At 40.1% G+C, this 72,089-nt stretch overlaps 1 protein-coding gene across 1 annotated transcript; it reads right to left on the bottom strand.

Moving 5' to 3' along the window:
- Positions 1 to 20,246: 20,246 nt before the first annotated feature.
- On the bottom strand, positions 20,247 to 60,389 carry SYT10 (synaptotagmin 10). Its single transcript, XM_076340442.1, has 7 exons — positions 60,193 to 60,389; positions 47,230 to 47,587; positions 40,669 to 41,233; positions 27,972 to 28,092; positions 27,440 to 27,611; positions 25,838 to 25,967; positions 20,247 to 24,756 (listed from the first exon to the last, which is right to left on the bottom strand). The coding sequence occupies exons 1-7, from the start codon at positions 60,341 to 60,343 to the stop codon at positions 24,685 to 24,687; spliced, it is 1,569 nt and encodes a 522-aa protein (XP_076196557.1). The 5' UTR covers positions 60,344 to 60,389; the 3' UTR covers positions 20,247 to 24,684.
- Positions 60,390 to 72,089: the final 11,700 nt, after the last annotated feature.

Raw genomic sequence — 72,089 nt, 5'->3', positions numbered from 1 at the left:
GCTGTGATCCAGCTGACAGTCGTGCAATTAAACTGACAGGGAAAAAAAAAAACATGCTTTACTTGTCTAAAGAATGGTTTCAAGCCAAGCACATTTTGTACTGCACATTCAAGGACTTAATTAGCATATCTGGCATTGTAATAGCTTAGGTGATGGGCAACAAGATATTAGTCACTGCAAATAGCTACAGTATGGGACTAAAGTACATTACATGAATGGTTGTTTGACACCATTTATCTGAGGAGAAAGAACATACAAATGCATCTAAATAAATTAAAATACAAAATTATGTTTCTCCCTTCCTTTTGAAAACAGGACTAAATTCACTGAACTAATTTTTACATGCTTGCCTCACATTGTCTTGTGGGTTTTTTTAGAATAAAAGGGCTGAGGACAATGGGTAATCACAGATCTCCTAGCCTGTGCATTAGCCCATCCTCTCTAGGAGCAGCAGAGATGGAGATTACTGTATCTGAGTCCATGCTTTGCAGTGATGATAGAGACAAATCCAGTAATATCTCATACCATTTTGTTTGTGTAGGAACCCATGTTCCTCAAATGAGTTAAGAAATAATTCATCTGAATCAATCATGAAAATACAGGTGTAATACAAGACACAGTGCGGAGTAATGCCAAGGTAAGGAAGTTGTTGCAAGGAACTACATTTAGGTCCCAAATCTCAGTGGCAGCCAGGAGGCAAGTCAGCCTCTGTACTCACACTGGGCAGCCTGAGATCAAGGACAACCACATTATTTTTGTCTGGTAGAAACAAAACAAAACATAACAAAAGTCAAACTGTCAAAAGGAAATTCTTGCCTGGGGTCTAGTCTTCTTTCCAAGTATTGCCTTCCATAAAATTTCCACTGAGGATAATTATTTGAGTCTTCAAAAAGACTATGTGTCCCTGTGTACTCAAGGATAGCACGTGCTCAGCTAACACAATATGAATGGCAGATCTGATACAGAGCACTAATTAGGTGTCAGCAAATTCAGAATTAAATTATCCATGAACACTCACTAGATGAGTCTCTGTAAAAGTAAGGTCACAACTAGATAGCAGACCCTTGTGCATTGGGGATAGTAGCAAAAGCTCATTGCTAAACAAGCACTATTGATAGAGGCCTTGATGTTTGTCCATGGCTGTAAAACATGCATGTCATCTTTTACAAGATGCTAATCTTAGATAAAACTCACCATAGACTAAGTGATAAAAAAGACCTATCGAACAATTCTACATCCAGGAATGCAGAGATTATTTTTTTCAGCTACAAAAAACAGCTCATCTGATTTAGGCACACAGTGAAATGTCAACTGTGATTATCAAGATTACTACTGTAGGCAGGTATCCAAAGGCTAATTGTAGAGAATGGCTAAAGCAGCGTATTACCTGCATCTGTTATTGATTACATGGAGAAACTCTGGGTATATATAGGGGTCTGAAGAAGGCATCCAAGGAGGATATATTTACTTTTCCTGAGTCTCTCAAGAGGCATCGAATCAGTTTAGCTGTTTGTCAGAGGGCTCGTTTTCATATTATTGACCAAATCAGACTAGATTGAATTGAACTTCAGTAGTCTTAGATATAGTGTTCTTGGACTAGTCATCTATTGGGAATCTCTCTGTATCGTTAGCTAGTACTTGCTGGCACAAATGGTAGTCTCTTTTGCGGAGAAACACGGACATAGAACTGAAGACTTGCAGGTGGAATTACAGTTTATGTGTAAGTAGGAACCACAGGGGAAATTTAATCCTCTTCAGGGGAAAAATTCTCTTTCAGAAAGGATTGCATACTTTTTTATTTCTCAAGAACTTCTCTCCTCCTGCTGTTTTTATTTTGATTCTTTTTTGGCTCTCTGCTGCAGCCTATGCTTTATAAATTGGCAGTAGGAGTATTCCAAATTGTTACTACTGCAAATGTTCTCATTGTTCATTCAAGAATTAATCCCACATCTGGAATACAGTTATACTCTTATCCCTAGCCCAGGTAGCCACTGTGAACTGAACTATTCAGCTTTTCACTATTGACATGCACAAACGTAAGATTTTGCTCTGAATATTAGGATGTGTTCAACTGTACATAGTCCTTGTGTCCGGGGTCTCTCCTGAAAGAGCACGACATGACTGAAAGATGAGGGGTACTCTCTTGAAATAATTGATTTGGGTGTTGTCACTGGGGTCTGTTCATATTCAAGCTGATTGTCCCACTGCTGTGTCCCAGGCCCTCTCTGGGACATCCTCTCTGGGATGACACAAAATCCTTACTACTATAGTCAGAGATGGGTGAGCATTTTGTACATATACAAATGTCTGTACAAACTGCAATACAAGAGAGAAGCAGACCGAAGGAGATTTTTTGCTTTCTCTATTTTTTTTTTTTTGAGTCTATGGAATTACTTTTGAACTTTTTCAAGTAATACATGGGCAATTTTGGGGTTTGTTGTGGAGGTTTGTTTGTTTGTTTGTTTGTTTGTTTTTTTGTTTGTTTTCCCTGGTTGAGCTGCCTAAAGTGATCATCTTATAATTTGTAATCTATACTAGTTCCACATATAGTTGTTTTGGTGCAACTTAGCAGGTGAAATTGGTCACTGCTGTTTGAGTTTGTGGAGGCATCACCAGGTATACTAGCTGGCAACTAGTTCCATACTATGTGTTGCCCACAGGAGCTTATTTTTAAGCTAAACTTGAACTCAATCTTTTTGCAGGATACTTTTACAGTGAAAAATTTAGTAAAAAGTAAAAAAGTGTAAGAAGAAAAGCAATAAGAAAAAGTATTCAAAATGTGCTGAATGACTGAAGTATGCACGTGAATATAGGAGTTAACTAAGTTAAGCCTAGCTGACAACAGTGTCAGCATAAGTAGATGAGGTTTAGTCAGCCCCTTAGAATCAGGGAGTAGCTTAATCATAAGAATAGAGGAATAACTTAAGTGTACACATTCTGTTCTTCACTGTGAATGCTGCAAAGGTGTCAAGACCCTTTGAGACAAGCAGATCATGAGCATTGGTGGTGGTGGCAGCCAGTTGTGGGGTGCCAAGTGTAAGAATGAGTCAACTAAGAATGAGGTATTCCCTATCCAGTCCTGTAACACTCGGTGCCTGGAGTCACTGGGGAAGAGACTAGTAGAAAGGCAGAAGAAAGGCCATGTCTGTAACAGTCAGGTCTACAATTGTCATGTCCAGTCTTCCGAGATTTACTGTATAGGAAGCTTCAGAATCATTTTAATGGAAACAAGCAGATTGTTCTAAGCATGTATGTGTGAAATGAAGAAAAAATGGTTATTTATTAGTAATAAGCAGTTTGTCATTATGTTAAATGAGACAGAATAAAGGAGTTTGAAAGAGTGTGTTCAGCTGTGGCATTTGTTTAGATTTGACAAAGTAAACAATCCTTTAAACAGCAAGACGTCACAAAGAATACGGGATATAAGTATGGCACATTTATAAATCAACATGTATTGCTCAACATTATCAGAATGTGGGGACAAATAGAGGAAAACCCAGTCACTAGTTATGGTGATGGTTTGATTTTGCACAAATATTCTTAGAAAGTGAAGCAACGACTTATTAATCCTAATTATAGCATGACATGAGTTGCCTTCATCTACATATGCCTGTTTGGGTGACTGTAGTGCGTGAGGGAATGCACAGGACAGCCAGTCTTATCCTTGTAGTGTTCCGAGGTTTGGATACAAGGGAAGATGGAGCAAAGGAAAAGGGAAAATTTTCCCTTTTCTGTGACAGAAGGGGAAGATGCTACTTTTGTATTTGTGAGATGAGTTCTCAGCAGGTGGAGGAATATGAAATTGATGCAGCTGAGGGAGGCAGAGGGGGACTGAGGGGCTTCGGAGGCTACCACTATGAGAAATAGTTTCAGACTCTCAGGGATGAGTAGAACAGGAACTATTTGCCCATGCAGATGGGTAGGAGAGGGAACGAATAAGATAACCTTGGCTCTGCTCACACTCTCTACAGCTCAGGAAGTTTGATTCTGCTTTTCATAAAGAAGGAGCTATCCTGCAAACTCTTGCACATTTTCTCACTAGTAATCTACCCAACAAATCCTTGGCTTTAGTTGCCACATTACTTCAAAAGTGAAAGAAACTACAGACTTCTCAGGAGTGTAAATGCAATACTCCCAATCCAAAGAAAGAGTCACAAATTCACAGGACTATTTCAAAAGGTACGTGGTATGTACTTGCGGGTGGTGATTGTCAACATTTACATGTGTCTGAATTTGTAGTCTTCCAGGTACACTTCAGTTGCACTTTCAAATTTACGGCACAATAATAATGATAACATTTGCTTTAATAAAAGCTTAAAACCTAGCACCTTCTTGTGGGGCCAAAGGCTGGGGTTTCGGGAAAGAAAACAAAAAAAACCCCTCAGAACAAATACTGTAGGATTCCTAAGAAACCTAAGATATCTGGCAACTGCTAGTTCAAAAGGACCAAATCCGTGTTTTCATTTGTACCTTGTACAGACAAAAGTCCTATACCATGGCTAAAACAAAGGCTGTAGTAATCTTGATAGACAATAATTAAATCTATCACTGTTTGAAAACCCTTTACAGATTGTATACAGCAGCCAGTCCTTTATGCCAGTGTACCAGTGCTCCTCAGAAACAAGAACTGAACAATATTAGCTTGGCCTTACTCATCACAGAGGGCACTGGGATTGTTTTGGAAAGAGTCAGGTCTGTGAACTGTAATGAATCCACCTGCGTATTCAGAAACTCTCCTTTGGATGCAGGGAACAAGAACACTCCTCTTCCAGGGGAAAATTCACCTAGGTATGTAAAGAGATGTTATATCTTTTTGTATATCTCATTTGTTTCTCTGGAAAGCATAGTTATATTTGAATCAAAAGGCTTCCAATTTGAATGCATGTTCCAAAATAAGAAGGGGAAACAGCTTCATTGGTTTATTAAATCTAAATAATACAAAGTGACACTAAACACTCAAGGTAATTTGCCTGACTGCTGTCACCAAAGATTGCTACTTGATGGATAATAAAACTCATTGAGTTTTTCTGTTTCCTCAGTAAACAGCTGAAGTAAACGTGTCTGTGTTCCTCTATTCTTGCCCTAGGGCATTTTGGTTAATATTGATACCATCAAGCCCTGTGCCAGTGGACCAAAAGAAGAATAACATATTATGGTGACTAATCCAGTACTGACAACAGCGGGCAGCCTGAATTCAACATAGAAAAATATTTTTAGTGGATTTCTCCTGAGCCTAGGGCTGAAGCCGGCACTTGGCAAGAGTCATCACTCACCAGACAATCAGCCGTAATGCTGAAAGCTTTTGAAGATATGAAACAATATATTCTTACCCTTTAGCATCTCACCTTGCACAATCGGTTTTAAAGATAGCTCCGGTTTTTAATTCAACTTCTTTGGACAAACCAATTCTTTAGAAATATCTGCCAGTCTGTAGTGTTGGATACACAAACTTGTATGAATACAACCAAGCAACACCAGCTGTGGTACGCTTACAACTGTAAGTGTAATTGTACACTTACAATTCACTAGAATTGAGTATGTTCCATTTTCTTACCTTTCCCTTCCCCTTGTTTGCCAACTCCTCGTCATTCTAGTTAGGTTGGAAGTGTTTAACAGGAGCAGATACTGATGGGAAAGGCTGACAGTCACCCTTGCAGCTGAAAATTATGTTGGTGGGAAACAACATGTTTCTAGGCTGTGCTGGTGGGACTCCACTTTTGGAACAGAGGAGTTGGGTGTAGCCAGTTGCTTTGAGAACAGAACATAGTCTTGCTTACACAGTGGTGGAAGATAGACTGGCATCTCACACTATCTTCTACAACTTCTGCACGTCAGGGCTGCACTCATTTGGAGGAAAGTGGGATTTTCATGTCATGTTCTTAATCTTCATGCAGGTAGGGAGGTAGAGAAGGTAGGAAAAGGGCTAAGCTCTGGCTTTTTTCAAAGTATCATTTCAAATAGAAATGACCTGGATTGAGGAGAGAATAACTTGTTATGAGGAGAGCCATCACATGTACTTTCCTCCTGAAGCAAAAAGAGAAGCCATGAAGACAGTGAAATGTCACAGATTACACGTACTTCCCCAGGCTGATCCTGGATTTTGTAAGTTCTGCCCCTGGGGAGAGAAGCGAGGCTCAGTCCAGTCACCTAAATATCAACCATGAAGGGTGAAGGAAAGGAGCTGATTGAATGGCGCAGAAGGCTTTTGGGTGAATAAGTTCCATGCCTGAAAGGGAACAATACATAGTTTCTTTCGGTACTATCCCACAGCTTGCTGTGGTAGGGTCTCTATAGCTGAAACAAAATAGAAGTTTATGTTCATTGGTAAACAGGAAAGAATCTAGATGTGAGCTTCCTAGCCGCATGTACTATTCCTGAGTTAGGAGAAAAAAAAAAAACACTTTAAAAGAATTTAATTTCATAATATGCTTACACAGTCATTCATACAGCATGTACTTTTAAAACATTACTTACAGGTTTTCATCTAGATTTGTGAAAGCTGTGCTTGATATCATTTTACTTGAGTACGCAGCCTGTATTTGTCTGCATAATATAACTTAAATATCCAAATTCAATTAGAATTCAATGTAAATATTTAAATCCAATTACTACTAGCAGGCAAGCACACAGGTAAATATTACCAGACAAAAATGTCAGTCAAAATTACACGTAATTCACTGCACTTGGAAGACAATCTGAGTTTATATGAGCTTGTGAGTTCTTTATGCAATAAAATGGATACCAAAGTTAGCTTGTATTTCCACAGTGTAGGCAGGTTATCACAATCAGCTAGCTAAGACCGCATGTGGCACCATGGATGGGTAGCGTAAGACAGCTTTCCTTCTCTCATTTGAAAGAATTAGAAGCCAGGCTCTACTGCTATTCAGATAAATGGTTCTATCTGCCTGACTGACATTTGTTTTTCTGCTAGAGATATTTATGCGAAGTCACTTTAAAATCAGGCCAAGAGAACTAATGAGAGTCAGCTGAGAGCAACCAAACATTGTGTAGTTTGACAATACATTTTGTTTTCTTTTTCTTATCTACCCTGGATCTCTTCCTTCTGCCTCACCCCAAAGGCTGCTTCTCTGAAACATCCTGAATGGTGGTTTAATTTATGGTTATGCTGATCTCATTAAAAAGCATTTGTGCCACAGTTAGAGCATGTGAACCAGTTTCTGCTGCCAATGAAAATGTTTGTGAGACAACGAGATCAATCTCCTGTGTTATTGCAGTGGGTAGTCATTTTGAATACATAAGTAATTTCATGGAGCTTGGGAAGAAGAGGAGGGAATATTTTTTCTCATGCTTGCCATGGTTGTATGCTTGTGTGACGGGTTCACTTCCCAACCTTTAACCTTAGCAGATTGATTTTATCAGGTTTTAGGAATAAAGAACTCTTCAATGATTTAGGAATAAAGTTTTAGGACTAAAGAACAGACAAATATTTCCTAGAACATCTACATCCACTTTTTAGCCAGCAGCCACCACTCCAAACCAAAGTTTTGCCACAGCTTCCTCCTGTGAAACACCTCTCCTGATTGTACGCACGGGCAAAACTATCGAAGCTGCCAATTCCCTGCTGCTAGTGAACTGTGTGGAGGTGATGCTCTCCAGCCAGGTGTTTCCCATGCCCACTTCACCAGTTAGAAGACCTGACATTATTTGCATAAATCCCAGCACATTTAAGTCAGAAGCATGATCCACAAAGGAAAATCAGCGAGAAATTGTTTGATGCTGTCTCTCTGGATACCTTCCAGGTTTGGGAAGTTGGCTACTGTGCTGGTCAGGGCTCTGGCCTTCAGGACCTGAGCATGGGTACTTTTCTCTTTGGCTGTAATTTGTTAATGATGTAGAAGGTGGTGGATGACTATCTAAGATGATTAGCTAGCTCGTTTGAGACTGACTTGGTATAAGAGGGATTTTAGCAGCATGTTTCCTTAACAAAAACTATTTCAAGGTTTTTAATTCAGGGATGTCTGAAACTGATAGTTATGACCTGGTTTTAACAAGCTGGCTTTAACAAACATATCCTAAAGAACAAGGCTAAAGGGCAGAGAAGCTTATTAGGCAGGTTTCTTTGTGGACTTAATGGACACAGAGCTCAGAAATTAAGAGCTCAAATGTCAAGAATTCCCAAATGTAAATTCTAAGTTAAATAAAATCTGAGTATAAATGAGTGTTGTGGTTTAACCCAGTGGGCAGCTAAACACCACACAGCTGTTCGCTCACTCCCCACCCCCAGTGGGATGGGGGAGAAAATTGGAAAAAAAAAGTAAAATTCGTGGGTTGAGATAAAGACAGTTTAATAGGACAGAAAAGGAAGGGAAAAAAATAATAATGATAAAAGTATATACAAAGTAAGTGATGCACAATGCAATTGCTCACCACCCACTGACCGATGTCCAGCCAGTTCCTAAGCAGCGGTCACCGCCCCCTGGCAAACTCCCCCCAGTTTATATACTAAGCATGACGTCATATGGTATGGAATATCCCTTTGGCCAGTTTGGGTCAGCTGTCCTGGCTGTGCCCCCTCCCAGCTTCTTGCTGGCAGGGCATGAGAAGCTGAAAAGTCCTTGACTAGTGTAAGCACTGCTTAGCAACAGCTAAAACATCAGTGTGTTATCAACATTATTCTCATACTAAATCCAAAACACAGCACTGTACCAGCTACCAGGAAGAAAATTAACTCTATCCCAGCCGAAACCAGGACAGTGAGCCATACTTCTGTTTTGCTAGTTTCATCTATATTTAAGTACAAAAGCATTATCATATTTCAATATTTTTAGGATTGTTTTGTGCTATTGACAAAATTAATATTCAATGAGTAAAACACAGTAAGCTTTGTATAAAACATGTCTATCCAATCCCACTATTGCAAAGACTTTACAAGTAATTTGTTTTTTTATAATATCACATATGGTATTTAATATGTAAAGTCTTAGATCTTGACTCGATTCTTGAATCTCAGTGAATGCTTCATAACAGCCAACCTTATAGAAAGTCTTCTTCAGTCACTCCAAAGAAAATTTTGATCCTCAAAGGCTCTATATTTGCAATTCTCTTAGAGTTGGGACAGGCAACAAACTCTTGTCAATCTCACTCAATCTTTGGAGCAAAGCAATTTTCTTCAGTATTTTCCTTGAGAAGCCGCATTAGAGCGAAGAGAATTTATTTTGAAAAGCTATGAAAGAAATTAAAATGGGAAACTGTGGCTGGTCATCTTAACTGGAAATACACTACTCCATGGGATGCATGACAGTGACACAAAAGAGAACTGCTGTTTTTTGAAGACAGGTAGTGTGAAGCCTGAGGACATAAAAGATACATGCTGGAGAAGGCAAAAAAGCACCTGTGTGGGAGTGAGTATGCTCACCACTTCAGTAGAAGAGCTAAGGCTGCGATTGCTGCATTTTAAAATTCCAAAGGGGAGAGTAATTGAACAATTTAAGCATGGTGGGCATGTTAAGCAAAATCAGTGCATGTGCAAATCAGAGCACTTGCACTGCTCCCAAAATATGACCTTCAGAATGTGACAAGTGATAAAGATTTCTGTCTTTACACTGCCATAGACTTAAAACTTTTTAAATAACCTGTTTTGTACGACTATAACCAGCATTGTGATCAACTGAGCCACATACAAGCAGCACAGAGAATGGAGTTCATGCAGGACCTTTTGTTCTAAAAATACATGCGTCTGTCATTTGAGTTAAACAACAGACTCTGTTATCTACAACAGTAGCAGCAGGAGGGTTTTTATTCAACTTTCAGAATGACATAGTAGGCAATATTGTGAGAAAATAATATTTCTGTTTCCTTACCTGAACCAATGTGTTTTAGCAGGATAAGAAGGTACTATATATATATATATATATATATATATATATAAAAATTCATTTTCTGCCTCCATATGCATAACAACTTTTCCTTCAGGAGACTCTCATATATTCCATGCAAAGTACAACTCCATCTAGAGGAATGGTAGTTTTGTGGCCTAGAAGACAGGAGATCTGGATTCACTTCTGATCCCTGATGTTCTCTGCATCACTTTTAATGTTGTGGTAATAGTGTGCATTGGCTGAGACAGACTGCTCTTCTCTGTGTGTAAGAATATTTAATAATTTGTGAAATTATATCATGTTTATTTTTCACTGGGCTAAAGGGCTAGAACAGTGTGGCTTTTTAAAAGAGCCATTCTTCTCTCCTGAAGTCAATAGTATGTAACTGTTTTAGCGTATTTCTGAGGCAAGCTGGAAAGGGAGGAAACAGCCACCAAAAGTTTCCCCAAACCATAAGGTTGTCTGAAAACACGTTAAGTCTGGAAACAACACATAATGGTGCATCATGAGCCCTTTCACTTGCAGGAGCAGGTGCAGAAGAGGTGGAGAGGCAAAGCCTCCCACTGTGCAACGTGACCTGAGCCCCGCGCTGGGGCCAGGCTGGGGACGTGGCACTGCAGAGCAGGGGAGACGCCCGTACCTCCACCCTGACACCCCTCCCCATGCAGCCTGCGTTGGGTGCTGAGGAGAAGCCATCACACTGTCCTGGAGAACACCCATTTCTTGCTTCGTGATTGGAGCAGAATGAATAGAAAGGCTAAATCTCCCAGAGCTTTGTTTGCCCTCCTTTCTTCTCCTCTTTTCCTGACAAATCTGCTCCTGATTTCCCTTCTGGTTCTTGCACCATTTTAAGCTGCACATTCTCCAGCTCCTCTGTGGGCTAGTAAATTTGATTATTGTAAGGAATGCAGAAACATTCAGGAATGATTTAAGTAAAAGAATTAGGACTTCAAGAGGAAATTATATTGCACAGACTGCAATGAAATCTTAGAGAAGGTGGTATTGCATCTATGTGAATTACAGCTAATTTTCCAAAATAAACTACACTACTGGTAACCATTAGAACCCATTGCTCTAATGAAAATGAGTATTTTATATATTAAAGAGGAAATACTAAGATTAAAGGCAATGGCAAACGGGAATGACATTACCCTTGCTAGATAAAGACAAGCAGTTTTCCAAAGAAAACGGAATCTTTCAATCACAGATGTAAACCAAGTCCCAGAATTGAAGTGGAGAACAGAATTACATTTAATATCTTAGCAGAAATTTGACTTAGGATAGATTAATTTTCAGCCAGCAGAGATCAGAAACAGGATTGGAACCTCAATACTATATATCTAATTTCACTTCAGGAGAATTACAAAAGCCTGCCAAGGGGCAATTGCTTGTATGTTGAAATTGGATACTATTTTTCTCCAGACAATGTTCTCCAGTGCTGCAGATATACTACAGTGGTGTTTTTTCCCAGTTTTTATCAGGTGGAATTAAGCAGCTGGTAAAATGAAAAAAGATCACATCCAGCTGAAACTGAACACTCACAGCTTAGGTTTCCTCTTTAAACAGTACTGTCCTGCTAAGTGCCAACAAAGTATCTGACATGCTTGAGCCTGTCTACCCTGGATCACCATTGTTTCATAATGTGTTGTCATTAGCACCAATTCAATTTTAACATAAATTACGCCCTGTCCAAATCTGGCTTTTTTTCCTTTGCATGGTGGTAAAGTTCTTGTCTGTTTGATCTAAATGATTAGGCAACCAGGCACAAGGAAGTTGGAAATTAGGCTTATGTCTCTTAAGTGAAATACTTCAATAATCTTAAATACTTTAATAATCTTAAATTGAATAATCAACCCATTATTTAAAGTATGGTCTAATGACTTTGAAGATTACAGTAAACAATATCATAGCAGGAAATGGAAGATAATGTGAGAAGTATTACACAAAGTACTAGTTAATAATGGAGCTGCTTGATTTAATTGTTTTCATTCAAAGATATTCTGTCTTCAACCCTGCAAAGCTGGTGGCAAAAATGTCGTACACCTCTTCATGGTGTAGAATTTTAAAGTAACAGATTCATGAGAGGAAAACATTTTGTAATGATACTTGGATATAGGCAGGGGTGCTCAACCTGGGGCCGAAAGGTTAGGAAGTCTACTCTTCCCACCCATGGAAATGAAAGTGAACTGACTTTTCCATTTTAGAGCTGATCTTAAGGCATCAAGTCAATGGGAATATGCTGTAGGTGCACAAGGAATTCTGGCATGGAAAAGAGAGAGGATAAATGGGAAAAGATGATCTCTACATCTACTTAGTTATAGCTCTGAATGTGGAGCTGATCAATAGCGATTTTTCCCAGTATTGTCCAGTATTGTCTTCTGGTAAAACAGAATGCAAAAATCAGTTATAACCCACTGACCTCTATTTACTTTTGAACAGTTTGCTTTGGTAAGAAAGACAAAAAATGAATAATTTTAATCACTTTATTTCTTGTTCAAAATACATATGAAACAATTAGAATAAAATTATTTCAAATGTGTTCTTTTCTTTTTCTTGTCTTTTTTTAATATAAAATTATCACAAACTGTACACTTCATAACATCTTTTGAGGTTTCATTGTTACATATTTTTTTCAGAACTGACAAATAGATTCACACTTTCTAGAGAATACATTGTAAAAATACTGAAATGTGTTACAGCTCTCAAAGGCTAGTGCAAAAAAACACATTTACTATCAGTAGTACAATTTTATGCTGTTAAGTTTCACAAATGGCCATTTAGCGCATACAAAAAGCCAGTAACACAAGTTCAAAAAGTTTTGTTTTCTTGTCTCTATAACGCAGAAGCCAAGGATATTGACTTGAACAATGGCTAGGTATCAGATCACAGACTTCTTTTAAAAAGTCACATCATGAACACTGAATAAAGGGTACTAAAACAGTCAGGTATTTAATATTAGATCTTGGTCAGCCAACACCACATAGCAAGAAGAGACAAAATCTTAGAAGAACTCTGCAGTTCTTTGTAAGCTACACAGACTTGGCAACATTTCTGATCTAATAATAAAGATTATTTTAAAGGTAGGGAGTTCTGTTAAGAGTTTGGGCCAGTTAGGGCCTAATCCAGAACCCCACATTGTCACAGCAAAGATGCTTATTCTGACAGGCATTGTATTGGGTGCTTTCTTTTAATATTTCAAAATACTAAGTGTTTAAATATTGAGTGGGGATTTTTTTAGCTGTCAGTGTTTCCTATGGCCAGGAACTCCAATTTAACTTCCTACCTTTTGAAGCATACACTCCGGAGAATGCCTTCCCCACAAACAAGCATATACTAGAAAAACTTAATGTTCTGTGCTGAAGAAAAGATGTGGCTAATTTCTGTATTCTGCTCCCCTTGCTTCAGTTCTCGTGAGGAGCGCACTGAAGCCAGTCGGCTTGAACGCAGTGCGGACTACAAGCTCATGAGAAGAAAGGAGAAGCTTTTTGGGACTCCCTTTGCAGTGGCTAGAGGAGCATCTGGCTGGCACACAGAGGAGCGAGCACTGCAGTCCTGCTGCCTCAGGTGGCGAGGACTGGGCAGAGCAAGACAATGAAGAAATGCAATTTGGCTTTGCTCACTCTCATCCCGGCTAGTACAGCTACGCTGGCGTGGAAGGTGCTGAGACGGGCTTTCAGCATAGACTAGCCATGAGACTCCCCACATCGCTCCATTCCTAGCCAGCAAGGCACCTGAGCGGCTGCTCTGCTCAGGGTGCGTGCCCAAGCCATTGTGACTTCACGAGGACTCGATCAGCAGGTCATATTTAAAAAATATTTCACATTGTTTGCTGAACAAAGGCCCTCGTGATCTCCACCAGAAAGGGGAGAAAGCACAAGTCAGAAGTGCGTCTCCAAATCAGGGTGCCAACAGTGCCTACTTGTAGGGTAGAGAACTAGCCATATCCCGTCCTCAGACATGCGCATTTAAGTCCAATGTATCCTACTGAGACTACTCATGTAAATAGAGAAGAATAGAAAGAATTTAGACTCACACTTGGAAGAAAAAGAAACAAGAAACAATATGAAATATATATCTATACTTTTTCCTTTTCTTGAGAAATAGTTTTCTATTTATTTAACAAAAGTAAATTTTGTTCAATATTTTTCCATAGAAATATAGAGTGAAAAGAAGTGCTTTATATCTGATGTGCAACAGGACTATCTAAATGTTACATATTAAAGATTTAGTCTGTACAGATACCCTCTGAGCTTTAATAGCAAGATGGCATCATGTGGAAAACTGTAGGGCACTATTAAAAAGGAAAAATCCAGTAAAAACATATCTGACCTCCATTCCTGATTACAGAGACCAGACATTTTTAATTACCATATCAGGCAGCTGAAGGTCATATTTCTTACCAGTATTAGTAAAATCAGCATTTGCAATAATAGTTCATACCCTAGAGATGCACTGAAGACTTTCGATATAGTCCAAATTGTCAGCAAGCCACAAATATCCATGGTGGATATAAGAGAATTCATTCTGCTTGCCTTGAGACTCCTTACTGGGTTCATTTCATAAGATGCTACGATACATCATCACATGCAACCTGATGCAAAGCCAACTGAAATCAAAAGCAGTGCTTCTGCTTGATTTCAGTGGTGGGCTGGTCAAGTACGTAATGCTGTGCTTTGAAATGAAATGTTATATTAAAAAGACCTACAGAGTAATTTTGCTGGATATATTTAATGGTCTATTGCCATGATATTAAAAAAATATTTTCATTTTAATTAACACAAGAACAATTGCCACATAAAGTAGCAAGTGATAGACCTAAAAGAAAGCTTCTTCTGAAAGCATGTTATAATTCTTGTATATTGGAAATAAGGTAATGAATAGATTTTGGTAAGCTTTTGAAGTAATGCAAAATATATAAATGTGTATTGTTAAAACGACACCTTAAAAGGCTGAATTGAATCACTTTTTTGTGCTATATTAGTTCAATAAATATTAAAGCTATGGTAGATACATTTACCATTTTGTGTTTTTCTTGAGACAGCCCAAAAAAGGGAGGTGAAGTATTCTAATTTTATTAAAAAAAAAGAAAAAAAAAATCACAGAAAAAGCAAAATGTCTTTTTGTCAGTATCTTTATATTTTGCTGCCACAGATATTTTTGCTAAAAGGCTTTTTAATTTTTTTTTGCGTCAGTATTATTTTCAGTGCATGAGTAGATTGGTACTTTAGTACCACTTTTTGCCCTGCTAGACATTAAATTATAAAGTTTTGTCCTAAGAAAAAGTTCTTTTTTAACAACAGTACAGAAAGCAAGGCAAAAAATTCTAAAAGATGCCTTGAAACAATTTGAATGAAATCTCTTTTCTCAGCACGGATTGCTCATTATCAAGCCCTCTTTAGGTAGGACTACTCTTTGACTTCATAGGCTGCCCTGTTTCTGGAGGGCATGCAGAATTAGACCCAAGATTTTAGAGGTTAATCCTCAGAGCTTCTCTGAAACCTGGCTATGACCTATAATTGTTTGTCTGCTACTGGCAAGTAGCTAAAGTGCAGTAGTGCCAGGCTCCCTTTCAGAATAATACAGAAAAGGTCTAGCTGTGCAGATTCAGTTGCTGGCTAAGATAAAGCTATACTTTTTCGTTAGTGATTTTGATTCTCTGGCCCAAAATTACCTTGGTGGACTAAGAACTGAAAAGGTTGTAGGTTTAAATAAATCAAGTGCTTGTGCTATAAGGATAATTAAGATCATTAAACACTTACACTACACAAAGCTTGAAAGGAATAAATGTAAGAGTGTAAAGTGCTCTTTGGAGAGTCTACCAAAATCTCCTTTTTCATTTTCTGTGGTAGCCAAATCTCCATTTACATAAGGAAGAAAGACACACCCATCCACACATACCCATTTGCTAAAATTATTACAACTGGCAATTCTATGTCTTGTTCAGCTATGCAGTCATTTCCCTCATAACTATTATTAAGCAATTAAGCCTCAGAAAACCGTGGTGAGGGAAGTAATGGTCTTCTATTGATCACTCTGGCTTTCAGTAAGAGGCAGCCACTCCCAGGGTGAAACAATCACAGTACAACCAGTACTATGTGACAATTTAGGACAAAGGAATAAGAATTCATTATTCAGCTGAACCTGCATGAATAGGAAGACCAGGAGGAGATGCGATTTGCCTGGAACATCAGTTTCAGGACCCTATTCATACACAAAGACTTGTGGGATATTAAGTGAGAAATACACCATAATTATGACTTCAGTTTTGTGAATCATCGGAGAATTAGCACCTGCAACAGCCCAATGAGTTTTCCACCATTGTGTGACATTAGTTTAGGCTTGATTTGAAAACAAAACCAGTACCTTGTGTATCACAGCAGCATTTTCAGAGGTGTTTCCTATTGGTAATTCAAGTACTGATTGTCAGAAGCTTTGAAAATGTGAAGAGGTGACACTATAAAAAATGATTTTTCACCTATTGGAGACTTTCCAATCTATGCCAGATGCAAATAAATAGGAGGCCATTACAGAATCTAGAGAGGAATGTGTCTGAGTACGTGCCGGAAGTGTGCCTTTTTTGCCTCAATTATGCTGCAAGAGAAAGACCGGAGGAGGAGGACATGCCATGAGCAGCTACCAACTATTACTCTTTGCACTGTGAGTCCTCTGGAGTCAGGATCTGTGAGATGGAGGGCTGGTTTTATTTTAAGAACAGACCCAAGTTCTGCAACATGGCTTCCACTACCCTTGTAAGCTTGCAAATGGTTGTACAAGATATGAGGTAGGGGAATTACATCAAAAACCTCTTTCGTTTGGAAGTGTTTGCTACACATACATTTTTGACTATTGAAAGCGCTCTCAATTCACCCCCTTTTTATATTTTCCACTTTTCTTTTTTCTAGAGAGCTCTTTACATGCTCAATAGGCTTTCTCCCTCCTCTCTCATGTCCATAACTCAGATGCCACAAAAGATTTAAAATTTCTTCTTGTTCAGTCCTCTTCACTTCTGATGCAGTTATCAGCTTCAACTCATAGTATATCGAAAAAAACAACTCCACCCTTTATCTCTCTCCTCTTGCAGACTGTATTTATAAAAATATATCTGCTTCACAAAAACAGCTAACAGCCCACCACCTCTCCTCCACTGAAATTAACCTACAAACTGTCCCCACAAACAGGTTCCTGTCTGGTGATGTTAATCTTAAGTGCCTAAAATGCCTGCCTGTTATGTTGAGAAGCATTTGTTAGAACACCTCTGATATTAGGAATCACACAGGGACTAGGCAAGTAGGAATTCTGTACCTGCAGAAAAATATTGTTTTATAATAGGAGACGCAGCCTTTCCTTTTAACTCTAAGAGGTCTCAAGATATCAGGTCTTAAATCTATACCATTGTTCTACACAGGAAAGCAACTTTAGGCATGTTATAGAGCTTTATTGATTTTTACTGAAGGTTTTGATTTCCCCCCTTTTTTTTTTCCTCATGGGTAGATGCATGGGTAGATTTGCTTTACTTCAGGGGTTTGAATTTCTAATCTGCAGATCTATGAACAGATCCCAAACTATTTAAAAAAAAGCAATGTCTCCAAAACATTTATATGCTTCTATTTTGAGGGAGAGTAAAACTGGTTATACAGGGTAGGGTGCTGTTGTGAAAACATATTGCTGGCACTCTTTTGCTATGCCCTGCGTAATAAATGAGTGGCAAAACTCTCTGTGAGCTCTGAAGTTGTCATGAAATAGCTGTACACGCATCCTTTCCTTGGTCTGTCTTCAGCTCTCCCTTCATGTCAGGCTTCCTGACTTCACCTCTCCAGGGGAGAGGCAGAATTTCACAATTCTATAATTATGCTGGGCTCTGGGACACAGTCTGTGTCTGTAGTAACTGTGCTAACCCAGACAGTCTGAATGGATTTGCAACTTTTCTTTCAGGGAGTCTGTGAATACTCCAATTCATTAAAACCAGAATGCTATTTAAATATTTAAGCTTAAAAATGTAAGCTTAAATATTTCAAATAAATGGATTTGAAAATAACAGTCTACATGCCTAACTGTCCTGCCTCAAGCTTTCCCATCCATTAATGGGAGATTAATCCAACCTAATTTCTCTGTAAACTATAGCAACAGCTTGCATCCCAGCCTGCTCAGACAAAAATCTTGTCTGTCCTGAAACAGACCTCTTGATCTTTCCTATGCTTTTTTTCCTATGCCTGCTTGGGTTTTCACCATTTTAGATGAGACGCATTTTTCAGACTGTTTGTAGCGTCGGTAGAATCTCCTGGGCCACCAGTATGGACATTAACATTTTGTAAATCTCACTTTCTTCTAAGAGGCACTCCCTTGTCAAACATTTTCTGCCTGTTCTTTTTTTCCCTAAAGCCTACTTATTGAACTCACCTAATTTGAGACCGATAGCCAAGTCAACATATTGTATTCATAAATTATTACAGAGAAGCTCCACTTTCATCACAGCAGCTATGTGACTTCCTGCAGATCCAACTTTCAGAGCACACTGTATTGAATTACGTATCAGGGAGTCGTTACGTCTTTCCCACCAGAGAGCGCTTTGGTACTCTGATAACCTATATAACCTGTATTTATATTTATTAGTTATATTTTGACAATGTTGATACTGATGTTCCTCAATAGCGCTAACATGGTTCACTAACATGGGCTTAGCGATACAGAGGACTGTATGAAATGCCCTCCCTTGGACCAGTAAGGCACCAACACTTGTCCTTGGTATCAACAAAGTGAATAGTCCTCATGATGGTACAGTGCGAAGCTTTAATTGATTTTTCCTGTTCTGCAAATTTAACATGCTTTGTGCCCTTCCAGAGGACTGAGTCCCATGTAACATAAGAGTCACAGTCTATACTTGGGTGGAAAAATTTTACATAGCAATACCAGAGGCATTCTCCTCTCTGAGCTGGTAAAGAAGAGGTTTCCCAGCAACAGCAACGTTGTAGAGGTACTATCAGATAAAACATAAAATCACAGCCCTGAGCACTTGCTATCATCAAGCATCCCCTAGCACTCAGCACAAGATTGAAGGTGTTAGTTCCATTTTCCTGGACAAATTCCCCTGTGATATTTAAATCCCACCTGCAGCTTCACTTTCTCTTAGAGTTCCAGCTCTTGGTTTCCTGCATGCTGTTAAAAAACTGCCAGTTTCTAGCTGGAGCTAAGGAAAAGGGGAATAGTGTAGGAGATATTTATTCATTTGGATGAGTAAACAAAAGACACTGTTTGAAGTTAAGTTGTTATTTGCCTTGGAAATGGCAAATGGCTGTGATCAGCACCTCAATTAACTCCTACGCCTAATGCTGACTCTTCTTCAGGAATGCCCCTCTTTCTTCCTGCTTTACAGTACAGAAAGAAAGGACAAGTGATATGAATATTGTAATGACTATCAGTTTTGAAAGGAGGCTTTTCATTTCAGAGTGTTTGCAGTTGCATTGAATAGCTGTGTGTCTACTGCCACATTTTCCTTTGTCTTTCTTAGCTCTGCGGTCTGCTCTGTGCCATGATTTAGCTATTTTCTGACACCAGAGAGCTCAGTTTAGACTGGCAAGCCTCAGAAGCTAAGTGAAAGTGAATCTTGAGCAAAGGGTTAAACTGAGTCTCAGCTGTGGCGTGAATGAGAGAGAAAATTTTCCATCAAAACGTGCATTAATATTCCTGTCATATATACTATATTTTGTCCATATTTTGGATGGTCTAACAGGTATCATATGAGCTTTGTCCAAAAGTGACCTCACTGTCTAATTAACATATAAGTCATATTTTAACACCTACAGAATTCTCAAGCATATTCATTTGTAGAAATAAAGTCATATGAACTTTTCAGGTCAAGGAACTGTCACTCAGTACAGATTTGTCCAGTATTTATCACAAACTGAAACATATTTCTGATTAGGCGTGGGTGTTCTGTTGTAACAGAAGTGCTAAATAATAATGGTTATACATCTTGCAAGTGCAAATACTCGTATGTGCAAATCTAGGTTTTTGCATGCTCTAATAAGGTGGTTTTCAAATTTTGCAGGCACATTTATGGATCTCTGAAAAATTTGACATTTTCAGCAGAAGAACTCTATTACTGAGTTCTAAAATAATTACTCACCCTTCTTTTAAATGTTTACACACTTTAAAAATACAGTCAAATGATTTCAGATGTATAAAGCTTGTTAAATTAATGGAGTGTAATAAAAAGTTAGTACATATAAAAGTTTATAAGATACAAGCAGTTAAATGATTAAAAAGATATAGCAAAATAATCTTGGAACTAGACTATCATGTATTTGTTGTGCATCATCATGTTAAAAATTTTCAAAAGGTTTACATTGAAGCCAATTAAAAAAAACTGAGAAATAGGAAAAATGGATGGATCAAATAAGTCTTTTTTGGAAACTTAAGGTTTTCTTAATATTGCTCCAAAAATGCATCCATAGAAACAAATTAGGAAATAATTGCTTTTTTCCCTTGGAAAAAATCAACCCAATGAAAACATATCATGTTTGCTCAAAATTTTCTTCAAAAATATTGGATGTGGTTGTGATTCTTTAAGAAAAAATGTATAGTTTTGTTACTTAAACATAGGAAGTCAAAACAATTCCATATATTGAAGAAGAAATTTTGCAGGGAAACTTTTGTCCTGGTATACTAAGTTTTGTTTTATCTTATTTGTTCCGGCCACTTTCTCTGTCCCTGACAAATATACATACCCCTGAGATATGTATATCGCTCTTTTAGTGCTTGCTAGAAACAAAAACCAGACAGCATTACTGATTTCTGAATGTCTGATGATCATAAGGGACTGCGGAGAAGGGAAGTTACTTCCTTGGCAGCTCTTCATAGAATGAAAATGAGAGATGTAGCTATCTTACACCTTTTGGTCAAGACCCCACAGGTTTCATATTACTACTTTTTAAGGCCAGGAGTCATCTTTCAGCAGTGCAGACAAAAGTAAGGGTCAGGTCTCTACTGCTTGAACAGAAGCCCAGTATAGACAAAAGATGGTGGGGAAAGAGATGGTTACTTGCTGGGAGAGTGAGGGGAAGGGCCATATCGGCAGAAGTATACAATACAGCGATCTAAAGTTGAGATCATAGAGTGCAATACGTGACTCACATTGTATTGAGCATCTGCTCACCTATGCTACTGTCTGCAGTGCCACTAGAATCCTAAATCTACCTGTGGTTTAGGGTCCTACTTAACATTTTGCATAGACCTAATAAGAATTTTATGGTTGCTTAGAGCAAATCTAATGGTCCCTGAAAACTTCTTTAATGTAGGGAAGGGAAACAATTGCTTGAAAACAATATTTACCCAAAAGACTAGAATGGCTCATTAGATACATTTGTATGTGGGCTTTTTCAATTTACACTGCATTATTGAAAATAAATATAAAAAGGTAACAGCTCCCCTGGAACCACTTAATCCATCATGTACTTTCTCTGTACAGTTCTGTGGTTTACTGCTGTGAAAGTATAAAAAAGCTCTGCAGTGCAAAATACAATTCTTATTAAGTACTGTTACTGTTTCCAGTAAATCATTTCAATAAAAATAACTCAGGCTTTTAGGAATGTGAGTTTTTCAAACTGTTGTAAAATTACTACAATATATTTTACACCAACCATTTGCCAAATTTGATTTTGCTCAAATTAGACTAATGTTTGTGATATGGCAGAAATGTAGATAAGCAACAAAAAACCATTCAGGATGGGAGCAGGGAGGTTACAACTTCTCCAAACTGAAATATTTTAAATTTCTTACTAAAGAGATACATAAAGCAACATATTCATTGACTAAAACTGTGCTAAGTTTTTACTCGGGGCTTCTGTGAGTACACTCAGAGAGTGACTTGTGAACGAGGCTCTAAAGGCAATGGGTTAGTTATACTAAATATATACCCTGTCTTGTGAGATAGCTAAGAAAGCAGTGGGGGAAAAAAAAAAAAAATCTTTTGCATTAATTCTATTAACCACTGATAAGGGACTAAAAATAATTAATTAGGGGGTTATTTTTGAAGTTAGATATCCTGATAACTTTGCAGCCTGATTTTTCCTAGATGCAGAGCACCCATAAATCAAGTTTAGACACAGAAGTCATTCACTATTGTTATTAACAATATCAAAAATAACACAACAAGAGGGCACAAACTGAGCTATTATTCCTTTGGTGTTTGACAACAATTTAAATTTAAGAAAATGAATACTGAAATACTTTACTACTTATGATGAAACATACAGGATACTCATAGAGAACAATGAAATAGTTAAAAAGATGTTGCTCATTGCTGAACGCTTATGCTACATTTGATCGTGAAATTGTTAGCTTTTTGGATACTAGGTGCAAAAAAGTGCAAAGACTATTTAGTTAACTGTTACAGTACCACATTACAAAAAGTATTTTCTAGGCCACAAAGGCCACTGCTGATATAATTAAGATAAATGTATACACAAAATAGTTTTTCAATCTCCACATATATATATATATACCTGTTTCTATATCAACCTTGCAAAATCATGATGAAAATGATCTAGGCCACAAAATCTCATGATGATAACAATGATGGGAGGAAAAAAAACCCACAGAGGAGAGCTTGTTCTCCTGTTCAAAAAATTACTCAGTCAGAGCAAACAGAGGAATGAAATTCTGCAAGGCTGTTCTGTATTTATGGTGATGAAAATACAATCTTGAGCAGGGAGGATCAGTGTTCAGCATTACCAACCCTCTCTGGGAAAAACTATTTCTGTCTAGAGGCCATGAATAGCAGCCTGGAACAGACATCCAAAAACTTGGGCTGGAGCCTTTTTTTTTTTTCTTTTTTTTTCTTTTAATTTGTAAAGAATGCCTGAAAGCTTTATTTATTTGTTTGTTTGCTTGCTTGCTGTGTTTGTGTTTGTAGGCACAGAAGGCAAGGTATAAAACCTGCCTCCTTTTTGCCTTAGAAACACCTGTAATGTTAAGACCAGCCTTCCTAACTTTTCTGGAGCAGTTAAGACACTTCAAGGCACATTTGACTGTCTTAGAGATTAGTTAGCGGAATGGAGGGACTGGATCTTCATAAACGTATTCTGTGTCAAGCAGGCCAAACTAACCAAGCCAAAACGGTTCTTCAGAAGTCTGTCTAAACTGCCTTTTCCCTTCATAACTAGATTAATTCTCACACATTCTTCCATTATCGTAAAACAATCTTCCATTGACATTTTTCTTGTGTGTGACACTTTTCTTCTGTAAAAACGCTGTTTTGGAAAATACTGTCTTCTCAGTTTTCTTTATACATTACAAAGATACAAAAAAAGCTGCCACCCCAACTTTTTTCTAGTTGCAGTTCAGCTTTCAAAATCTCAGGCCCAATGGTGCAGTCTTTGTCACGCTCTTCGCAGAAAGAAAAAAAAAACAGGAAAAAGAAAAAAAGAAAATAACTGTCTAACTGAGGTACACTGCAGTGCTAAAAAGAGCTAAATCCACAAAATAATGTGTACTTCTCTTCCAGTTTTTAAAACAGCTCACTTCAGCCAATACTTTTTTGCATTTGCTGTCACTGTGTATTCTAATTAATGAGTTTACTAGTTTATGAAATGGTTACATTTCAATTTCTCTCTCCATATATTGACACAAAACATATCTCAAGTTCATATTTGGCATATAATTCTAGAAGCATGCAGCCTGGGACCAGAAACTACTCCACGTGAGCTATTCACTCAGTCAAAATAACTTCAAAGAAATCTAATACTGTCACACTAAATCAAGAATCAGAAAAATGTTCTGTGTAACTGCAGGTTTTGGTCAATTTTTTGAACAGCTAAAACACATTAAATAAATTCCTTTACTTCAGAGCATTCTCTCGCCTACGGTTTGACCTGCATAAAGACTGAATAAGGACTGCATCATGCCAGCAGCAAATGGGCTATTTTGAAGGGCCTGGATGCACCTCACCAGGAGACACCTACATCTCTGTGGAGCTACGTCAATTTCCACACAACTCATTGCAGAGGTATTTGCTTTCCACAACGATACCCGTACGTGCGCTGTTCAGTGCCATGCAGAGACATCTGAGCTAGCCCTTCATCAGCCGGTGGGTACTTGAAGCAAAACAGCCGCTGAGTACAGCCACCTGCCTGGGTGCATGTGCCTGGTTGTTTTGCTGGACAGGCTAACGAGTTCCTGTAGGTGCAGCGGGCGTCTTGATTGCTGAAAGATTATAACTGCATAGATCCAGGTGTGAATCCTGTTCCATAAAGGCTGAACTAAAACCCAGTGAAGCCAGTAGGGTCCTTCTCATCAGCTTCAGTGGGCTTTTGAACAGCCATTCCTCCCTGCCCAAGGAATGAACTGACTTTCCAAACACTCAAAACGTGGCAACAGTTGTTTTTTCATGCAACATTCAGTTTGAAGTGTTATCTTGAGAAGTCATACAGGATTTAGTGCAATTTAGAAGAAATTTACTACAAGAGCTATATTTGCTCTCCCTCAAAAGAATTAGGCATTACAAGCTGCAGTGGTTTTGAATTGCTTAAGGGATTTTTTTCTGATTTCTTTGTCTATGCAAAGATATAGGTCATATCAAAACACTGCTTGGATGTGACACTGGATATATGCCAGCGAGAAAACAAGTGAATGAATTTGTATGAGGAAGGGTTATATTTGGCTCAAGTCAACTTCATTCATACAGTAAGAAATTATTATAAACTGTAATATAAGACTTAGAATAGGAAAAATGTATTTTAATAAAAAAATATGGATACAGTTCATCTGCGGAAGCCAAACCTTCTATTTATGTAGATGTGAGCTACAAGGGAGCTTTGGACACTGAACACGATGAATCCACTCTTGTTCCTTAGGGCGTAAGCGGTGGTTTTGGTGATGAACAAGATCCCTGGCTATCAAAACTGGTTGCTCGGCCAGGTAACTGCAAGAAAAGCGTTAGTTTTACAAATGTCATCATATCTGGCCATGCATCACACTCATTTCAGAGGATGAGAGGCTCCCTCAAAGAAGAACCCAAATCACATCTAGACCCTTTCTGGATCAAAGTCTCCAGCAGAACTAATAATGGAAAGAAAATTCCTAAAGTGAGCTCCTAAAAATGGCTCTGAGTCATTCCACAGGAGTAGGTTTATTTCACCAATCAGGGGTGGTACATGAGCCAGGGAAAGCCATGAACCTCTGAAAAGAGGTTTCTCTGCTGCACTGACTCAGTTTCCCTGCCCTCACACTTTAGGTGTTTTACTGAAGCCTTGCTGTTGGGCTTTTTCTACCTGTCACTGGAGATGCTGTGCAGCATTGGGGAAAACAAATGGCCCGTGATGCCTCAGACAGCAACTCATTTTTCTACAGAGACTGGGTTTGGGGAGGGCTAAACAGCATGTCCTCTGTGTTCCAAAGCAGGGCCTGCTGCTTCTTGAGGCTTCAATATGAATCTTTTTGAACCCGAAGCTGTGAGCATTTTGTATACAGAAAACCAGTAAGATGTGGCCAGAGCAGGTTGAAGAGGGTGTCCAAGCCCAGGGACTTGTAGATATCATCACCCATGCATTTGAATAAGCTTCCGGTAAGTGTCTGTTTGAGTAACTCTAGAGGTAGCTGCTGGTATGGTGCCTCAACTTAGCCTAATTAGCAGGCCAGTTTCAGATTAATGTTTTAGCAACATAACTGTTCATGCTAAGGATTTTTGAATAGGAAATGATTGCTTTTGAAATACTTGCAAATGATCTTTTCTAAGTGAATGTAAGCTCCTTATCATAATCTCTGGAAATTTCAAATGTCTTAATTGTTTAATGGTACAATGCTGTCAGCGCACCATGGAAACTTTTCAAGTGGTGCATTTAAGCAATCAATAAACCCATGCAACTAGATTTAGGTTGTGCTAAGGATCTTATAGCTGCTCCATCGATGCTGCACTGATTTTCATGATTCTCAGAAGCACGTAAGTGTGAGAGAGACAAAAGCATTCAATATACTGAAAAGGAGAGAATTTCGCTACTTCTTACCTCTACTAGTGGATGCCAGTGAGTTATTGGTTTACGTGGGTAAGCCAACATTTCATTCCAATGATCTCTTCCAAGCCCTTCAGCATCAATTCCTGTCCGACATACCCCAATGACCTCATTGTGCCCTACTCTGAGAATTGTAGAGAGGCAGAATTTTTTTTAATAAAAATAGTTTTAATAACATCTGATGTATAATTCAGTTTACTGGTTTAGTGCAGCACAGAATACATGCCCAAAGTTTTCACATTATTTATTACAGATATTAGTTTTAGTGGTTGTATAGTAATATTAAGTTCTGTAATGGTAGCATCAAAAACCTCCAGCCACTACCAGAGTGCTTCTAGCAGCTACAAAAATAGCAATGAAGACACAATCCTTGCCATTAAAAGGTTACAACCCAAACGGCACAAGGACAGAAAAGGACCATAATACACCAAATGACCTAGAAGGAAAACATGCTTAAATTTTGTGGGAGAGGAAGGTGAAGGAAGGTGATGGGAAATACATTTCCTGCTGCAAATGCTTCAGATGTCATTTCACACTATATTTCCCAGCTCTGACTCTTGTGGTCATTGGAACTTCAGCCAAAAATGTGAAAGAGAGGGGTATAGCCGTAATAGGCTATAACTTAATACTTCATACTCTTGGCAGCGCCATAGAGTTGTTGAGGGACTCCAGAAAGTAATTTTCTGTACCTTGCCTACATGTACCTTAGAATAATGTTTCCTAACTTCATGTTAGCAAATGCTTTGAAAGGAGCAGCTGAAGAGGCCTGAAAGTGGGCAAGCTGCTGTGCTCTTCTCCCCAATGGCACCACAGTGCCCCTTTCACATCTGACCGAGAAAATCTTCCTGACAGAAGTTGGAGGACGATCAGAAATCTGATGGTGAGGAAAAAGAATCTGAAGGTTCGTGTTACTAAACTGGACTTTCACTGTTTATTTGCCCTGCCGTCTCAAGAGCTCATTACTAATAGCACTTGAACAAAGCAGACTTGGCTCAGGCATGATTCTGCTAGTCACTCTCTAGTTTAACCTGCAGTCCTTGAGCTACTCTAAGCAGGAGTATCTTCCTGTCAGTTCTCGGTGAGGACATAGATAATTGAGGCTCAGTGAGCACTGAACCCAAAGGTTACAAAGCTTCTTTATTGTGTCAACTGAAGGATTAATTATGACTTAATTCAATGAGGTAATTAGCACCTAATTCTTTTTTAGTTATCGAAATTTTCTTTGATTTCAAATACCTGGCATTTAAATAGAAATTAGAGATGCGAGGGTCTTTTTTAAACTGAGACATACCTGATTTATAAAGCTTTTATATAGTCTGGCCACCAGATGGGGACAGAAATGTATGCCAATGCTAGCGGTCCATAAGAAGATTGAGCCATGTTTCTTCCTCGTCACAGTTATTTATGACACAGATAAAATGGCCTGAGCTCTAAAAGGTGTGGAAGCTTTAAAACTCTTCAGGAAAAGACCCGAAGGCTTTATCTTTTGTGACACTTGAACTGACTTGAAAGTTCAGGGAGGTAGAAAGCAGTCGCTTGCAATGACCAGGTAACCTCTCACTGAAGATTAATGTTCAGAAAGCAAACTGTGCTTACCGATCGTAATCCATCACTGCAATGGAGAGGCTGACCTGGTCCACATTCTCTGGAGGGATATCAAAGATGATGGCCTCGTTATAAACGGGATTGAGAGTGTTCTTCTTCGTGGTTGTTTTCCTCTTTTTCAGTCTTCGACCCTCACACATCAGTGACACTTTGACATATGGATCTGTGTAACAGATAATCAGTTGTGGGCATTTGGACCCAATGTCATTCAAACGTGTAGTGTAAGAGCAATATTTTTTTGTAGGAATGTCATATTGATAAGACAAAAGCTTACAATTATTTTAGTGACCCTGGCAAACACTGCTTTCAATATGCTGTCAATGCAAAGGAAAGGTATGTGCATTCTGAACAGACATACCGACTGCCAGACCAAAGATAGCCAGTAGATCTGAACAGGGCCTACACCCATTCTCCTGCTACTTCCATTTCACAACCATGCTAAACACACAAAAACCAAGGAGTTCCTATTTGTACCCTTCCTGAATAGACTCTGCCTTGTTATTTAAAAAATAAGTAGATTCACCTGATGCGCCAGTTATATCCATTGCTTTGAGATTCCTACATTTGATGACTGTAAATGTCATTCTCCCAGCAGTAGGCAAATAACAGAGGGAAAACATGATCTCACCCAAATCTATGCTTTCCTGAAAAAGAAAAGCAATGATTAGAAATCTGCCCATATTGCCAACAATTCAATTCAGATCATGCAAAAATTTAGAATTTTTTTTAACATGGAGAGACTTCTTTTGCAGCCTCAGATGCTTTTGAAGAGGTCACAAACAATTTTCAGAAATTATTTCTGTAAAATACGGAAAGAGTGCCAACAGGATAATATTTTAGTGGCAGGATCTAGAATTACTAAACTGAAAAATTAAAACGAAAGCAGATCCAAAACTTTCTGGATTCCTGATATGTTTGTGTTGAATTTACACAAATGAAAAAGTACTGAGTGTAGAACATCAAGTTCTGATGTTGAAAAGACTCAGACTCCATCCTCTCCAATAGAAAGAAATACGGTGGAATATTTAGATGACGCACATTTACATGCCTTTTAGCATGGAAGGCTAAATAAATTCCTACATGGAATTTATGTAGGATATTTATTTCTGCACACATGTATGCATATGAAAAGTTTATACTAAATGCTTTGAAAAGATGAACGTGCTTGTAAAAGTTGCTAGCTTTAACGCTCTTACTGTTCTTTGAGGGGTTGTTCTGTTTTAGAGACAAGCAAAGTAAAGAAGTAGCACCTACAACTTTCCTGGCTCAAGGGCAACTTTTTGGAGGATAGTATACTCAGGAAGATGGATAAGGTCCATCTTAATAATTCTCACAAAAAGATAGTTTCGATGTTGAGACATTGTGCTGTGAATTCGTGCAATATGATATTGCTATACAGTTCAGATGCTACAACACTTGAGAAATGTAATCTAAGGAAGAGAGCTTCCATCAATTCTTATATTTTCTTTCCTCACAGTTATATAATTATCCTAATATCACAAAAGTTTAGTTGTTGAGATGTTAGTTATGTTCTAAATTTCTAATTCCTCTTCTTCTAACATTTTAAAAACGCCCCCAAAACAGCTCAAAGAAAATTACATATTAAGAACAACTCAGGATTTTTAAATATGAGCTTGTGAGGAGCATGTAAGGAAGTCACTTCTGTAAGGCAGCCATTCTCAAGCATGCTCATGTGATCTCAAAGGACTTTGACTGATACTAAAAAGCTTATTTTTAATATCCCAGCTTCAATATTTTATCTGTCGAACCTCCAGCAACCCCAAGAGTACAAATTTGTTTGAGAACTGCTGGATTCATGGTACAGCTGTTCTAGCATCAGAAGGCAAGCGTGATATATTTTTAAATGATACATACTAAAATAATGATTGTTGTGTAGATGACAAATACATTGCTTATAGTTATGAGACAGACTGGGGCTTCTTGTTCACATTTTTCAGCTGCTTATATGAACAGTTTTATAGACTTCCTTCAGGTTAATGCTCCGTCTAAATTGAAACAAGTACTTCAGATCTTTCTTGAGTAAAGATGGACTTAATCACATGCTTCAGGGTTTTGGTCCCCCCCACCCCCCTGCATTGCAGACTCTAGATCAAAGAATGCAGTTTTAGAATAGCTTTAAATTCTCTGTTGCACTGTTAATAAAATATTGACTTTTGTATAGGTTGGTCAATTCACATGTTCAGTCATTTTGCTGGGATTCTGTTCTGAGAATTGAGAGATTGATAAGCATGTGAACATGCACTGTGAGCAAATTTCATGCTTGTCAGGATTTCAGGATTTTAGATTTCTCAGGATTTCAAAATGATTTAGCTCATTCAGTCCACATAGGATAAATACAGCTATTTGACATCTCCTTAGCCCAACCCGTTACTTTGCCACACAGAGCGCAGAATTTTGTGCCACAGAGAACATTAACAAACTCACTTTTCTGTTTCAGAAAATATAAATAAAACTTGAACAAATGAAGTGTAATTCCTTTCACTGATTTGTTAAAGTAGCAAGTGCTCTCTGTTATATTTTACAGTTTTTGTCATATCTGAAAACTGTTTTGAGCACAGCTTCTATTGCTAGCGTTACCTTCTGAATTTAGAGTCTGATTGTTGTTCCTCATATCCATATGTGAAAGAGATCTCACTCTTTTGTTTGAAAAGGAAATATAGCTCCCCCACATCCAGTGCTTCAAGGTCTATGTTGAGGGAGGTGATGAAGATGAGTTGGATTAAAAAACACAGTGGGCAGCTCATAAAAGGGACTAGTTCTTCCTTCTTCAGAGAGATGACTTGTGTAGGTGAATAGAGAAAAAATCATTTTTGCAAGATGGGAGTATGAACTTGAGTATTCTATTATTTCTTTTTGAAGAGAAATTGGATAGACACTCAAAGGTTTGGGTGAGCTCAAATGATAAACAAGAATACAGACAGACAGGACCATTTACCATGACGTAAATACTTTAAAAGAAACATTGCTCAAAATACTTGCAGATCTCCATGTGGTGATTACTCTACCCTACTTTTCTGAAGAGCAGAGAAAAGAATGAGTGCTTAACAAAATGGCAACGGTTTGAGGTTTATGCTCTGTCCTTTTTCTTTCCTTTCTGAACATGATGTACTGAAGTTATATTGAAAAAGATCTTGGAAAATCTCCTGCCATCAAATCCAGTGATTTGACCATGCAAAGAATAAGCAGGATGCCTTAATGCAAAAAGAAATGCTTGGACAGCAAATGAGGGGAATCTTTTCGCTCTGCACAGCAGACTGTCCAAAGGGCAGATGTACTGAAGCTACCCGAGCTCTGTAACCTGTGTACTGACTACTCAGTTTGAAGTGGTAAGTGATGGTTTTAGGATTGGGAAAAGGCTCTCTACCACTCCACTGTTTATGCAGGCATTTTCTGACTCCTATGACCTATAACTGGAAAAAATGTGGCTTGTGCTGCCCTGAAATGTCTGATTTTCATTTTGTGGAACAACACTCATGTTGCTCTATGCACTATTTCAATAGATAAATTCTGCAGTAGCCTAGAACAGGTATTATTTCAAATAAACACCCTTGTCTATATCAAAGACATTTATGACTTACGCATTGTAAGATCAAAGGGCTAGAAATAAAATTAGTAGTTACCCTGCACTAATCCATAGACACCATTTAACTCTCCTGGTGAAGAGAACTGGCTGTCCTAGATTGCCACCACAGACTAGGAGTTCCCATTGTCCTCAGATCAAGTTCAAATACAAGTCCTTTCAGAATCCTTTGAAACAACTCTGATGATTTTATCTTTTTAATTTAATTTGGTACTAATTGTGGCATCTGATGTTTGGTAGACAGTGTCTTTTTGGTTAGTAAGGAATAGAAAATCCTAGTACTTTTACTCACAGAATCAGAGAATCATAGAATCATAGAATCACAGAATCGTTTAGGTTAGAAAAGACCTTTCAGATCATCAAGTCCAACCGTTACCCTAGCACTGCCAAGTCCACCACTAAGCCATGTCCCTAAGCACCACATCTACACGTCTTTTAAATACCTCCAGGGATGGTGACTCAACCTCTTCCCTGGGCAGCCTGTTCCAGTGCTTGACAGCCCTTTGGGTGAAGAAATTTTTCCTAATATCCAATCTAAACCTCCCCTGGTGCAACTTGAGGCCGTTTCCTCTCCTATCGCTTGTTACTTGGGAGAAGAGACTGACACCCACCTCGCTACAACCTCCTTTCAGGTAGTTGTAGAGAGCGATAAGGGCTCCCCTGAGCCTCCTTTTCTCCAGGCTAAACAACCCAAGTCCTTTCAGTTTCAGTTTCTACTCTGAGTATCTGTCGAGACTGGTGGTCTTTCTTCATAGTTGAGTGAACGGAGTACGTTTTGTTAGGAGCTCTAGAAGTCATAGGGCAACTGGGGATTAAGATATTAAAATGCACCATTAAAATAAACATTCTTTGGAACTCAATCACACAAGGTGAAGCTCAAGACTTACGAACTTTTAAATGTTCTTTTGAAAGATTAAGATTAAAATTATGCATATGATAGCATCAGAAACTGGGTATTGGGTAAAATGTCTGCAATATCACCATTCCCATACACACTTTTTTGTTAACTTGAGCACTACAGGTTCATGAATTTGGAGCTGAAAACACAGGTTCAGACCTAGATAATGAACAAAGTAAGGCTCAGCATTTAAACTTCTCATGGCAGTCTTTGTCTACCACATGGATTATCCCGAGTAATATTTTTAAATTCCCTGGATCCTAAGTATTATTGATTTTAATTAGGATTTAAAAATAGGATTTAAATTACTTCAGAATCCCAGTGCTTTAGAAAAATTTGTATTTCTCTCACTTTATAATAGACTAGATAATTAAGTTCACACAACTCATCTGACAGGAACCCTTCAGTCATGCAGATCTGAGGAAGCCAAGGCACAGACTGTCCTCAACAATCACGTCTGCATTACAGTCCACTTCAAACAAAACATGATGTTGAAGGCAGAAGCCTGGACCCAGTTGTTGCCCTCATGCAAATTTTTAACTATGCTTCAGATTCTTACATGTATCATATATTCAACTGGACTTGCACATTACTTAGGTAACTCCTATGAAATCTTATCTCTTTCCTAGGACTATTGTGAGTTTTTCTTTTTCTTCTTAAATTAAACTTAGATTTCAATTAACAGCTAGCTTTACAGATCCTTCTAATGATTCTACCCCACCGACTTCCAATAACGGGTACAGAAAAACCAGCATTGAGCACAGCTGCACTAATGCAAAAGGAAGCATTTGTTGTTACTGCATCTCTCTTCTTCATTTATTTCCCCTTTGTGTACACAAGCCATCATACAGAACTAAGGAACTGGAATGGTGGTAAGCGCTATACCAGCTTCAGTTATTTTTACGGCTCCCAGTTTACCTCACTACCCAATCCATTTTCTGGTACGGCAATGCTAGAACAAAATAAAACAAAGAAAACACAGACCTCAAATGCATATGTCAGCTATTCAGATGAAAAACGGTTTTTTTTTTTAGCTACACTACAGAATAAAGGTTCTTCAAATAGCGTAATTCTCATCCCACATAAGCAACCACACCTGAATGGATGTGCTAATCATTTTCTCCATCAGGTTACCAAGGATCTGTCCACATTCCCTGCGTTATGGCCTCTTGGGAAAACAGTCCAGGGGTTGGCAAAGTCAGATGAAAAATTGGTCCTTGTTCTATTATTTTTGTTATCTGACCCACTGGACACCAGTGCTCTCATTCTCACACTTACGCCTGTAGAAGAAGTAGCAGCATTTCGACAGAGGCTGGGCTCCCTACTCACAATACAGATAAACAGTGGAAGGATGTGAGGAGAAGTTTGAAGCCCTTGTAGGGGAGCATTGATTAGTCTGATCAAGTTTTTAGAACCACTGTTGCTGGACAAAGCTTTGCTGTTTCTTACTCCTTTTAATGTTCCCAGTTGTTTCCATTAAATTCAATTGAAGAGACAACTTTGAGCTAGGAACCTCCACAAATTCAGTGAGGAAGTTAAGCAGAGATCTTTCCATGTTCAGGGTAGTTTCTTCTCACATATCACCACTCATAATCCTAAACTGAATGGGAAAAATTATTTACTGACAGTGTAAGAACTTGTGTAATCTCCCTCCTATATTCCAAGATCTTCACTGGTTTCATATGCCAGCAGGAATGAAAAGCTTATAGAGAGCAGATATGTGAAATAAGGTGTCATTTTTGCATCTTTTTTTTTATCACAAATGAACTCTAGGCCATTTTTTTACTGAAGGTTGTTTCTTCTTCTTTTGAAGAAGCTTTTTTTGAAGCTTTGCAATTCAAACGAAGTCTTAAAAGAACAACTCACTATGGTTTCTTACAATAAGCTATGTAAATGCTACTGGAACTAAAAAATTTATACACTTTTATTGTTACTGGAGTGTCATTAATTTCCATGGTTAAAATAACAAGTATTTGCACAATTAATACTGCATTAGAAATAGAATTCTTTAAAAAAATCTTTGTTGTTACTTTCTTTATCATTCAGATTATCATAATCCACAGCAATTAATAATTTTAATTCTTAATCTCAATTTTAATCTCAATTTTAATATCCAGAACTACTTTCCTATTAATTGTAATTTAAATGATGTTTTAAAGATTGCATGTGAGAATGGCATAGAGAAAATACGAAGGGTGGCATGAATTTATTTTGTGCTTGATTCCTAAACAAGTGATTTGCAAATTTTTTTCTCTTCATTTTCCTGCTGTATTTTGAGTAAGCATCTGTACTAAGTATTAATACTTTTGTAGATATCAAAGAAGTTATTCAGGCATTTACATTCCTAGACTTCCAGCTGTTTCCTTTAGTCATATGGAAAATTCCTTTTCTGTATAGTATGCAAATTAAAAAAAACATTGGCAGAATTAGACCTTTGGATTACTTAAATACACAGGAAGATAATTCCCCCAAAGGACAGATTTCTCTTTTTCTTGTTCTGTTTAGAAGCATATTTTTTATATATATATTCCTGCTTTCTAATAAAAACTACTGACCTCAAGCTTCAAGAATCAGGGATAAAATAAAACATAATGATAAATGTTGGGGGATGGATGGAAAGAAAAGAAAAGAGAAACCTGTCTACTCAGTTAGTTAAGAATGTAGGAAGACATTTATGGTTTTGAGGTATAGATTAAAAGAATGATAGGAAAGAGCAGTACAGAAATCTACCAGTCTGTCTGTTTTCTCATCTATGCATTTAGAATTTGATGGCATTTATGCTGTCACAGAAATTGTCAAAAGTTACATGAAGGTTGAACTGGAGAGCTAGTTCTGCTACCTCTCAAAGGGATTTTACTTTGGAAACCTTGTCCCCACAGCTAGTATTTATTTTCCTCTCCTGTTATTCTTTGCATATCAAATCCAGCTCTTTTTCTTCCTCCCAGCACCACTTATTGATTGCGCTGTTGTGCTGGGAAATGAATCAATGAGGTTTGTGTTTGTTCTTGCCTCCGTGGAAGACAGTATGGAAGCAGTGGGGCCTGTTGCTCTATAATGACTGCGTCTTCTGCTTGTGGAGGCCTAATGCTTGTTTTAGTCTGACATCCTGATAGCTCTGGGTAAGCGCAGCTGCTGATTGCAGTCCTGATTGCAAAGAGAGGACTCCCTGAGATAGCACGCTGGGTCCAGCGGGCTGAATGCTCTCAATAGCACCCCAGGAAGCCTCCTGTGCTTCTTTTGTCACTCCCTCTGTACATAACCATCTGTCTTGTGCACCAGGGGGGTAGTTTCATCTTGCCAGGCAGCAAGGAAGCCCGTTCCTGCTTTGGAACAGCTGAGAACAGAGGTGCTTCTGTGAACTAACCGTGGCATCTACCGGCACGTGAATGAAACAAAATGCATGTGGCTTCCAACACAAAGATGCTCTTCCGAAGCAGCAATGCATTGACTGCAAAGAGATTATTTGCAGTTGGAAACTCAAAGAGCACTTAGGGCACAGCAGATGAGTCAAGCTGTGCACCTTAGCATAGCTAACTTCCCTTGAGGAAACCACATTCTTGGTTCATCTAATATTTCTTACTTTTAAGGTAGACTGAAAGTAGCAGTTTGCCTCTAGAAAAGCAGAATATTCAAATAATTTATTGTTTCAAATGAAAAGAAACATTCAACAATAATAGAAACCTTCCCTGCTTTCAGTAACTGGACAGAAACCCACCCTTTCTCCATCGTCTTTTCTAGTTATCGCCCAGAACTAAAGCAATCCCAAATCTAAATGAAAAACCTCAACATGTTTCCTGTAAAGACTGACCCAGAGTATTTGCTCATGTACTCAGCAGCAGGTGATCACGTGAATCCTTTATGTCACCAGCCCTGATTAAAAATGACAAATGCCGGCTATTCTTGGCTTTAAAGGGGCTGTTCCCATTATAGAGATGATAAATGTTTCTATATTGACAAGCCTTTACTCTTTCACAGGTTTAGCATTGTGTTAAAGCTTTTATGTACATTTCCAGAATCACTACAGGCTAAGTCCATTCTGATGAGGATGGCTAATTGTAGAGCATAGCACCCTACATTGCTGGTGATAAAACACTTCCTGGTAGTGCTGCTCTTTGAACACTAAGAAATAGGACAATCCTTATAATGTGGCCTCAAAGTTTGACTACCGTAAGACAAACCTTTGTCAGCTCTATACCACTATTGCCTTACTCAGAGTAGTGTGCCAGTTTTTGTCCAGTTACAAAATTGCGAACTATGGAGAAAACTAAGCAAAGACAATGCCTGCAACTGCTTTGGGTGAACTGCAGAGGTGGGATTCATTCTTGTTTGATCAGGAAGTCAGAAGAATCTCTTTCCATTACAGAGGCCAACAGCTAGCAGGATTACCTGGGTGACATCCTACTCTGGCAAGTGTCTGAGAGAGATCTACTGAGACAAATGTTACTGTCCTGTTTATTAAAAAAAGGTGTCTAAGCACTTCTGTCTTTTCCAGCAATGCTTTTCCAGCAATGCTATTCCAAGTGCTTTAGAAACAGCAATCACACATCATGTGCGTCACATGAAGTCTGTGTCCTTACAAAACCTTCTTTCATATCCCACTTCACAAATGAGAAAACTGCAGCACTGAAATGCCTGGTGTTGGAAAACTAAATAATAATGAAGTTCCATCCTTCTACATGACATAATTCAAGAGGCTACAAATATATGACAGCTCCATGACTAACATCCCCAAGAGACTACCACTGTGCTGGAAATGGCTTTCATCTAAATTCTGAGCCCTATTTTTTTTTTTTGTCCAGTTGCATAGTTTCCTACAATTGGTTACACTAACAGAGTTCACAGAATACCTTTGGAAAGAAAATGTTTCTGACAGTCACTTGCCAATGTTTTTAGGCAATGACGTTAGAGGCAGAGATTTCCAAAGCAATCAATCATTTTAGAAAGTATAAAAAGTATGATAGGAAGTTAATAAACTTTTACATCCAGAAAGTGTTAGATCACAAGAGGTGGTCTTTTTGCCTAAACAATTTTGCAACACTGAATATTTGTACTTAAGCGTTTGTTAGCAATTCCAATAAATGAGTTTTCTTTTTTTAAAGTATGCGGTATGTTTTGCTGGTAACAAAACCTCAGAAATGTATGCAGAAATCACAAGCACTTTGCAAAAACGGAAGCTAGATATGTTTACTAAACAATCCATTTGATATTATTTGTTTGCCTCTGATGTTATGAATTCGTTTCCTGAAGTGTATTAAGAATTACAGTATTCCAATATACTGAACAACTTCCAATATACTGGACCACTTCACAGGTGGTCCAAAGCTGCCTCTTGAGTTTTTCTTTTTTTTAATTATTCAAACAAACAGAAATAAATGATGGATTATTTATTGAAAAGTCAATCACCCATGTATAAGCAAAATTTGGGGATATTAATATCATCAGATATCTAGGATACTTCTTTTCCACAACCAATTTTACACCAAATTTACTTTGATAATTTAACATTAAGAAATGAAAATGCTTTAGCACTTACAACAGGTACATGCTACATATTATACAATAGCTGCAGGTTTTCAACATAACGTATAACAGAGAAACAATGATATGAATGAAAAACTAAAGGAACAAAATACAAACTACAAAAGATTAATAAATATCAACAGTTGAAAATCATATGAATAAAAATGAGCAAGTGGGGAGGCCAATCCTGCACTTATATAAAATAGTTTCGAATTACTATTATGAGCAAAAAAAAAAGTACTAAAACTGTGGATTCCCACAGAGTCATTGGTTTTACAGCCAAAAGAACTCAGTGCAACCATCCAGTCTGATTTTCCCCAGACTGTGTATTTCCTGTACCAAATAAAAACTCTTTATGGATGTGCAAGCAAATCTTTTAAAAATTATGTTAACTACTGACAGAGAGTCTTTGCACAGTAGAGAATCTCCCGATCTCCTGTGGTAACTTCCTTCACTGACAAAATGTTGCAGTTCATTTCCTTGGTAAATCTGTCTAGTAGGTGTTCAACTCTGAGACTGCAGAGCCTTGTGTCATAAAAATAGGTTCTTTCCAAGCAGGTAATAGGAATGGTTTTCACCCTCACTCTGCCTTCTGAATAGAAAATTCTTGACTATGGAAGAGATGTAAAAGACTCAAAGCTGGGGAGAGGCTACTTCTGCTGTGTTTTTTAAGTTTTGGACCAATCCTTTGTTCTATCACTTCTACCATTTTCTACCATCTTCTACCATCTATCATTTAGCAACAGCATGAGCAAACCACTGGGTGTAGGAAGCATGTCTGAACAAAAGGCTGAAAAACTTCACAGAACATACAAGAAAACAGAGCAGAGGTGAGAAAGGGAAAAGCATGAGAGAAATAATATTTGCAGAATGGCATCTTGGTTCCTATGCTCTACTGTGTAAGTAAGGACCTTCCCACTGAGACAGGCAGTTTGTTTTTTAAAGATTCCTTATGAACACCAAAGCATGCTTGCCTGGAGTACAGTTATTTTTCACTAATTGCAGAACCAGCTGGATCTTTTTTTTCAAGGCTTAATCCAAGTCCAGTTGACTCTGGCAAGCATTAGTAAGTTATTTAATTGCTAGTTAGTGACTTTAGTAAACTTTAGATCTGGTGCTTAAATATAATTCCCCAATGATTAACATCTTATGCACTGTTTATTCCCGTGCAGGATTGGCTCCCTCATCTTACAGTTTCTGAAATGGCAGAACTAGAAACCTTTATTACTAACCAATTTTAATCTACATGAAACAGCTGAAGTAAAACACAAGGCAGCACACTGCACATGTAGTAACAGGACATCTTATAGGAGGGTTTCATTTTGCCAGGAAAAATCAATTCAATCAGTTTCTTACATAATTTTCTGAGAATAGTGCAAGGCTTGTGAAAGCTGATGCGGTCACCCACTACTAGAAGATACCTCAATTTTATGTGTTTATTGTTAATGGTTTAAGTGGAGACAACTTATTCATACACACGGAATACTGTAAACTATACTGGCTGAAAGGCTGAAATCCGAAACTTCATGCTTCCTCTTAAACGTCATACATAGTAAAACACCAGCAGAGTGAATTAAGCACTATAACTGCATGTACTAACCCTTAGTGAGGAAGAAACTTGAATTAGAATTCAGCGCCAAGATTAGCAACCATTTTCATCCAGATGTATATTAGTATCTCTCCTAACTTCATAATTTGGTATGGCATTTCAATCTGCTCAAAACCAGTGATGAACAGTCCAGGGATTCTAATTTGCTGAAACCATTCTAGTTATCAGCTAAAATCTCACCCACATGCCTGTTGCAAAGGACCAGTGAGCATTTAAATCATTACTAAAGTATTAAGGATAATATCGAAGCTAGAAGAAATTTAAAAAATTGTTACTGGGCTATTATTCCAAGACCTTAAACACAGATTCACTTTGAAGCTTGAGAACACAGCTCTTAAATGTACCTGAAATCTGAGCTTGATCAAAGTAAGCATACACAGATGTGGTTTTCTGGAGGTGTGCCGGAGGCTGTTAAGACCAGTTTGGTAGACCCAGCAGTTAAAATAAACAGCTGTTTTTGTGAATTCACATTTAAAAACTGTCTCCACTATGCTCCGCTCCCTAATATTTCTCCTTTCTTAGGAAACACAGTGCTCATGCTCAAACTGGTGAGGAAATACCAGTCCTCTTTGTCCTTCTAGTCATGCAGACCTAGACTTCCCTGTCTAGCAGGTGTGAACAGCATGAAAACATTTGGGAAAAGAGGCATGGGAAGTCTCTGGTTCTATGGAAGGGATGGTATGAAGCTTCTGTCACTGACGCAGTGTCTAGTACTGCTCTGTCCTCTGTTCATCCCCGCTGTGGAAGTCCAGCCCATGCCAAAACCCAAAGCTCAGACTGTTTTGGATACCTCCACAGAACAAGGGATGGGAAAACTTCTATATAAATAGCATAGTAGTTAAAAAAAAAACAAAACAAACAAAAAAAAAAACCCGCACCCCACCATTTAATTTTTTTTCTCCCTCAAATTTCAACCAGGGAAGATGATTCTGGATTTCAAGATTAATAAAGATAATGTTTGGAGACTGGTGGTTTTCCCACTGGTAGCCTGTCATCCATCCTGTCATTCATGCAGGGGCCTCCTTTTCTTGCTTCCAACAATAAACAAATAATTTCTATTTCCTAAGTCTAGTTGCTTGTGCCTCTTGAGTTTTTCTAGTAACCAGCAGCAACACAGGTACATCTACTGGGGACCCTAAGCACAGGGCAGCCAGCAAAGAACATTTTAGACTTCAAGCATTTTTAGCCTCTCTCTCTTCCTTCACAAGATTCCCAACCTATGAAAATCTGCTAACAAGGGCAGGACAGGCCCTGTTCCTTAACAGATGGTCATTTTGAAGGACAGAGTATTTTGCTAACAGGAAAACGTTAATTGTTCTTGTTAAGCAGTGACTTTCATGATGTACTATTTAATTAATAAACCTAATTTATATTTGCACAGTGAGCCATAAGGGTGATGGTATGTTCCCAGAAGATTTTCTAGTAATTAAGTTTTATAGCTTCCTAAGCATCTTATTCTCTATGCTCAAAGGAAAATATTGACAACTTTTTTTTTTTTCTTTCAGACTCTGCTGATAAACAGGATGCTTTGCCACAAACTACAAAAGAGAAATTAAAATATCACATTAATGCTTTTGGAACACATTACTTACTGTGGTGGCACAGTGGATGTCTTTCCATACATTGGCTTCCCTGGAGAGATCTGAGACTTCAAAAAGGTTATCAAGAATAACTTCCCCAATCATGTCATGTCTAGAAAATCTGTCAAAATCATAAACACTGAAATGCAATTTCCTGTTGCTGAGTTGATCATAGGCTACAGGAAACTGAAAGGTTTCATCAAAGACAGGATTTAATGTCTTTCTGTGAACTCGTGTCTGAAACTTCTTTTTCCTATCTGGAAGCAGATAAATCTTAACGTAGGGGTCCGATGTTCCTGTGAAGTCTTTAGCAGGCAGATCTAAGGCTTTGACAATTGTGACAGCCAGGAGTTCATTCTCATAATCATACCGGAGAGTGAAGTTAAGTTTTCCACATGTTTTCACATCTTCTTGTTGTCCATCAGAATCCACAGACTTCTGTTTGTAGAGTTCCGGTTTTATTCTCCCAATGCTGGTTGTCGTCTCTCCCCTTTGCAAAATCGGATCTGTCCCCATGTTAAAATCAACACTGGACACTTGCATCTGCCTTGGCAAGTGCCTCCTGAAAGAATTGTGCCTGCACACATACACACACACACACACACACAAAACGAGCCATGATTACCTCTGGGAAAAGACCTGGCTATTACTAAGTAGAAAATACAAGAAGACCAAATTACTAAGGGTTCCTCTCTTTAAAATAATTTTAAAATAATCCCCCCCAAATGTTTTGCAAGTGTTAAAACATCCTTGAGAGGAAATGATCATTCAGAATGAACTTCTTCGCCCGAGAGACACACATTGTCCTGGCAATACACGTATTTATAACCTTGTTTTTGGGCTATGCAGCTGAAACCAAATTTAGGTTCTTTCACAGAACAAGCTGACAGTTCCAACATTGCTTGAGCCTACTGTGCTAGGGCCTGAGTAAAGTATAGTCAGGCAGAAAAAAAATCACTTGCAGAATTGTCATCAGTAATTCCTGGATTTTGGAGGCATTCCGTGGTGTTTTTTCAATTAAATATTTACCAAGCTTCAGACTGATCACTGTGAAAGGCACATGAAAAGGCCATACAGAGCTATGTTTGGAGGTTTTCAGCATAGTGCTTTGCCATCCTACACTATTTTATATACACCTGCTTGGTATTTGCTACACTGAGGTACAGGCTGCCTTCTCCAATCATACTGGGAACATTTTGTTCTGGCTGCAATACATTTCAAAGTTTTGGTCAACATTTTTCTGTGATACGTTTTTTTCCTTCTGTTCTTACGCTCTGCTGTGTAGTGTTTTAGAAAGCTGATTCCTGTACTCCTAGCAAGATACAGTGTGTTTAAATCCTTGTAATTCTGAATACAGTGTTGCATAAGCGTATGTATTTATGGGCTTATCTTGACTCATGAACATCAATGGAAATTTGTGCCTTTCCTACTACGACTGAAATCAAAGCCCTGGTATGCCATAGAGCCTTACAGTAGTATAAAAACACTGGTCAAAAAACTTCATAGAATTAATCATCAGCAGATGCCATTATGACCACACTGTCCAGTTTATTTTTTTGGACATTTTCACATTTCCTTGGTACTTCACTACCCCAACAATCTGTACTGGAAAAGCTCACTACCTCCTCCTGTGAGCATACTTAGTTGCCATTAAAAAACAATTTAATTGTCAGAATTTCCCCTGCTTTTTGCAATCAATTGCTTATTAATGCCAAATGCAGCCTTGCCTTATTGCTTGGTTTCCCTGTGGTGTTGTGTTCTGAAAACAAGAGGTGTCACAGCTGTGTGTTTCTTTCTTTAAATCAGAAATGCAAATTGTCCATTTGAAAGCAACCAGGACTCATTTCATAGATATTATTTGTATTCTTGCTGAAGTGAAGTGGTTGCAGAAGGCATGAAGCACAAAACTACTGCAGTTCAGCTGAGCAGAGATAAAAGAGGGTAATCTGCAGCCATTAAATTATAGACAAGAACGTTTGCCCTTTTGGCTGTTCCAGTACTGGTAGGTGCAGGGAGCAGCCCTATCATAATACAAGAATAGGAGAGGGAGAACTTCATAGTCTAGATTTGAAGTAGGTCCAAAAAATCCAGGTGTTTTGATCTCAAATTTAGATGAACAATACACCCCTCTCATAACACATTCTACCTTTGTTTTTTTACAGACAGACAAGTTGAAAGATTTTCTTTTCTCTTAAATATTAAAACTCACCAAATTCATAGTATACAATGTCTACATTGGAACGGAGTGAGGAGTCAAAAGGCCCTAACTAGTCAGAAAAGTACAATATTGTCCTCAGGGAGTTTTAGGGCTGTCCTTGTGTCTTTGTCCTCTGAGAAGTCCAGTCTTGTAGGTGTGCTAAACACAGGGAAGGAACTGAACTCCACCCAAAATGTAGTGACAATAAATGTTTGGGCATGCAGCAATTTCAGCACTAGCTCTCTAGTATCTTTGACTCATAATGAAGTCCAGGGAGACCTGTGTTACTGCTACTTCTGTCTGTGCTAATGAAACCTGTGCAGGTAGGCCTTCCTGAGTGCTCCTCACACCTGCAGCCGTACTACTGAGATGCCCAGATAATCGTGTTCAAACCCTGCCATAGACAAGCAGTAGAGAAAACTGCCTACGCAGGGGAAACAGTGAAGCTGACTGTATGGCATTTCCAGTTTGGGTGAAAACAGATACACAAATTCTCTTTTCCTTGACTTCTCTTGCATTTATGAAGATCTGAGTTAATACTTGTAAAAATAACATATAAACCCCCAAATCTATGATTTCTAAGGTACCAACCTTCTTTCAAATTTCCAAACTTTTGCACGTAAGATCCTCTAGTGAACGTAGTCATTGTTGCGAGATGTCAGTAAGTAAAACAGTGCGGCTGTATGGCTGTTCCCTGTGGGAACCAGCAGCGCTTTTGCTCTAGTAAGCCGAAGTCCTAATTACATAGCGCCTAGTATCTGTTCTGAGTCACACCATTTCACCAAGACAGCTAATTGGTCTGTTAATTATTAAGATGCTTCATTGTTGTCATGGCAACATATTTATCTTCCTTTGTTCTGCAGTAACAAAGGAATTAATGACTGTGATAATGAAGTACAAGGATGTCAGGCAACCACGTTGTGAAAAAGCTGCAAAGCTACTAACGTGTGCAAATCCAGGTACCTCAACCCCTACCGGCTCTTACATGTAGCACTCCTATAATAGACATGCCTTCCATAACTTAGAACAAATACATTTTGAGTGACAGTAAATCTGTATGTAAATCTCTAATATAAAATTGTGCTTGCATAGGACTAATGATAGTATGAAGCTGATTTCTAACTCAGTAAGACTGCCGTATGTAAGACAAAAGAGAAGTATAGGATGCTGATTTATGATATTACTTGAGATTTATGAGAGACGGCTCTGGTCTAGCTTTCTTAGATGACATTAGACCAATCTTCTGGATCAAATCCAGGAATGGACACCAGCACTTGTGGTATTTAGACAGACCAGAGGCTGCTGTCTCCTCCTTGCAATCACTAAAGTCAACAGATCTGTTTGTTTTTCTTTAACCTTAACATTCCCAAGCACCTCACTTTCGCCTTTGTGCTTCTTGGGAACTGACTTACTCTTTGCAGAGCTGAATGACAAGCTCCTCTCCGACCTAATGCTAAGGAGCAAAAAGCACGTCCTTTAAAAATACAGGTGAACATTTGAAGGAAGGAATATCATAGAAACAATAAACTATATTACAGAATACTTTCACAAAGTATTGGGAAGAGTGGTTTTCAATAACACAGAGTAAAAATATTTGTAAACGAATACCATTGATGCAGGACTTCTTCTATCGTAGTTTACTGGTTAACTGGGATCAAGGACTAAAGAGCTTTTTTTTTTTTTTTTAAGAACCAGGTCTTTTCATATTATTGGGAACTATGAAAATGATATAGTTCTAATTAAGCAGAAATTCACCATTTCCCTACACTAACATGTCTCCATGTTAAATGTACAGTCTATAAAAAGTGATCAGGCACATTTTATTATTGCTCTGAATGGCTTCTTAAAATCCTTATGCTTCAATTACAATGACTTAATATGATTCTATTTCTTTTATTAAGAGCTGATGGCCGCAAGAATCTATCACAGAACTGGTAACAACGCTCTTCTTTGCCCCAGCTCAGGTGAGATCAGTGTTGAGGAGACAATCCAGACAGCAAACATTTCTCTTAGGTCCTTTGTCAACTGAATACAGTTAGGAGATGGTGTATTTGGGTCACTCAGGACTCCTGAGTACAACGAAGCAGTGCTGTGTCAAAGACGGTGCAAGAGAAAGCTATGCTACCTCTGTGTCTGCTAATGGCTCTGCTTTATTTAGAGGTCCCCAGTGAAGGACACCAGAGACAGTTTTTAGCCATTTTGTGATCCAATATTCTGTGGCACAAGGGAGAAGGCATAATCCAGAAAGCTGGTCTAAATGGCCAGCCTTCATCTCATGTATGATATTCTTGGCAGCAATAATTATTATGGGATGTGGGAAGGTTAAGACTCACTTAAGGCAGGTGGGTGTATAGAAAAAATGTATTTACAAACGCAGAAAGGACCATTTCTGGGTGATTTTTAAGACACATCTCATTCTAAACATGTTTTGTAGCAAGGGTGCAGAGTTTTTCAGCAAACTGTAAAGAAAGGTGATGTCTCCAAACACCCTGCTATGAATTGGCTAAGGTGGGACAACCAGTGTTACTCAAAGCAAAGGAACTGTCCCTCTCAGGAGAGATGTAACCCTGATAATCTAGAGACGATAAAAAGAAAAAGCTCTCTTACAAAGTTACCAACATGTGCAGAAAGAGTAGGGTCGATGGCAGGTTTTAATTTTGTAAAACTGTCCTTGGCTTCACGGATATTTTATATGCATTTAGACCCCAGTCCAAATCACTCTAGAGGTCTGTGGGAATACTTTCACAGCCTGAAGTAGCTCTGGATCGCATCCCTGGAACTTCTTTCTTCCCCTATAGTACCACAGGGACTATTCAAGTCCATTTGCCAGCCAGCTCTTTCTTCTGTCTGTTCAGAAGTCAGTCAGTCTGACCACCTACAGATTTACCTGTTGGTACGTGATAGATAAAACTCTTCCAATTAATACCCTATTAGGTAATAGCGGGTTGTGTAATGTCCTTGTCATGCTAAGCTGTATCAATTTTGGTCCCTCTGTGTTTAGTATAACAGTTACAATTTCAAAGTTGTCTTCCCAGTATTTTGGAAATGTTCCTCAGAGTGGCTTGGATACTGTGCTCCCTTCTCTTAGCAGATACAGTAGCTGGAGCCAGGCATAGCCAGGGCAACATGGCTTAAAGCCAGCTGTACAGTCTCATAATCCAGGAGATGGTCCAGCTGCTAAAGTCAGCTAGACCTCCTGTGGCTGGAGCGCTCTCATTTTTGTGAGCCTCCTGTGGTTGCCTGTTGGCTGTTCCATGCTGTTGGAATAGCTGGGAAAGGGGACTTTAGCATTCACCACCGCAATGAGCGCATTGAGCTGGCAAAACGCTGTCTTAGGCACTCACAGAAGGCCAGCAAAGTATGTGCCCACTAAATGTAAAGCACATGTCTTCTCTAATCTTGTGCCTCCAACGATTATTGTGAATGTGAGCTTTTTTTTTTTTCTTTGGTAGCATGTGTTCATTTAGCAAATGTTTTATTGAGGGAAAGCTACTGCCTACACAGTATTTGTATTCTTACTTATGTCATTACGCAACACTTCAGGTGCCTCCTTTAGCCTTCATTTTCCTATTCTTTGTTTATAAAACATTCCGCCCCTCTTTTTTTTTTTTTCCTGATGTAGAAAGATATCTTTGCGGTTCACTGTTTGTTTTCCGTGCATTAAATTTGTTGACAGTATTTGAAGAAAACCTTGTCTGAAACTATAGGTCACTGCACACGCCTTCACTACTTTTCAACATAAAGCAGTTCCTGAGGGAAAATAAAAGTTTGTGTCCTTCACTTTAATACAAAAGAAATCATTTCAGCAATATTACATGCTTGTCATTTATTTAAGGATCTATATAAAATCTGTACTGCTTTAAGATCAGTCCATAAGGTTCTACATTCTTAGACTGGGATTTTAATTCCTTTATAAGTGGCAAACCACGTCTTAAAGAAATGTGCCATCAACAACAAATCTGTCATTTATTTAGCGGAGAGGGAAACTTTCATCTGCAAAAGCAACTGCTGTATCTATAAAAATATCTGTGAAAAGCCAGACTTGCAGTAATTTAAAAAATAACACTGAAAGATTTTCCTATACACAAAACCTAAAATGGAAATGCTTGAAGTAGTAACATATGTCTTTACAAAGCAGTAGAAGACATAGATTTGGTCTTCATATGTTAAAATAATGACGTAACTGAAGGTACACCGTACGTTTCAGAATATTCTGTTCAAAGGACACTGAGGCTTCACCTTCACGTGACTGCTGTTTCACCCATAACTGCTAAGAAGTCAGTGAATAATCCAGGATCCTGGAAATTTTCAGCAGCGTGTCCCGGCTCTACCTGTTCCCAGGAAATGTGCCACAAACGCGAGTGCCCCTGACTTACCTTGATGACGATGTGGGCTCAGTGATCTGCCTCTGCATGCGTGCATGTCTGATCAGATGCTCTTTCAGTGCGTTCTGGACCTCTGCTGGTATATCAGGTGAAGTGTGGCTAATTTTCAACGCAGCTTCAAGTACCTTTGTTGTAGGTTTCCCATTTTCTTTAACTTCCTTTTTCTCACTGGTCTCAAACACCTCCGTAGGAGCACTGGAGTTGCTCTGAGGGACATTACTGGCATTGGAAGTGAGAGGTTTGCTTCTCCAGCAGGGCCAACACAACTTCCAAAAGACAAAAAGCGAGACTACCAGCAAGGCGAGCCCACAGAAGCTGACGACTACTGCTAACAGACTGACTGAGATGTCTGCAAGGAATTAGAAACAAAGATCATCATGACAGACAAACATGGAGAGAAAAAAAACATTAAAAATGACACAGGTAAGGAGATGATAGAAGCATTTTGATCATTATCTCGCATAGAGCTTTAAAGTCGTATTTAATCTTTTTTTTTCCTTTTTGATATCTACGCCTGTACCTTTAAAATGTTATCATTCTCTAATATCTATGTCACAAATACTCCATTAATTGTTTTTCAGGCCAGGGGCCAGTATCTGTACCCCTAGCCATGCACTCAGTCAGACTTCTCAGGAAGTGAGGGATTACCCAAATGTTCCCAAATGCTCCCAGCCATTGTTGTCAAAGGGTGTCTGCTCAGGAACACATCTTGCTGAAAAAGTTAAACACAGTCAACTTTTTCTATAAGTGCACATGAAGATAGACCAGTTCTAAACCACCAGGCCGATACACAAATTTCTTCAGGACTTGCCAAACTTTTGACTGTGTGCTAACTTTCTCAGAAACATGTTAAAACCTAACATTTAAGTGGCATAAATAGGGACAGGATATAGTTTGTCATAAATAAGAAATTTCTAGAGTTAAATCCTAAGCTCTGGATCAAGACTGTGTTAGACCAAGACAGCACATATACATCGGTATCTAAAATTCTGCTCTGAAAATGCAGCTAGCTTCAGAGCACACTATACAACGCCCTGAGTTGTACAGGGAACATACTGTACACTTAGCTACCCTTGCTGCCCTGTATTTGACTTTTTCTGCCACAGTTAGTTAGCATATCCAATAGCACGGCCAAAGGTAGAAGAACAGATTTCATACCAACGAAATTCTGTGAACAGACTTGTATTTTAGGAGATGGTGGATCACCAGAAATGCCAGTTGAGCCCTAATTAGGAGTTTTATTCTATGTGACATGTTTCAGTTTGATTTTTCCAGTATCATGTAAAATTATAAAATATAACCCAAAAAATGCCTTTCCTTTGAAAAGATCCTTTTGTATGCCTTAAAAGTATTCAATAAACCCTGCTTAAATGTCCCTCAAGTAATGGCTGCTGCTGCTTATTACAACAAGTTTTGACAGTTTAACAGCTAATATTTTGTATCCATAGCTCCAGTCTACAGCTACTGAACTGAACCAGTGAAAAAGTGCAACGAGAGTTTAAGCATATTTTTTCTAGACGATCACAGGAAGAAGAACAGTCCTCTAGGTATGTATTAGCTCCATGGAACAGTATGTACCTCACAGGCCCCTTTGAGAGACGAAGATTCCAGTAGAAAATTTGGGAACATTTTCTTTATTAATATATAATATCCAGATACATTTCTCAGTAACAAACACTGAACTTAAGGCCCATTCAACATGAAAATGCATGAGAATAGCAAAAGCAAATAGAAAATGTTTGTAGTCTGGAGATTTGAAAGATACGGTTCTGCTCAATCTTACTTCATATACATCCTGGCCAGTGTCATGGGGGAATTGGCAGAGGATGTGCTTCTTGATTTTAAGAGTTTGGCACAAGCTGCTGCCCTGCCTTAAACAGAAGTATGCCTCCTTGACCATTTCCTGCCAGTCTTGAGAAAGGTGTCCTCCTTTTCTGCCTGTAGTTAAATGCCAAAATGTAGCCCTTGGAATATGCATGTCAGCTTAATGAGAAATTCATACGGCAAATTCTGATTAAAGATGCTTCCATAAAATGAATGGAATTATAATTATAATTATATCTAATAATAATGTAACACAAGAAGCAAATGATACTTTTGCATATGACTTTTCTAGATAATTTATCCCCAGTAGGGATTATTAGGCTATTTGGTTTAACCTACTGTTTACCCTGATATCCTTCCTGAGCCCAGTAATTTTTACTTGGCTTGTGCATGTTCTGCAGCAGACTGTCCTATCTTGACAAGAGAAGACATTAAGAGATGCTGAGTTTACAGCTCGTTTCAATGGTTAATCACATCATTGCAAATTTGTATTTCTGATTTGTATTTTTGTAGTTCTAATTTACAGTCACTGCTTCTTTCATGTCTTTGTATGAGAGATTAAAAGATACGATATGCTTCATAAGACATGCCTATACAAAATATAGATAAAATAGACTGTGCCAGGAAACAAACCCAGGACTTGAAACTCAATTGCCTATACCAGTCCCTGGAACAGTTTTAAACTGGGCCAGTCTATCCCCTCCCAGGCTGGGAGGGGATGGATCAGGAATTAGAGTAGGCCAATGATCATTCTTAATAGGTGGTTTGGATGTGGCCTTTCTGTTTCAGCAGATAACAGACTTTAATAGCATGAAGAGAGGCTCTTACATACAAATTGGCCTCAGTGCCAGAGAATGGTCAGAAGTGAATTTAAAGTATTAATCCAGAGGTATGCCCCACTGAAGGAACTTTTTTGACAAATTGAACCAGCTGAATTTTCAATCAAGCTGGACAAAATATTTTTCCATTCTCAAAGCCTGAAAAAAGTAGAACTCTTAAAAATGTTGACGATCTATCAGAAATTAAAAAAAAAAGAAAACAACAAGCAATTCAATTTTGGGTCATTTGCAATATTTCCAGCTTAGTTTAGAGATGGTTGGCATAATTAGGTTACATTTTGAGAGGAAGGCTTTTAGAACTGAAAATTGTATTTTTTTTTCATTTAGAAAATGTTGAAACAGGATGTTTTAACAACTTTGAAACTGCTGGAAACAATTCAAAACCAGAAATATGAAAATTGATCCCTTCCAGCAGAGTTTCAATTTGATGAATAGATACTATCAGCTGAAAAACAGTCCATCAAAGCATTTCTAGCCAATTCTATTCTAAGTTTTTCACTGCAAGACATTTTTCAAGCCTTCAAATAACCTGGTGTCTCCTTTCAACACCTACTCCTGTACTTCAACATTCTCTAAGCTTTTTTTCTGTCTTTCCATTTAACTATTTCACATTCTAAGTCACTCCCAAAATCTTTACAGAAAATGTTTTATAGCCCTAAAATAATCACGTGAAACATCTGAAGTCTCAAAAGCAAAGAAGCTAATTCTATTAACAGTTGTACAAATTATAGTCTCCATTTTTGCTATTTTACCAATAAATTAAACAACCTCACATATTGTACTTCATAACACAACAAATACTTAAACAGAAACACAAAATATTTTAATTGCCAGGAATTTGACCAAAAAATACTTCATCATAAAAAAAAGTATTTAATTACATTTACTGCCATAATTGCTAAAAAGCAATCACTATGCCATATAAATTGACACAAAAAACATATTGCTTCATTTCCTCACTTCTGACAGTCACTCAGTTGAGCAATTGCAAGAGATTCATTGTTACGTGAAGGCTGAAATCATCTGTAGAAGAGCAGTCAAATGGAGCTTCCCAGACCCTTTGCATGTTATACTGGATATGTCTCTCATATTACCTTTTTATAGGAAGTTTTGTTTAAGAATACAAAACATTAAAAGACAGTTCTGTAGACTAGGAGTTTCTTCACATTCCTGCCACGGAAACCTGGTTGAGAAGGAAAATGGGTACTGAAGGATGGATGTGTCATCAGACCAGAGTTGCACTTCACATATGTAAGTATTATTTAAAGATGTAGAACTGGTGACAAATTCAAAGACTGCCTACGTTTTTAGAGGCAGGAGGAGATATATTCACTCTGCCGGGACAACGTTAATTGCCAACGTTGTAAACAATGTCTTCATTGGTCTCTGGTATGAAGGAAGAGAAAAATCATCTCGAACTACAAGCAGTTGTTCGGCAACTCTCTTTCTGAACTGGTAATTACAGCTTGTCTTCAATGCTACGCATTTGCACAGAACAGGACATCTTTCTGAATATTCATCTGAACATGCAGCATCATGCTTTTGCCAGTACTGTTCTTATGCTGGGTAAACTCACAAATGTCAAGAAAATCCTCTTGCTCACCCCCCCCCTTCTGATCAGTGGGAAGTCTTCCAGCGACTTCAATGGAGTTACCACTTCACTCCTGGTGATCTTCCTTTACTGACCTCTGTCCTTAATGTCATCTTCATAGTCTTGATAAAATTTCATAACTGAAAGAAAGTATCCTGTTTCCTCATGGTTTTCTATTTAAAACTACTCTTTCAAGATACGGAATTTTGGACAATTGTGTATTTCTCATTTGAGAAAGACGTGTCTATTTGGGAAGTGTGTGAATTCTATTTACCTCAAAATCTCTCTGCATTTTTTATAAATATCATCAGACACATTTCCACCATAAGATGCTCCTTGATAGCCAGACTTTCGTATTAGGCAAGTACTTCAGAAACATCTTCATCTTTTTTCTGGATGCTAGGGAATGTTTTGAGCAATGGTTTTTGTACTATGGCTTCCAACAATTTGTTGTTTGAAACTTGCCTCAGAAAAGTTCTGCGCATGAATCCATTCACAAACATGCACATTGGCAGACTTCCATTTCCAAACCAAATTAAGTTCATTTACATTTTAGTCAGTGCCCTGACAGCATGTGCCTGTTGATGCTTAACTTTGGAAAAACTTACTCCACAAACCCATGACCTTGAACGGAGAGAGAGAGACCAGATAGTGCTGTGACGTAGCTGCCCATGTGTATAAGGGGCAAGCACGTGTCTGATGTGGACCATGCTAAAGAGAACGTACTCTTGCCAGCAAAGGAACAGGGGGAAAGGAACACCTGGAAAAGAAGGGGGTTATATTCTTTTTTGACCCACCTCTTGGTCTATATCTGATCTTGGTTCTCTTAAATATTTAAAGTACAATGTCGCTGTAACTTTTTTCAAACATATTTTTCTTTAACTTCTAATTTGTTCTTTTGTTCATCAGCCATACAGAACTTCACTCTTTCCACAGCGACCACTCTAAAGGGAACTCTTGTGCCTGGAATATCAGGAGTCAGCTCAATCAGATAAATTAATATGTCTCTGATTTTCTAGGTTTTGGAGGGAAGAAGGAGCTTTATCAATTACAAAAGGTCTGGGTCCAATAAATCTCCCTTATCCCCATGTATATGAACTAGTTGGTCCAACCCATCATTTCTGCTGTTCAGTTTTCCTTGGGGAAATTTGAAGAACATAAAAAGTTGCTGGTGTACATTTTTACTTGGCATTAGCAGATGTTCCACAATGACCTCTGTTTCATCTTGCAGATGGGGATATAATGCTTTAGCGTACCTCAAAAAGTGGCAGGTGCAGAGTCTTGTATTTTCTCTCATAACCTGAACCTGTCAAAACACCCGACTTAAATTTCAAATGGCAAAAATAACCTTTCACTTAAAAGTCTACCTGTGATCTCCTCTCCTGTTCTCATGGAGAAACATACTTTGAAGATCTTCCTCAAATCTTTTGACTCCAGCCCTATTGTGAATGTGTTCCCTCCTAGGCTGTTAATTCAGTCTGACATCTGAATTTGTTCAAAACAGCCATCACCATCTACTGGCTGGTATATCACTCTTAATGCTAACAGAGCTCTATGGTAGCATGTTTCATGACAGTAAGGGAATCAAATGAAGTCAGGTATCACTGTGATTTACTACATGATTACAGCACATAAAATTATTAATATCTTGTCAGAATCATTTTATTTAAGTTATATTATTTATTAATTCATCTGATAATCTATATCTGTCCAACCGCAAATGGAACACCCTCTTTTGCCCTTTCAAACTCCATGTATGGGACTTCAGATTACGTGACGTACAGCAGATACAGGGTATTTCCCAAAAGCTTATTAGCCTTCTCCTAGCCCACATTACCTTCTGTTTTCCAGAAATCAGAAGGAATTTGCCACAACAGCTTTGTATTCATAAGCCTCAGTACATGATTTGTGTGCTGTATGTAACTAGAGAAGATGGCTCTCACTTTTGCCTGACTGGGTCATCGTGTTTTGCCTGCAGCATAGGAAGCAAAAGATGTTGCACTGAACATTGGCCTCTCCTCTCTAACACACCACATGTAAATTATTTGTCTCCACTTCCAAGGCTTTTTCTGGCCTACCTACTTCCCTACTTGTTAACTCTCACTTTATCTCAATAGGAGGTAACTCCCATCTCTGCTCAACCCACGTCTGCTCCCCTTGCCTTCCATTAAACAAAAACCCAGCTTTGGGCTCGGTCCCATGCTGCTCTCACACTTGCAAGGATGTCTCTGTAAGCATCTGCAAGAAAACCTCATTATCCTCTTTCAGACAAGAAAATGAAATGAAAACACATCATAAGCCCACTGGACTGCCATTAATCATAAGCATGCCACAGCTGTAACAAGGTTCACACAGCTCAAGTGTCATTTTTGAATTGTCATGGCTATGTTTATTCTTACCCAGCATTATATAACAAACATCTCACACATATGATGAGATCCAGCAAAACACCGTGTCTCTTCATCTTCATCATTACAGATTTGTCCTCCAGCTGTTATAACCGTTTCTGTATTTTTCATCTGTATTTCTTTGCAAAATGCATATGGAGGAAGATTATTTCATAAAACTCTTGCTTTTACTGGGTATCACTGCTGTCTGCATGTTGAGCACTTCTGCATTATTGTGACTGCCTTCACATTTACTGTAAATAAATCTGGTCTCTGTGGTATGTTTACCCCTCTGTTCTACCTTTATGCTGCTGAATTAGATGCATTTCTGGTTTCACTGCTTGTTAACACTAATTTTGTAAAGCATATTTTTCAGTAACCCAGTACTTTTTTTCCCCAAAACCATATTGCTCTCTGGTAGCAACTTTGTTCTGAACAGGTAATATGAGCTGTATCGTAAATAATTCGATCGGTCTGTTAACTGTTCAGATGTTTATTTTTTAATTTTATCACATTTCTCTGTAACAGAATGCTCAATAGTTCCACATAACAGTTACTTTCTCACGAAGGAAAATGTTCCTTTCTTGTATGACAATCCTACACTGATGACAGTAGCCTCCACATTCGTTCAAGCCATTTCTGGTCCCCTTCATGCTTGCTTTGGCACAGCTGAGAAGAACTTGCAAGCACACTACTGGGTAAATCTGTTCTTTCTCCCCCCTAAATGTATCCAGGCAGCGTAAGTATACCTACAGCTTATACTCTGTGTGTGTGTGTGCGCGCGCAAATGCGTGCATCAGCTGCCATCAGCAGGTTGAGAGCTGTCAGGGAAGCAGCTGACAGCTAACGGGAGGCGCATGCCAACTACAGCAGGAGGACCCACGACATTGCTCTTCAGGGAAGAGCAAGACTGTATTACAGAATGGCCATGCACAGGATGCTCCAGTGTTTTCTTACTCCCTCTATACTTCTACAGTAAACTCTCGATCAGGGGTAGGGTTAGAAACTTGGTAGGTTAAACTTTTATGGTAATAAAATAACTGTGAGTAGAATATTTAGGTGAATAACAAATGATCCTGTAGAAGCTGATGCTCTTTGCTTAAAAAAAACTTAAAAAAAATCATTGTCTGACAAGCAAAAGAGCAAGAGCGAACATCACTCTCTAGAACTCTCTAGCCACTCTAGGTGGCTAAAATATGCCCTCCTGGCAGGGAAGCAACCGGGTTCCCAGCTCTGTTATACACATCGGTTCCCCATGAGAACTGATAATGAGGTAGTGAAGTTCTGCAGGACCAGCAGGCCTAAAAAAAACCAACGGCAGCAGAAAGTGCCCACCATTTGCAGAGGACGTGCAATGAATTTTAAATAAGTGTCCCTAGAGCAGGATGCCAAAGCTCCTCTTATTACACTCTATGCAATTGGCTTAACCTTCAGAAATGCTCCCAACTGGGACTTTTATGTGCTTGCTTCCTTTGAAAATGAGGAGGGATGCTTAACTGGCAAAAATGAATTAGAGTCCTTTATTAATCAGATAACCTAAGTCAAAATACAGGTACAAGCAAGCTGCATATATGAATTTTGGACACTTCTAGAAAATAATTTACTTGAATTAGAGATAAATTTTATTAGGTGCGATCGGGCACATCCAGCTCCCATTTATTTTCCACCTGAACTCTTCTTATTATTTGACAAACATCTTAATAATTTTGCCCAAATCTACTGGAAATAAAGGAGGTATAAAAAAGCCCCAAAACAGTTGCATATCTAATTCAGCATTTTGTCAAAAATGTTATACCCTTCAGAAGAAAGCTCACATAGTCATCTAACTATATAAAGATACCATAAATGTAAGAAGCTTCCCAATCTTTTCTCTTGAGCATTCCCCTGAGATGACAGAATTAATAGTCCTTGTAATTACCAGGGCAGAAAATATAACAGCAGATGTCATATCTTCACTAATTGTCTAAAGCTCTTAGAAATTTACAAAATGATTTATCTCACTAAGATTCTTTGCTGTGGGTTCCATAGATTAATTATCCATTACACTAAATATGATTACCCCTTCTTGACCCAAGCAGTGAGCAGTAATTGAGGGTCCTAAGGTGGTGGTGGTGTCACCGAGAGGAAAAAACTACTGACGAATCAGCCATTTCTTTGATGTAATCCTGTTTGTCCACAAAGAATGTCCAAACTCTTATTTCTCTGAGAACAAGAGGAATCAAACACACGGAGGTTATTTTTTTGGTTAGCAGCAAACCTGAATAGCTCTCCTTTCTGCTTTGTTGTTTCATTTTGTTGCACTCTGCCTTCCCAAAGCCATACTCTCCATTTTTTGTTCTGACTGTGTCTCTGGCTCCCTCTTCTTTGTGTTTGATTCTGTTATCCTTGTTATGCTTCTTTCTCATACCTAGACACCTACACTATCAAAAAAATCAGTACCCAGCCTCTCTGCTTGCCAGTGAAATTTCTTGGGTCACGAGGTTAATATTGTCTCATATTTTGCTTTGAGCCTGTGATTGGGTGGTGCATCTTTTGTCTCAAGTAGCTGATTCCTCCGAGAAGCTTGGCTGCTTTTCACGGTCTAGCTGAACAGAAAGCAATCATCACACCCACCAACATAACCGTATCACAGCAGTTCTAGCTGCCTTTTTTAACGTTTTCGACTTCCAGAGCATGTTTTTACTCTTGTATTAAATAGAAACGCTCTGCTTTCCTTTTTATCATCTGCTCTTCTACTTTCTGAAATGTTTCTTGCTCTATTCTTTCCTTTCCAAATATGGGTCTCCATCTTTTAGACTTCTTCCCTTCAATGAAATCTCATTAGTGATTTTTACTTATGCTATCTTTGTGACACTTTTAGGTGTCTTCTTTTTGAGATTAGGAAAACTGAATGAACCCACAATTTAAAGAGAGAACATGCTATCCCTATACAGCCAACTATTATTTTCTTTTCTCTCCTCCTTACACCGTCTCCTGGACTATTTGCTTTCTGGATTTTCATTGAAAGTTTAGCTGTGATTCTGTAACATAACAACATACAATAATAAATCATTATTCTGTAATAACCCTCTCACAGTCTTTTATCTTCTCCACATCTTCCAGAAGTCCTCCTTACAACTGAAGTATCTTCTTTCTCTTACTACAGTAGTTTCTTCTCCACACACTTCAGTGCTTGTTGCAGGACCTAATTCCCAACACACTGCAATAGCTGGAGCCCCAAACAGCAAGTAACTGAACTGGTTCCACAGTACGTATCACCCAGCGTGGGCATACACTGGGAAAGGGCTTCCCGCATCATCGTTTGGGGCACACAGCAAAACTGACAGGGCTAAATTGGCCATTCCTCCTCTCTACCTTACAGCTACAGCAGCGTGACACCAGAACTGTGCAGAATTTACTCAGCCACAGAAGGATATGGCTACATGATACGGACTCTCACGCCAAATGCTACCACCCTATGTATGAGACAGGTATTTCAGGAAAACGCAAACATTTACGGCTTCATTCTGAGAATGATGATGGAGAACACTTAACGTTTCTACCTTTGATGAACAGGAACTATGGATGTTCAACACTGTGGACGACATTAACTTTATCCATAGAGATGGTAAGGAACTCTATGTGCATTTGAAGAGCAGAAGGGATGGCATGATTCACCTTTCAATGATCACATTTCTTTCAGCCTAAACACCGTGTTTACAACCTTTCAGTTCATAAAATTCATGAGTGATATTTATGTCTTGTCTATCCAAGTGTTTACATATTGAAATATTGTCAATTATCAACAACGACAGTGTGTCTGTTCCTCCTCTGGAGCCAGAAAGTATTAATAGATGCTCACTGGCAGTGTTATTAATGTTTAATTTGTGTGCCAATAAAGTTGACACCCATCATCTAATAATGGTTTCCTTTTAAGGAGGAAAAAGTGAGATTTAGGAACTCAGCTGAGATGTGGGACCCAGTGGGTGAAGCCCCTGGACTCTTAAATATCAGGTTTTTTTCTAATTCAACAATTGCAAGTTAGTTAGGGTTTACAAATGAAAAAAACCAAGAAGATCGTTGACTTTGAAGAGATGTCTAAAAATAAGATCCTGTTACTGTATACAATGCAATATCAAGGCAAGCGTTGAAGATTCAAGTTTTCTAAACAGCAAACCTTGGTTTACCTCGTGTGACATGTTTGCATCCTTCACATCCCACCTGTTCATATATCCACTTTGTTTTTATACGACACCTAATGCTGACTCCCTGTGCAGTACTCTCTAAAAATCATATAGAGAAACTAATCTTTTCAGAGCTCAATTTTCCAAGCTCCGTAGGGTAATTTTATTTTCATGCAACCTTCTACGATTCGGACCAAGGCAACCAACGCAGCGCGCGATCGGGGATATGCTCGGTCGTTTGCATTTACAAAGCACAGCAAATCCGCGCACCGTGCTGGTGGAAGCACGCTACGACCCCCGGCGGCGGGGCCGGCGGGGGAAGGGGCGCCCGCGGCGGACCGAGCCTCGCCGGGCCGGGTCGGGTCGGGCCCGGCAGGGTCGTGTCGTCGTCGTCGTCGTCGTCGTCGTCCCCCCGCCCCAGGCCGCGCTGCCGCGCCGGGACGCGCCCGCCTTCACCGGCTGGAAACCCAGCGCTCGCCTCAAGCGCAAAGCCCTGGGAGAACCGTGCGGGTACCGCAGTCTGAAAGAAGAATCGCTCCTCTTTCAGACAACAGGGTTTGTTGGGGTTTTTTTTCTGAGAGACTACAAATACCCCGGAATTTGCAGGAAAATCTGTGGGCATTAGAAGAAAAAAAGAGTAACAGCTGCGGCGGTAGCAACAGCGCAGCTGGGGCACATGCCGAGGACCTGCTGCTTTTCATGACTTGGTGTTAATTTATTGAATTTGCGCTGTACGCTTGTTATTCGTTGGCCATAATGCAAGCTGTCTATTTGCATTTATGGACAGACAGAATAGGTTACCAATCCCTTCTGGCAGAAATTAAGCAGAGAACTTGGACTGATTTTCAAGACCCGTCCTAAAAACAAGTACCGTGGAAAGCAAGGGGTCCAGAGTGTATTGTACAGAATAACGCGAAAGCGTACAGCCGATCCCGAAAGATCCAGACAATCCAGAAATCGGGGAGCAAAGGTACCACCGTTCGGAGTCAAAATCCTGGTTTCGACCCCGACAATTTTTCCGGCTTCAGAATATTTAAATTAACCCGAATTCCCTTCTCCCCCCGCCCCCCAAATTTTCCTGGACGAGTCCTGGACCGGACCGGAGGGCTGCCCTGACTCCACAGGTTCCCACTGGCTCTCAGAAAGCTCTCCTGCCGTCCTCAGCGATTAACGGAGGAGATGTAAAATACCGCTCCGAAAGCGCCGGGGGCTCTGTCAAGTCTCATCGCACGGATGCTTGGAGCCGCGGCTTGGCGAGCGGCGCCCCGAGCCCGAGGTGGGCCCCGAGCTGTGGCGGCCGCCCGCCCTCCCCTCCGCCGGCCCCGCCGCCCCCCGCGGAGCCGCCCGGCCGCCTCGCCCCCTCGCCGCACCTCCGCGCAACCTGCTGCCGCGGGGCCGCCCGCCGTGTGCTCGGGGCCGCCAGCGCGACACGCCAAACGCGGAAGGACGGCTGGGGAGAAGAGAGAGGGCCACCGGGCGCAAACCACGCGCGGCGCGCCCGTCGCAGGGAAACGCTGCCCACCCGTGACAAGAGCATCAGACACAGCCCTCTCCCCCGCTCCCCGCACGCACGGCCCCACAAACACATGCGACAGCCCGGGTCCGAGCGTTGCATAAAGAGAAACTCCCACCGCGGGGAAAACCTTGCTGAAGCGGAGCTGCGGGGAGCAAACGAGCGAGCTGCGGGGGAAAGGGGCCGTCTCCGGCGGCGCGGCTCCAGCCGACGGCGGGGCTCGCACGTCGGCGGCGATTTCTCTCCCCTCGGCGCCTCTCCTCGCTCCCCGTCCCCACGCCTGCACGCCCGCCCGCAGCCCCACGTTTGCCCCGTCGCCCCCGGGGCGCTGGCCCCCACCCCGGGCGCGGGGGGCACCCCGCGGCGGCGGCTCGGCGGTCCCCGCGCTTCCCTCGCCGCTTCCCGGGCGCGGGAGCCTCCGCGGGCTGCGAGAGGGAGACGATTTTAAAGCGGGCTGTGTGACTGCCCCCCTTCCGCCCCCTCCTCACGCAGGGAAGGCAAAGGAAAAAGTTGCGCTCTCCGGCCGCCCACGCCGGCGCTGCCCGCCCCGCGGCGGCGGCGGGCCGGGCCGGGCCGGGCGGCGGCGGGGCGAAGGTGCGGCGTCCGGGGCCGGGGGCGGCGGGGCCGGTATCGGTACCTGTGCCGCCGATGCCCTGGCGGGCTGTCTCCAGGGGGAAGATGCCGGCGCATTTCTCCCGCTCCACCTGCCCGCCCAGGCACAGCTCCGAGATGATCTGCAGCGCCTTGTGGCAGAGGCTGCCCACGCCGTCCTCCGCGGGGAAACTCATCTTCTGCCCCGGCCGCCCGCTAGGCCATGGCCGGCGCGGGACGGCTCCGCGCCCGACCCGCGCAGCCTCCCGCGGGGAGCGGAGCGGGGCGGAGCGGCGGCGGCGGGAGCGGAGCGGCGGGCGCGGCGCGAGTGGACCCGCGCTCTCATCCGAAGAAGTAGTGAAGTGGGGGGGGGGGGGGGGGGGGGGGGGGGGAGGGAGAGACAAAAAAAAGGGGGGGGGGGAGGGAAAAAAATAAAAAGGGGGGGGGGGGAATAAGCATCCACTTAGCAACGCCTTTTGTGCCTAGCGGGCTTCGGCAGGCGGCTCGGCCAATGGCAGCCCAGCGCGGCGGGGCGCAGGTGGCGGGGGGGCTCCTCGCGTCCCCCGGGGAAACTTTTCCCTCCCCCGCCCCGCGGCCGGGCGAGGGGCGGCGGCGCCCGGGACGACCCCCGGGGTGACGGCCCCGGTCGGAGCGCGGCGGGCGGGCGGCGGCCTCGGTCAGGGGCTGCGCGGGGAGGAGCGCAGCGGTGCGGAGCGGAGCGGGGGTTGCGCCGGTGCCGGCGGGCGGAGCCCTGCCCCCCTCCCCGCGGCAGGACCCCCGAGCCCCGCTGGCAGCGGTGCGCTTCGTGCGGAGCTCCTCGGTCGCTCGTCGCGCCGGCAGGACGGAGCGGAGTTTATTCCCCGCCGCTCCGGTCGTTTTTCCAGGAACGTTATTTGTTAGGCGACCCGGGCAGTTAATCTTCAATACGGTCTGCCGAGCGACGCCAGACAACCTCATTAACCAAATCAGCATCTCCGCTACACTTTTCGGCAGCAGAGTTATGGAATAGCTGACTTCGGCTGTTTCTCTAACTCGTAAGGGAGTTAGAGTAACCTTACGATCGTCCGGTCTATTTCCTCAACAAGTTCCGTAAAGTTGGTTTTTTTTATAGATGTAAAAGTTGCAGGTACTGCGTGTGCTTGAACATACTTCTAAAAATCGGTACAGCATATACCACTAGTGGTTGTTTCAGCTACTGGCTGCGTAACGAGACTTAAGCTGTTACTTTGTGCATATACTTACTGAAATTCTGATACGTTTTTACATTTGTGAAGAAAAACTTCTACTTCGGTGGCATATGTATGTCTTTCAATACTTAAGCCTAATTAGGCATAGTTGAAAGGAAGTCTGCTAGCAGTTTGCCTAACAGCACTGCCTGCAGTCTGCTGCTAGGGTGTCTTGGTTTCATAAGCAAGAGAAGTTAGCTTGGGTACTGCTGTGCTTTTTTTTCCTCCAGATTTCGAATTTTTTGTCTGTTACCCGAAAATTAATAACTGTCTCTAACAACCTGCAAAGTTTAACATTTGAAAACTTTATAACCATCGATCAATAACTGTAAATTATGAAATAATACAGAAATGTTTATTCCAGTTTTAATTCTGAAATTCCATACTTTCTATAGTATAGATACTTGCAAAAAACACAAGATGATACTTCTAAAAATCAGCCTCTTGGCATTTTGAAGGCTCATGCTTTTATGCGTATGAATTCATACACATGTATTTTTCAAAATCTTAGGAAAGTAATAGACTCTGTTGTATACAAACTGTAACATCAACAGAAATTCTGTTCCATAAAACTTTTTCACAGATGTAGCAGGTATTTCAGAAATATCAGATGCTACTGAAGAAATCATTCACCGTTCAGCGCATTTCCTGAGATGAGCATTGTCAAAACTCTGTGTTATTTCTGCAAAATGTTCTGACAAATCCTGGAATGTTTAGACTGTAACTAGTCAGGGCACAGAACAGTGTAGTACTATTTGAAGACTCATTTAACCCTCATAGGGACCTAAATCTGTATAATTATCTCATGAAAATAGGCTTGCTAGCAATAAAAAGGTATATTTTCATTACAGTGAAGGCAACTGATGCCTACTTCCAAACTTCAAAATATGAACATATTTACTGTTCGTGTGACATTTACAGTCCTGTTCCCAAAATTCTGTCATGCACCACCAACTAATAATTAAGCAGTCTGTTTATCTTTGAGACATATTCAGAACTCTAGCAGAAGCTAACAGGAGATACGTACACAGACTGATGAAGGAAGGGTCTTAAACAGAAATTGGTTTTAACGAGAGTAAGGACTGCATTTAAAGGCTGAGACCTAAGCTCTTCTATTTCTGAACTTTTCTACAGCCTGTCTTTGTGCCCATGGATGTATCACGCAGCCCACGAGTGAAATTTTTTGCCTTTGATATTACTGGCAGTTTTGCCGTTGATTATAAAAGCGTCAAAGTTTCACACATAGATCAGTTTGCCACCCTGCTTGTTTACTTACGTAGTGAGACTTTGGTATGTTCTTATATTTTTCGCCTTTGCACACAAGAACTTCATGTCAGTGAAGATCATACCACCTCATTATATTACTATTGATAGTATCGATAAGTGCATAGATACAGAAAAGCACAAACAGGTATATTCTACATTAGTAATTTCAGAAAAAAAATTGAAGACTGAGATTTTCAGGTAGGTGTCTGGAGACAGGTACCCAACTGGTACCTCCCTTAGCTGTCCTAAGTACTTTAAAAAATGCTTTTAGGTATACAGAAAATACCAGCCGCAGTAAGTAGTATCACCGTATCTTTATCAAATGCATCACCATCTAAATCCTGTTCTTCAGTAAGCAGCATGGATATAAACTTTAATTCATCAACAGAATAGTTTTTCTCAGCCTAAGTACTATGAGATGAGTTTCACTAGGAGATGAATGATTCTGCTGGTGAGATATGCTGACAATCTTGTCCTAAACCAGATCCAGACATATCTTTTGTTGTTGGGGTCAAGTTATTGATGAAGGAAATTCTTCACTTTTTTATTGAGGAGTTTAGTCCGAAATGTGAATTCAGATTAGGAATCATGGCATTTTTCTCCAGTGTGTTCCTTCAGTGAAAAACTACTTTTTCTGCATATCACAGAATCATAGAATCATAGAATCATTAAGGTTGGAAAAGACCTCTAAGATCATCGAGTCCAACCATCAACCCAACACCACCATGCCCACTAAACCATGTCCCTAAGCGCCTCATCTACACGTCTTTTAAATACTTCCAGGGATGGTGACTCAACCACTTCCCTGGGCAGCCTGGTCCAATGTTTAACCACTCTTTCAGTAAAGAAATTTTTCCTCATGTCCAATCTAAACCTCCCCTGGTGCAACTTGAGGCCATTTCCTCTTGTCCTATTGCTTGTTATTTGGGAGAAGAGACCAACACCCACCTCGCTACAACCGCCTTTCAGGTAGTTGTGGCGAGTGATAAGGTCTCCCCTCAGCCTCCTTTTCTCCAGGCTAAACAACCCCAGTTCCCTCAGCCGCTCCTCATAAAACTTGTTCTTTAGATCCTTCACCAGTTTTGTTGCTCTTCTTTGGACACACTCGAGCACCTCAATGTCTTTCTTGTAGTGAGGGGCCCAAAACTGAACACAGTAGTCGAGGTGCGGCCTCACCAGTGCCGAGTACAGGGGCACAATCACTTCCCTAGTCCTGCTGGCCACACTAGTTCTGATACAGGCCAGGATGCCATTGGCCTTCTTGGCCGCCTGGGCACACTGCCGGCTCATGTTCAGCCGGCTGTCAACCAGCACCCCCAGGTCCTTTTCCAACAGGCAGCTTTCCAGCCACTCTTCCCCAAGCCTGTAGCACTGCATGGGGTTGTTGTGGCCGAAGTGCAGGACCCAGCACTTGGCCTTGTTGAATCTCATACAGTTGGCCTCAGCCCATCGATCCAGCCTGTATCCATATGAAAGGATATATATATATGTGATATATATATCCATATGAAAGGATGCATATGAAAGGATATAAAAGCTTGTGTTCTAGCTTCAGCTCCCACTGCTTGGATTTTCAATAGCCTGGCAGTTTTTAAATGAATATGCCAATTACATCGTATGCCTTTGTATCCACAAAGACCATTTCCCCTTTGGAAGTGCTCTCAGGCTGTCTCACCACGTGTGATTTGTTAGGACACAGTGGACTCATGCCTCATGGGTTCCCGCTGTTGGGATCACGCCAGACCTTATCCACCCTTGCAATGCTGACTGCTGGTCATTACCAAGTTCACACTGGCTCGACTGCTTTCTGTTGATTGATGTTGACTAAGGGAGAAAATTTCCTTTTTTCACATTAATTGCATGTATTCACATCCTCATATTGTCTATGCAATATCCAACCAGTGGTTAGGGTACTACACTTTGGACTGGAAAAACATGGGATAAATACCCAGTTTTGCAAGATGTATCCTTTAACAAACACTGTGTTAGGATTTTTGAAGTTTAGTCAATATGGGTAGCCTAAAGGCAGATAAGGTTCAGATGTCTTTCAGAATTAAGCTGCACTACTAAGTGTAAAGCCACAAATTGTCTGGTGTAAATGAGTGAAGGCATAGTAATTTGCAAAGGAAGAATGGGCTGGTCTAGTGAGTATCAAGTCAAAAGTACTCTCTGTGCTGCAGGTGATGATAAGCAGGTGTAAGAATAGCCACAGTAATGGTATACTCCATGGTTCATAGCTTTTGACCACTTTCTGAAGTGAATTTCTGTCTGAAATTCAGCTAGAGTGGCAGTGTACAATGCCAAAGGCGTCTGCAACAGAAAGTAGTCTCTGACTGCATTTGTAGCCGTGCTTGCAAGCAGAGGCTGGCTCTGAGGGTACTGCTGGGCATGGCCAAATGGAGGCTTTGTAGATATACCCAGGGAGAACCATGATTTGCTCGACTTGTGCAGTCTTCAACAGCTCCCCTCTGTGCTTCTTGTACATCATGCCTGTTCACTTTTTTGCATAAGGACTCTGTATTTCTAACAAGATGGCACCCCGGTCTTAGCTGGAACCGTCAAGTATTTCTTTTTAACCTCAGCTGAGAGTTTGGCCTTGGTCTCTTGATTTAGAATTAAATAAGGATAGCAAAAAAGCAACAGAGTTGGGAGAAAAAAAACATTTCAGCATTCAGCTTTTAAGAAGCTATGAGTAGAAGAAGAAAGTGAAAACACAGGTTACAAATACAGTTTTTGTTTGTAACAGTTATAAATAGTTTTTTCCTGATAGCATCTCCTTAACTTTTAAATCCCTTTTAAACAGCAAAATAAACCCTGAAACATTAAAGATTGCTTTACTCTAGCTGCATATTTTTAACCCTTTAATCTTGAGTAAGAAGTGCCTTTCACTCCTAAAGTTAAAAAAAAAAAAGAAAAAAAAAAGCTGTCTGACAGGCTTTATTACAGTTATACAGCAATCCAGGAGACAGTCAAAGCGGAACATTCCTAACCTGCAAATTAGTGAGGAAGGGTGCCGTGAGCTATGTAAAGGTGCCTGTAATAACAGACATTATGTCAGCTGGATATGGGAACGCTGCTGTTCTTTGCATCCTAACTGAATGAAGATGAGCTCATTTTGGTCAGAATCGGGCCTCCGCTCATGAGGTGAAAGGCTAGCACAGGAATCCAACGCATAAAATCACACCCTTCCTTCCTGTGACATGAAAAGGTAACTGCTTGGCATCATTTTGTCATCAGAGCAAATATTGAATAGGTTGGGAGAGAGCTTCCAGCTTTTTGAATATTCAGAACTGCCTTCTTGGAAGAGGACTGAGACCTCATGGCTACAGCAGTGAAGGGCCACAGTGTAAGTTCTCATTTTCCAACAGTCTTCAGGCTGTCCCCGTGACTTTGAGGGAGACCCTTAATTTCTCTCAGTTACAAGCTATAACATGAGGACAGTAACCCTTTCTGGTATCCTTTATTTTTCTTGCCTATGTAAGGTTTGAACACTTATGAACAGGAACCCTATCTTAGTTTTAGAACTAACACAAAAAAGTTTAAATTTCCTTTTTTCTACCATTTTCTCAATTTGCTTTTCTCACTTCCATACTTTCATAGTGCCTGGTACAATGGAGCCCTCATCTGGGTTGCTTTTTCCAACTTCTAATTCACTATGAATAAAAGCAAAATCATAAAGACACCCCCCCACATTTGGTCCAAACAGATGCTTCCTTGATCTTCAGAAATGCTGAGCAACTGTTATGTTATTTTTTTCCACTTAATTTGGTGTAGTTGATACTTGAGACTACAAATCTGAGCAAAGAGAGTCCTACAGGACCCGCACAGACAGCTGAAGCAACTTCTGTGAGTCAGCAGTGTATAACGTTTGCAGTTTTGTGGAAATCTTCTTTAAAAGGTGTATGGCATGGAATAATTTATGGAGATTTAAGATGTTATAATTCCTCGAGAATAATTGGTTAGGGACAGAGGGCAAAGTGATTACTATTCTATTTTATTTCAAATCGTGCTTTGCAAGTGATACACAGGATGGGGAAGATTCTGGTGTCTCAGAGTCCTGAATCCACTGTGAACTGTTGTTTGCTTTTCAGCTACTAGCTGGTAATTAAATAAAATACTTTTTTTTTTCCCCACTGTGAAGTCATAAGCGTGTCATATGGACTTTTCTGTGTCTATTTGAGCAGAAGGGATAGCGAAGCAATTGATTGGGAAGCCAGCAGATCCCGAGAGCTTATCCTGGCTGTCTGGAGGAATGGCTGTGTGGCCTGGCACACCATTTGCCTCCTATGGAGAATTTAAGGCCTACCTAACCAGTTATGTGCAAAGGAGCTATGAACCTTCATTGATTAATGACCACAAAATGAACAAGTATGCCGCTGCCAGGGTGTGAGAAGGGCTGGCAGCTCGCTGAGGGCCATGGAGCTGGGAGTGATGGTGGCTCCCCGTGTGGGTGGCAGCAGGGCAGGGCTTGGCAGCCAGGGCCCGTCCCAACGTCCAGACAGGAGCAGGGCAGCTGGGGGGGCACTGGGGGAAGCCCCAGCCCCGGGCACATGGCACCTCCCTGGGGACGGGGATGGGCTGAGGTCCAGCCAGGACGTGGGCCCACAGGTGGGCCTGGCTTGGTGTGGCCCGTGGCCAGGCAGGGCAGGGCTGTGGGCAGCTGGAGATGGGCCCTGCTGCAGTGTTGCTGGGGCAGGGGCTGACGGCCTAGTGGGCTAAAATCGAGTCCTGGGCTGTGGGCAGGGTGAGGGGAGCTCCAGAGCATGGGCAGGGATGGTCTGGCCTGGCAGTGCCCTCAGGGCCCTGTCAGTTGATACATAAAAGGCCATAATTATTACTGGATGGAAGTAAAGGGTGCTTAGAAAACCTAATCTGGCTAATCTCCAGTCCTAAATGGCCTCAAGTTGTGCCAGGGGAGGTTTAGATTGGACGTGAGGAAAAATTTCTTTCCTGAAAGAGTGGTGAAACATTGGAACAGGCTGCCCAGGGAAGTGGTTGAGTCACCATCCCTGGAAATATTTAAAAGACGTGTAGATGAGGTGCTTAGGGACATGGTTTAGTGGGCATGGTGGTGTTGGGTTGATGGTTGGACTCGATGGTCTTAGAGGTCTTTTCCAACCTCAATGATTCTATGATTCTATGATTCTAAATGGGGTGAGACAGTGGTTGAAGACGTGGTGCTCTGTGAGGAGGTGGCTCCAGGCTGGTGACAGACAGTGGAGCAAGGTAGCAGTGACTCCTGTTGTGTGATGGCTAATTACATGGAAGAAGTGGTCTGGAGACAGTTTCTTCCTCTGATAGTTTTTTTTTACCAGATAAAGTATTTTTGAGGCTAATAAGCCTTTTATATCTGCAATTTCTCAGCTGAAGGGCTTCCTTGTCTCCACTCTGTGACAGCTGGCTGTATCACCTGCATCACACAGCCTCTCATTTTTATCATTTTTCACCTACTTTTTGAAACAGAAGAAAGGCAAGGTCACAGAGTAGCAATGTGTTCGAGCATGCGTGTGTGATGTGGTGCCTTAAAAGGACATATTCTATTGAATGGTAGCATGTTAACAACCTCTGTTGCCTTTTTTCTTCCTATTACCTTCCCTTCTTTCTCTTAGTTTCATTTATTGAGGAATGAGGTTGTGACTGGCATTAGGGAGGTTTCTTCAGCTGTGGATAAGAAGTCATGCTGAAATAATCTTGTGATTTGCGAAGTAGGAGGGTTTGAAGAACTCAGAACAATAGAATAATGATTTTTTTCTTTCTCAGCAGACTTTTCAAAGTTTTTCCTCAAAGCCAGCTTCCTCAAAATACTCTGTCTCTGGTAATACAAGGCAACCATAAGCGTTGGTGAAATAAAGTATGTTTTGCTACTAGAATAGTTCAATGCAGCCAGGTTTTACTGATGAATTTGGGCTATTCGTCTGCATCTAATGAATTTATGTCTCTGTGTGCCTTCTAGTGAGATGGCTATGAGCATGCTCCTTACTGATTTCCAAAAGCTATTATCAACATGAACCCAGCCACAAGTAGTTTGTTTGGTTATTATGTTTTTGTTCCGGTTTTGTTCCTCTGTACTTGATCATTTCATGGTAGAGTGCCTCCTATAACAGCTCCAAATTTTCTTCCAAAATATTTCATTAAAAAGCCTAATAAATTAAGGATTTTGTGGCCCATTATGTTGTATCCCTCTCTCACAGTAACACTATTTGGTGAATGTATTAGGTCCTAATGGAGCAGTACAAAACTCACTGAAATAATTTGTGGTAGTGCAAATACAGCAAAAACATTTGTTTTGAAGGACTACACACTTTTGCTACAATACATTAAGACATCTCCTGTCTAAGCTAATTAGAATAAAATAGATCAACTGTTTATGAAATGAACACCTGTTCATCTATGCTATCAATAGCCACTGAACAAAATTATTACATCTATATCAATCATTTAGTTCCACATAATAGAAACAAATAATTACTACTCAGCATCGTCAAAAGAGTAAAGCGTCATGCTTTTAAAAGACACCAGCTCTGCCTCGACATTCATTCATGATAAATGAGCCTCATTTCAGCATTTGTTGAGTGGCAGGAGACCTTTATCCTGTGACATTGTTCTATTCCACTGTCATCATTTCTTAATTATCTCTGTCATCACTAGTTTGGAGCTTGGTATATGTTACGGGCCAAATTCAGCTTTGACTTAAGTGGGTACAGTGCCATTTACTCACAACAGGAATTATGTCCATTTGTGTCAGGACTGAGCTTAATTCTCAGCTCTTAACCAGTGGCTCATAATTCACTTCCCTTGTTCACAGCAGATGTTGGAAAATGAACTCAGAAAACTAATTTTTACAATGAGAAGATGCCATTCAACACACATCTGTGGATCAGTCTCACCCTGCTATCTTCCTTCTCTCCTTGCCACCTGCCCGTATTCTGCTGGGGAAAAAGGAGAGCTGCCCTAACAGGGTGTCTGACATGTCCTACAAGCCAGGTTTGCTATTTGCACAGTGAGATATGTTCTTTGAAGATCTGATGGTGGCAGCAGGAATGCAGTACTCCTTGGCCATCCTCAACCAAAGCGGTCCCCTTAGGTAATAGAAAATTAATCAGATTCTCCCTGCTGTGCTCAAGTTTTTTGTAATTTAACAACTGTTGCATAATACTTTGGCTAGACCATGGGACCATAGTAATATGCCCAGTCATAAAGTGATATATCATGGTGCTGATTCTGAGAGAACCTGTTTCCCACCTAGGTCATGGTAAATAAATTCTGTTAGGCTTAGAAGGATGTTTTCTATTCTCTAATAATTTGTAATTTATTTTTTTTCAGTGAGAGAAAGGAACTAATCTCTGGTAATTCTAATTGACACAACTTCAATTTTGCATAATCAGTCATTTCAGGGATTTCTTCCTAGCCCTTAATCACTGCTCTCCCTTTAGTTTACAGTCAGGGGAATAAGCCAGAAACAATGCTCAAAGACAACCTGTTAGCACCATGCAGAGACCTGTTTATGGGGTCTTTCATTAGCAAGCAGAGTGCAGTTGCTACTGACCAAAGACTTTGGTAGGGATGGGGGCTGGCAGTGTGCATGGCTTCCCAGAAGGGATGGGACGGGAGCCGTGGCATCAGTTTTTCTTCCAGCACTGACTGACAAAATGGGCAAGTCTGGTGCACTGGAAGAAGTGTGCTGCACCTCTTTGAAGGGTTGTCTTTTCCCTTCCCCTTGGCCTGAGGGGAGTCAGATTTCCTGGTGGACTCATCCTTACACAATAGTTGTGGTTTTGCAAATGGCATAAATAAATGCCATGAATGCTGATTCCCTCCACCCCACCCTAAACTCTGGCTACCCATCCTGAATTAATTGTCATATCACAAAGTACAATATTTACAAATTTCTTCATCCAGTGTGTGAGCATTGAGGAAACTGACAACAGCAGAACCTGCCTAGAGGTCACAGATATTAATAATTGTGAAGGCTATATCAGGGCTATTTTATTTTAAGTGCACTATTGTTGTGGTTTAACCTCAGTTGGCAACTGAGCACCACACAGCCGCTCGCTCACTATCCTCCCGCCCCGGTGGGATGGGGGAGAGAATCGGAAGAGTAAAAGTGAGAAAACTTGTGGGTTGAGATAAAAACAGTTTAATAACTGAAATAAAATAAAAAATTACTACTACTACTACTAGTAATAATAATTATATACAAAGCAAGTGATGCACAATGCAATTGCTCACCACCCGCCGACCGATGCCCAGCCAGTCCCTGAGCAATGGCCCCCCCGGCCAGCTTTCCCCAGTTTATGTACTGAGCATGACGCCACATGGTATGGAATGTCCCTTTGGCCAGTTTGGGTCAGCTGTCCTGGCTGTGCCCCCTCCCAGCTTCTTGCGCACCTCCAGCCTTCTCAGTCGGTAGAGCATGGGGAGCTGAAAAGTCCTTGGCTAGTGTAAGCACTACCTAGCAACAACTAAAACATCAGTGTTATCAACATTGTTCTCATCCTAAATCCAAACCACAGCACTGTACCAGCTACTAGGAAGAAAATTAACTCTATCCCAGCTGAAACCAGGACAACTATATGTATTTTTTTTTTCATGTTTATGGAAAAAATTGGGGTTTTCAGCTTAGTTGAATATGCTGTCACATTGGCCCACCACACTGATAGGAGTCCTGTGGTGTATACACAGATGTTGGAATGGATCAGGATATAGAACAGTATACCCATAGTAACAACTCAAGCATGTAAACTAGCATGTTTCAAATGTGGCTGAATCATGAATATTCTTATCAAGATTTCATATCAGGATTTCTAACTTGTCATTCAATCGTGTATATATATGAACAGTATTTAAATAAATAAATTCTGGTGAGGCACAAAGTTAAAGGGGTGGGAGCAGAGCCAAACATTCTTGCTAGTATATCTGAATCTCTAAAACATGTGGTTCACTAACTTTCACAGGCAGCTTCTCTTGATATCTGGTCCCTGTGTCTCTACAGGAAAGTGTCATAATATGTATTTCATCCACAAAATACCTATCTGGGAAGGAACATGACAGAGTTGTAGGGGATGCTTTACCATTTCAAAGTCCGTTAAGAAAATCTATACCTGCAAAATGGCACTCCTACATTTTTTTCAGAATTAGTTGTCACAAGTACTTTTTCTCTTAAAAATGTGAGCTTTTCCCAAATGGTTTACAATGCACACACTCAAAGGGCATAAATATAATGATAAACAATATAATGATAATCAGTCATATATTAACTGACTGAGAACAAACCTCTGGAGTACTGTAATTACAGCATCCTCCCATTCACTGTAAAATTCAGAAATCAAGCCACAGTTTTAGGGTAGAATCACTGCCAAATAACTGTGAACATTGAGTGTTTAGTGTTCCTTTCTTAACAGTGAATGATGCCCTTAGGGAGAAAACTCTGAGAAGATGAACTTTAAAAATG

This window comes from Aptenodytes patagonicus, chromosome 1 (genome assembly GCF_965638725.1).
Source record: "Aptenodytes patagonicus chromosome 1, bAptPat1.pri.cur, whole genome shotgun sequence".
NCBI classification, from domain to species: Eukaryota; Metazoa; Chordata; class Aves; order Sphenisciformes; family Spheniscidae; genus Aptenodytes; species Aptenodytes patagonicus.
The sequence above is the reverse complement of the archived record's forward strand: the minus strand, read 5'-3'. Positions and strand labels throughout refer to the sequence as shown.

What these genes read in the sequence shown, in the direction of transcription:
- SYT10 (XM_076340442.1), bottom strand. Translation starts at nt 60,343, where the DNA reads ATGAGTTTCCCCGCGGAGGACGGCGTGGGCAGCCTCTGCCACAAGGCG. An exon ending in CCAGGGCATCGGCGGCACAG is followed by an intron (nt 47,588 to 60,192) that starts GTACCGATACCG and finishes AATTCCTTGCAG; the next exon opens with ACATCTCAGTCAGTCTGTTA. An exon ending in ACTGGCATCCACTAGTAGAG is followed by an intron (nt 24,757 to 25,837) that starts GTAAGAAGTAGC and finishes CTTTTCTTGCAG; the next exon opens with TTACCTGGCCGAGCAACCAG.